Raw genomic sequence first — 65,608 nt, forward strand, 5'->3', positions numbered from 1 at the left:
ACAACAAATGTGGTTTTTTCTCACAGTTGTGAGGGTCAGAAGTCTGAGATCATGGTGCCAGTATGGTCAGTTTCCACTGAAAGCTCTCTCTTACTGGCTTGCGGGTGGCTGTTTTCTAACTGGGTCCTCCCCTAGTGGATGGGGGTGGGGTGGGGGACTTGAAGTGGGAGATAGAAGGAGGGAAAGAACATGAGACCTCTCTGCTGTTTCTTCTTGCAAGGGCACTGATCCCATCATGTAGGCTCTCCCCTCATAACCTCATCTAATCATAATTGCCTCCAAACCTCCCAAAGGCTCATCCCCAAATGCCATTACACTGGGGATTAGGGCTTAAACATATGGATTTCTGGGGGGACCGGTTCAGTCCACAGCAGACAGATATTACCAGCAATCCATATCAGCCTGAGCTTACACTGGTACTTACTTACAGAGCATCTGGTATAGGTCAGTGGTCACTTCAGTGCTCTTACAAGAAAGAAGGCCCTGTGCAATGGACCCTTGCAGGGCTGAATGAGTCAACCCACTGGATGAGGATCTGAAGGTAAAAAACTATCTGGCAAAATTATTTTAGTGTTAGTATTACTAAAGCAAGGTATCCTCTCCCTTTCACCCTTATTGCTTCCTTATTTCTCATGCTAGAGGAGATGCATTGTCAAGACCAGCTGAGATTGGGGCCATGTTTATGATTGTGGACAAGTTGAATTCAGTGTGACTCACACCATTCTATCATTCCATATTAATGATGGGTCCCAGAAATATGCATTTTAATAGGCACTCCAAATGATCTTTGGGCAGGTGGTCCTCATGTCACATTTAGAGAAACAGTGTTAGAAATCTTTTTTTTTTCCAAAGTCACTTCCTACATGGATTCGCCATGAAGATAAGTAGCATTAGATCAGCTCTTTTATTTTGAAATAGCTGTATAATTTGTTCTAATTCAGAAATTGACTTCACACTTAACTCAGTGTTAGAATCTTTTAAAGATAAAATCAAAATGACTCATGTGATATGTGTTGTATAGTACTAATATACCACATTTCAGCACAAATACACAATATGGAGATATTAGTTCTAAAAGAGGAAGAGATACTAAGAAAAAACTTCTAAATACTAAGAAATGTAAAGAAAAAATCATTAAAAATCATATTCCAGTATTTTAAAATCACACTTTTTGGAGAGAAAAGGTGGGGTTTTTATGAGTGATTTTTGTTGTAGATAGCAATCATTAGATAAAAAGCCCTGTCCATTAAGATGTGACACCTTAATAATGAGTTTATTTCCCCCAAGATAATGCATTTGAGTATAGATTGGAACTCTTCAGACATAGATACTCTGAAATATCTTCTGCAGTTATAGAAAATGTTAGTATCATTGGTAAGCACAAAATTCATCTTTTATGCCATATGGAAATTCTAGCCATTTGAAGAGTTCCCATTTGTAGCTTCATAGTAAAAATATGAACCCAGTAAGTCAGTACCATTGGGAGTAACAAAACATACTCACCTGCCACAATAACAGTACTTATCAGATTTGTTTAAAATCTTGTAATAGGGGGTGCCTGGGTGGCTCAGTTCATTAAGCCACTGCCTTTAGCTCTGGTTATGATCCCAGTGTCCTGGGATCTAGTCCCACATCAGGCTTCCTGCTCCATGGAGAGTCTGCTCCCTCTGACCTTCTCCCCTCTCATGGTCTCTCTCAAATAAATAAATAAATAAAGTATTAAAAAAAAAATAAAACCTTGTAATAGAGTTTGGTCTTGAAACAAAGTTCTCTTTGATGCAGTTCAGTGAATGCTATTTCCCAGTTCTTGTCCACCTAAAAGTCATCCTCAAACCAACACACACACACACACACACCACACCACAGCCCCAATCCAGTCTTGCACCTCCTTGTCTCCCACACTCACCATACACTCCACACACCTCACTCAGCATGCTACCCTACACAACATACATCCATACTACACTGATAGGGCATTTCATTAGTTTCAGAAAGATTATAATGTAATGGTTGCCAATAAGCACCCATATTTAAAAATTTTTGTCAACTAAGGGATTAAAATATATAAGCATTAAAAACATGAATTTTATTTTTATTTATTTTTACTTTTTTATTTTAATTTTAATTTTTTAAAATTTCTTTTCAGTGTTCCAGAATTCATTGTTTATGCACCACACCCAGTGCTCCATACAATACATGCCCTCCATAATACCCACCACCAGGCTCACCCAAACTCCTACCCCCTCCCCTCAAAAACCCTCAGTTTGTTTCTCAGAGTCCACAGTCTCTCATGGTTTGTCTCCCTCTCCAATTTCCCCCAACTGACTTCTCTCCATCTTCCCATATCCTCTGTGCTATTCCTTATGCTCCACAAATAAGTGAAACCATATGATAATTGACTCTCTCTGCTTGACTTATTTCACTCAGCATAATCTCTTCCAGTCCTGTCCATGTTGATACAAAAGTTGGATATGGAGGCATAATACTCCATTGTATATATGGACTATATCTTCTTTATGCATTTGTCCATTGAAGGACATTTTGGTTCTTCCCACAGTTTGGTGACTATGGCCATTGCTGCTATGAACATTGGGGTACAGATGGCCCTTCTTTTCACTACATCTGTATCTTTGGGGTAAATACCCAGTAGTGCAATTGCAGTGTCATAGGGTAACTCTATTTTTTAATTTCTTAAGGAATCTCCACACAGTTTTCCAAAGTGGCTGCACCAACTTGCATTCCCACCAACAGTATGGGAGGGTTCCCCTTTCTCTACATCCTCTCCAACACTTGTTGTTTCCTGTCTTGTTAATTTTGGCCATTCTAACTAGTGTAAGTTGGTATCTCAGTGTGGTTTTGATTTGAATCTCCCTGATGGCTAGTGATGATGAACAATTTTTCATGTGTCTGTTAGCATTTGTATGTCTCCTTTGGAGAAGTGTCTATTCATATCTTCTGTCCATTTTTTGATACGATTGTTTTGTTTGTGTTGAGTTTGAGGAGTTCTTTATAGATCTTGGATATCAGCCCTTTGCAAATATCTTCTCCCATTCCATGGGTTGCCTCTTTGTTTTGTTGACTGTTTCCTTTGCTGTGCAGAAGCTTTTGATCTTAATGAAGTCCCAAAAGTTCATTTTTGCTTTTGTTTCCTTTGCCGTTGGAGACATATCTTGAAAGAAGTTGCTGTGGCCGATGTTGAAGAGGTTACTGCCTATGTTCTCCTCTAGGATTCTAATGGATTCCTGCCTCACATTGAGGTCTTTTATTCATTTCAAGTTTATCCTTATGTATGGTGTAAGAGAATGGTCGAGTTTCATTCTTCTACACATAGCTGTCCAATTTTCCCAGTACCATTTATTGATGAGACTGTCTTTTTTCCACTGTATATTTTTTTCCCACTTTGTCGACCATAAAGTTGAAGGTTCATATCTGGGCTCTCTACTATGTTTATTTTTACTTTTTAAAAGATTTTATTTATATGAGAGTGAAAGCGTGCACAAACAGGGGGGGAGGGCAGGCATAGGGAGAAGTAGGCTCCCCACTAAGAAGGGAGCCCAGTGTGGGCTCAATCCCAGGACCCTGAGATCATGACCTGAGCTGAAGGCAGATGCTTAACCCACCAAACCACCCAGGCACCTATGATGCCTTTTATTTTTAATAAAAATATTCAAACTGTGGTTAAGAATATTCAAAATGTGTGAAAGGGTATAAGTAAAGAGCAAAAATCTCCCTTCTCCTATGGCTCCTAAGTTCTACTTCTTAGAGCCCAGGTATAACTATAATTAAAAGCCTCTTGTGTTGCTTTCTGGAAATTGCTACAAATGCATAGGTATGTGTGTGCATATTTATGTACACATATAAAGATGTATGTATATAAATGCCATATTTATTTAATTTTAAAAAGTTGACCTCCTGACACTAGTTGAGCAGCTAGAATGGGGTGTCAGGCTAGCACTTTTGTCCTTGGAGTTAACATGCCTCTCTGGAACTCTTTGGTTATCACCTCTGAAGACCTAGGTTTGCCTGGCCACATTCCCTTGGTCTCCCTATAGGGGAAGCCTTCTGCACTCCTCTCTTGGTTTGAGGTCAACAGAGGCAAGAATGGAGCGGGGGCTGGTAACTGTCTCTGATTTCTTCTGCTCCCAGACCCCCAGGGAGAAGAAGAGTGTCCCCTTTAGCTAGTTCTCAGCCCCTGACTCTGTGAATATTGTTTTATCAATGGAGGATAGTATTTCTGGAATATATATTACAGAAAGAAAGCATTTTTCTCCCTTAGCCATTCACTTTTAACTTGCCACTATTATTTGCTTCAAAAGTCGGTAATGTAAAAAGAGCTTTATCTGGTATTTTTGGTTGCAACTCACACAGAAAACAAAAATCACAGATATTTTAAAGGAGCTTATCTTGAGCATTTCAGTCAGCAAGAATGTTAGAACTGGCTAAGGGTAAAGATGCAGATTTGTATTTATAATAACATCCATTTAAATAGTAAAAGTAATCACAATGTTAAAAAAAGTAATCACAGTGTTAAAAATTATGTTGTTTATTTAGCATCATTTTTCAGAGACTCAGAACTTCTAAAAAAGCTTTTTGTTCATGTGCTAATGAGGAAATTCTGGAGCACTTTGTAAATTTCCATTTTACATCTGGGGTAAAGAAGTCCAAAGAAGTGAATTTACTCACCATCACAGAAATTAAAATGTGAACCTGAATCACTGTACACATCAGTTTAATGACATCACTTTCATAATGCAGCAAAATCTAAATGAATGTAGTAGATATTAGATACATTGTTCTGGATATTACAATTAATGTCCAGTTGCTTTATTCATAAAATAATAGTAGTGGTTTTATTTTATTTTTTTTCAATTTATTTATTTTCAGAAAAACAGTATTCATTATTTTTTCACCACACCCAGTGCTCCATGCAAGCCGTGCTGATTTTATTTTTTTTAAGAGAGATGGGGAGGGGGTTGGGTAGGGGCAGAGGGTAAGGGAGAGAGAAAGGGAGAGAGAGAGAATCTTAAGCAGACTCCTTGCCTAGTGTGAAGCTGGATGTGGGGCTTCGGGCTTGATCTCACAACCCTGAAGTCATGACCTAACCTAAAATCGAGAGTCAGAGACTTAGCAGACTGAGCCACCCAGGTGCCCCAATAAGTAGTGATTTTTAAACCATAAATCATACTATATCCTTTTACTTCAAAGAGGCAATATATAATATTGGTAATTAAACAACTCATTACAAAGTCACAGTTATTTTCAACAAAGTAAGTTAGGTTTTCTGGGGGGGATGAGGGTAGAGGCAAGACACCCTTAAGAGAAAACGATAACAAAGGTAAGATCCTGAAAGATCCTTGGCCTAAATCCTAGGCTCCCCACCCCTGCCCCCATCAATTATTTTACTTAGTTAAAAATATGCAATGACTTGAGAGGATTCTTCTGTCCTAATTCCTGAAAAATTTGCTTTCTTTAGCCTCAAATCCTGGTGCTTTGGTGCCAAGGACCTGCTAGACCTCTATTTTCAAGACTTTTAAGACTAGTATGGTTATTTATATGAGGTCCAGTGAGTTCCATCTTTACCAGAGCCACAAGGGAAGCATGGATGTCTGGACATTGTTTATATTATTATTTCTTTCAAATGCCATTTTCTTTTGAACAGGAACCCTCATTCTGATAGGCTATAGGCTTCTCTCCTGGCCCAAGCTGCCCATATTAGGTACAGGTGTTAATTTCAGGTGCCTTGTTTAGCAACTGACCCAGCTGCCTGCGGGCCCGCAGGTCGGCTGTAGGTGTTGCCTACTTAGAAAGGTCTGGATCTGTGGGAGGAAGCAATAGCCCTAACAGTCTACAGTTGTTTTTCATTGCTGCTGATTAGGTCCATGGAGGGAAGCCCATCTCTGAGGCGCAAGACGGTGATGCGGGAGAAGGGCCGGCGCCAGGCAGTCCGGGGCCCGGCTTTCATGTTTAATGACCGGGGCACGAGCCTTACCGCCGAGGAGGAGCGCTTTCTGGACGCTGCGGAGTATGGCAACATCCCTGTGGTGCGCAAGATGCTGGAGGAGTCCAAGACGCTGAACGTCAACTGTGTGGACTACATGGGCCAGAACGCGCTGCAGCTGGCCGTGGGCAACGAGCACCTGGAGGTGACGGAGCTGCTGCTCAAGAAGGAGAACCTGGCGCGAATCGGCGATGCCCTGCTGCTTGCCATCAGCAAGGGCTACGTGCGCATCGTGGAAGCCATCCTGAACCACCCCGGCTTCGCGGCCAGCAAGCGCCTGACCCTGAGTCCCTGTGAGCAGGAGCTCCAGGACGACGACTTCTACGCCTACGACGAGGACGGCACGCGCTTCTCGCCCGACATCACGCCCATCATCCTGGCGGCGCACTGCCAGAAGTACGAGGTGGTGCACATGCTGCTGATGAAGGGCGCCAGGATCGAGCGGCCGCACGACTATTTCTGCAAGTGCGGAGACTGCATGGAGAAGCAGAGGCACGACTCTTTCAGCCACTCACGCTCGAGGATCAATGCCTACAAGGGGCTGGCAAGCCCCGCGTACCTGTCCTTGTCTAGCGAGGACCCGGTGCTCACCGCCCTGGAGCTCAGCAACGAGCTGGCCAAGCTAGCCAACATAGAGAAGGAGTTCAAGGTAAGCTCCGCGCTCCACCCCGGCTACCTTGCACGCTCATTCGCTTTCCTGCTGCCGCCTGGTGCCTTCCCAAGTTTGCTCTGGAATCAGTTTTGCCCAGCGGATTCAAAATAATGAGGGATTGGAAATGTCGTTCAGAAATGATTCGATGATTTCCCCCTCTCGGCATGGTGCTGTGATAAATTCACTTTGGACTGGGGTGTATACTGAATCAGAGAGCTCTAGTTATGGTGCTGTTCTGTGTGGATGAGCATTAAGTGGAATGCAAGACCGCCCCTCCCACCCCCCACCCCTTTTGTTTAAAAGAGGGATTAGGTGTGACTTTTTGCCTCCCAAATTCTTCTTCCTCTTCTGTAGTTAGTGGTATGGTGGCACACAACACAGAAGGGTATTTAGTTTTGCACGAAATGTTTATTGGCCCAAACATCTCTATAGCCTTTTAAATAGAAAGTCGAAAGACTAACATGAAATACAATTAAAGTCATTTTATTAATATGAAAAAAATGCTTCTCCCTGAAATCCACAAATTATATTCAGAGTGGTGAGTCATAGACATTGGGTCAACACAGAAATACAAGGATAGCAAATTGTTTTGTTTTAATGGATTTTTAAAAATAAATGAACTTTTTTTCCCTGAACGTCATTTCTAGTCCACAGGTAGTAGTATTTTTAAGCAGCATTTTTTAAATAAAAATTATACACGAATGATGGAACATTTTAATCTTTTATTCAGTTGCTACATCCTCTTATATATTCTGGTTGGTTCTACCTATTAAATCTGGGGCAAAAGGAGATTTCATGGTTCTGGTGAAAGACTGTTTTTTCAGTAGGTTCTTGTCTCCTGTTGTCCACCTAAGAAGATTATTGTAGACATCAATTCCTTAAATTATTTTCTGGATGCTGAGTTAATCTGCTTTTTAGTGTTGTGGTGTCAGATCACAGAAAGAGTGATTATTCTGTCTTTCAGATCTTATTACAGTTTTTCATACTTAAGTGAGATTTGTGCAAATGCAACTAGCAATATAATTCAGGTTAAGGGGTTGCAAGAAAATGGTATGAAACAATGAAATGAGCTATTAAGCCTTGAAAAGACATGGAGGAACCTTATATGCATATGACTAAGTGAAAGAACCCAATCTGAAAAGGCTACATACTATATGATTCCAACTATCTGACATTCTGGGAAAGGCAAAACTATAGAGAAAGTAACAAGATCAGTATTGCTAGGAGTGAATGGGGATGGGGGGATAAATCAGTGGAGCACAGAAGATTTTTAGGGCACTGAAAATACTCTATGACATTATAATGATGGATACATGTTGTTATACATATATCTGAACCCACAGAATTTACACCAAGAGAGAACCCTAATGTGAACTATGGATTATGATGTGTCAGTGAAGGCCCATCAGTTGTAAGAAATGTACCACTCTGGTGAGAGATGTCAGTGATGGAAGATGTGCACGTTTTGGGGCAAGGCATATATGGAAACTCTGTGTACCTTCCTCTTAATTTTATTCTGAACCTAAACCTGCTCTAGAAAAATGGTCTTTTTAAAAACAAAATCATGGGGTGCCTGGGTGGCTCAGTGAGTTAAAGCCTCTCCTTTCAGCTTGGGTCATGATCCCAGGATCTTGGGATTGAGCCCTGCATTGGGCTCTCTGTTCAGCAGGGAGCCTGCTTCCTCCTCTCTACCTGCCTCTCTGCCTACTTGTGATCTCTGTCTGTCAAATAAATAAATAAAATCTTAAAAAATTATATAAATCTTAAAAAAAACCAAAATCATGAAAAAAATGGCAGGAAACTTTTGCATGTTTTTTGTTTCCCTTCCCCTACACACCAGATCACCTAGATATTCATCAACCATCATCTTGTCCTGATAGAAATCTGGACTTAGCATAACTTGGTTATTATATTAAAATTTTTTCTGATGTAAGAGCTACACATATTTATTGTAAAAATGTGGAAAAATACAAAGAAAAAATAAATATCACCTTTTATTTACTCTCGTTGAAGAGAATCATCATGTGATATTTGAAAAGATGTATTTCTTTGGACTCAAAATGAATTATTTATTTATTTATTTTTAAGTTGTTGCTCTGAGTTGTCTCTGAGCAAATTGAAAACTTCAAATTCTGTTCAGAGAGAATAGAAAAGCATTGAAGTAAAAAAAGTTCTAAATATCGCTGTTTTGACCTAGTAATATAATTCTGAATTTATTTGCCACTATTTCAAATGTCATTCAAGCCCTTTTTTTTTTGCATTTGCTTAATAATACATTGAAAAATGTAAGAGTCTACAAAAGGGAATATTTTCTAATATTATGCTTTAATAATTTATAAAAGATGATGATGTTTGCAATTCTGGCCAGAGAAGTCCTCTCAGTGAAGCGATAGTTTTAAAAATTTGTTATTCACAGTTTTCCCCTGAAGCTGGCTAAATCTGGATTGATATTACTTAGAACCTCCTTTACCCTGACTTGAAGAGTCACCTCTGATAACCTTTGAAATGTGGAAAAATATTACAAGAGGCAAAGAGAGAAAACATAACTGAATTTAAGAAAGAGTCCAGAAAGCTCCCCAAGTATCTAAGGATATGCAAAAGTCATCTAAATCTCTCAGTTCCTTTTTCTGAACTATACGGAAAGCACTTGTGTAGCATGACCCTCTCTGAGCTGGGACACAGATGGTTCTCCAGCAGTTACAGTCTCTAAGGACAAGTCTCTCTCTCCTGACTAAATGTTTCTTTTCTTTCCTATTCTCGCCTGTCCTTATTATTCCTTTCATATCTGCCTTCCTTTCATCTCTTTGCCCTCTTGTCCTATGCTCCTGTCCATCCGTCAGGGTTTTAGACAGACTGAGAAAATAGTGATTTCACAGCACAGACCCAGAGACTCTGAGCTTAGAAAGGGCAGTGGAAGTGAAGCTCATTTCTGGGATAAACAGGTCACCTAATTTGCCCTATTCCATGTGTTCACTATATTATTTCCATAGAGAGGATGCACTCAAAATACCAGCCTTGAAATGAAAAAATAAGATGTCCCTAGTGGAAAAGAAGTGATTTTTTTTTCCCTTTTTAGACACCTGTACCTGTTTCATCTTATCAATGGCCTGTAAGATTAGCATCTCATGCCTCAAATTGCCATCCCTTAGCTACATCCAAGAAGGTTCTCAGGCAGTGTGTAGTTTTCAGAGTTCCTGGAGGAATTCAGGAGGCATGATGGCAAAAACATGTGAAGGTCATTACCCCCAAAGGTTGAACATTCTAGGGTATAGATTTAGATAAATTAATGGAGGACAGCCTGGTGACAGGTTATTAAAGAAATAGTTTGGATGTGCAAATGATGTCTGAAGCTATTCTGAGAAACAGAATATTGGGCAGGATGGACTCCAGGTCTAATCCTCCAAATGTCAGTGGTAAGAAAGCTAGTCATTTATTAAACTGTGAGAATGCAAAGTGAAGTTTCTCAATTCTGAGTCAATGATGGCCCCCCCTGTTTTTTTTGAAAAAAGAAGAAGGGATTTGCCTCCCCTGTGTTTCAGTTTCCTATCTTTAAATTAGAAAAGCAATTTTTAACTTACATCACAGTAGAGCTGCGAGGAAAAGTTAAAGAAATATAATCCAAAAGCAAGATGGCACTTTATAAAGTAGGAAGATATTCTAGGAGTCCTCTGGCTGTACAGACCTCTTATTTTACAACTGAGACCACAAAGCCTATTAGCCAAGGACCCAATCTGCTAAGCCTAGATTTAGGCATCTTGGGTCCTGGGTCTAGATATTCCATCTAACGCACTGTGCCTGATAACGCTGAGGTAATTCTATAGTATTTGTTGTGTATGAATCATGCCATAGCATATAATCCTCATAGCAGCAATATTGTATAGGCATATTCTCATCAGAGAGGCTAAGTAAATGCCACAGGATCAGACAGCTAATAGATGGTAGAAGCAGTGTTTGAACCCAGAAAGTCTAGCTTTAGATTTGTGCTTTTAACCACTATACTCTCCTGCCACTTTTGTTATCAGGGAAAGGATCTGACCGAACCAAGCCTCCTTAGAGCTGAATTTCAATTTTTCTCTTACAGATAAAAAGGGATTAGAATGATGATTAAACCATAAGCATTAAAATAAATCTGCTAAAACCTGTAGACAGGTTGTGACAAGGACGAGGCACCATCCCCTGGCTTGAGCAGGTCTTCAGGGCTTTGAGTTCCTGCTCTATAGGGAAGGTAGCAGGTCCTTGTGGTAACCTCGTGGACAGCCATGGTATTAGAAGAGTTTCACAATGAAGATAATTAAGCAAAACTCAATTAAGAGAAAATTACTAGAAAATGCAGACCAAATGGTCCAAGTCATGAAATAAGATACAGCTGAACCTCGTGGTAGAGCTAGTATCATCCTGCAATGCAGACTTCAGGTAGTTCCTTTTGCAACTGAGAAAAGGTTCTCTAGCTGTCCCCGTCCATCTTTCCCTGGGAGCTCCACATATATTGATAAAGTGGCATCCCATGACCACAAGAAAAGAAATTGCCGTTATCTCCAGCACTGATTATTTTCTGCACTTGGGCAACAGACTTCTTTCTGCAGGAAATGCTTATGGTGTTACGAAGACAAAGTGTTGTTTTTGCAATTTGTGTGACTGCCAGTTTTTGTTTCTTGATTGATATTTCCGTGGATGTGAACAAACCACACAGCTTTCTTTAAGACAATTTACTGATTATGATTTCTTGAAACAATGAGTTATTATTCAGGTGTTACTGCAGAGGTGGCTACCATTTTCTTCAAGCATTGAAACAGTCTCTCTTTTTTTCTGATCAATGGAGAAAGGGCCATCCTATATTGTACCAAATCTTATAGAACAGTCTGAACTGAGGAGTACCATGAGGAAATTTCGTCTAAAAAAACTGCATTAAAAGGGGAGCTTTATATGGAAACAGACATGAATTTAATACTTCTTCTGGATGCTATAATAAAATATTTCATTAGTCTTTCAGGAATGGAAGGCAGATGGATATTTAACTGACACTCTGCATAGAAACCAGAGGCTGAACATTTTATTAATTTTATCAGTTGCATGGTACCAGCTTGAATGGAAACCAAAGATTGAGGTTTTTATTCATTTTATCTATTCTCTTATGAGGGGAGAAGGATTAACTGTAACTGTTCCTTATCTGAATTTCTGATATCTGAAATGGAAACTCTTCTAGACTGTGTAGCTTTAAACAGTCTTTCTTCTTTAGTTTAGTCAGTGATGTGATTTTTGCCATCAAGTCAGTTATTTATTTAAAGAAAAAAATTAGGGCTGTCTGGGTGGCTCAGTGGGTTAAGGCCTCTGCCTTCGGTTTGGGTCCTGGTCCCAGGGTCCTAGGATCAAGCCCTGCATTGGGCTCTCTGCTCAGCAGGGAGCCTGCTTCCCTTCCTCTCTCTCTGCCTGCCTCTCTGCCTTCCTTTGATCTCTGTCTGTCAAATAAATAAAAATCTTCTTAAAAAAATAAAGAAAAAATTAAAAATTCTTCATGTTTTTGTTTTAAGTAGGATTTCTGGAAGTCTGGAATTTCTTCTGTGCTGGGCATTACTTGGTTATTAGACATGTACAATATCTCAGGCCGTATTGAAATGGAGAATTGTGTTTTCTTGAAGTGTGCCAAATCAGACCATCATCCAGTTAACTTTCTTAAAAATTTTAGTGAAAGCCGTAGAAGTAGAACTGGGATTTCTGAAAGTAAGATACTTTCTCAAGAGATGGTCATTGATACTTTGACTGGAACCAAAGGGCTAGAAATAGAACTCCATTCAGAAGGTAACAGGGAAGGCTGCCAAGTGACTTCCTTATCCCAGTCCATGGCACTATATAAATATGCTAATGAAATTAAAGATTCACAGATTATTTTTAGCAAGGTGTTAGTTCCAGTGGCCTGGAAATTTTCTCTCAGGTATTGATATTCTGCAACCCCTGAGAATTCAATTACATATAATCAGACATTTCTTTCCTTCCAGTTCTGCAGGACATGATAACCTTCAGACAAACAAGGAAAAATGCCTCCTCTCTCTGTTGGTGCCTGTCCATCCTTCTTCATTCACTAGAAACCAGTCATTCTTAAACATAAGTGTGTATCATAAACACATGGAGAGTGTGTTTACAGATTACTGAGCCCTCTCTTCAGTTTCTAGGTCGGAACAACGGAGATGGGATCCGAGAATACATTTCTAATACAAGCCCAGGTGCTGTTGAAGCTGCTGATTGTAGGACTACACATTGAGAAGCTATGTCTCCAACAAGGCAATGGAGAATGGAAACTGAACAAGTTATTTTCATGTGTAGTCAGTCTTCTCTGTCAGATCACCACTTCAGAAAAATTACAATTTAAACCACTTTGCACTACAGAAATGGTTTTCTTTTGGCTCTAAGGAAACTATTGTTTATATGAGAGATGCAGCTCTTTTTGGTCCTCAGGTCTGTGCCCATTAGCATTTAGCCAACATCTCTTAATACAAACCAGGAACAAATGTGCATACCATTTTCAAAGTGGGTGGATTGCAGAAGATACTGGCTGAGATCTGGACTGGGGGCAAATCCCACTTGTGTCTAACTCAGCAAGCCTTGCGTCCATGTAGGAACAGTAGCTTCCAACCAGAAGAAGGGACCTCTTTTTGTAATTCACAAAAACTTTAGACATTTTCCATTGAATTAAAGCAAACTCCTTGAATTAAACTTTAAAACTCTTGTTCTTAGAATGACTATCGGAAGCTCTCCATGCAATGCAAAGACTTTGTGGTGGGTGTGTTGGATCTTTGCCGGGACTCAGAAGAAGTAGAAGCTATTCTGAATGGAGATCTTGAATCCACAGAGCCTCTAGAGCTACACAGGCATAAAGCTTCCCTGAGTCGTGTCAAGCTTGCTATTAAGTATGAAGTGAAAAAGGTGAGTGGTCTGCTTTTATCCAGCACCATATTGGAATAAACATGTAATATCAACGATGCCATAATCCCGAGAAAATGTTTTAAATTATATAGATGTTATTGATAAAAGACTTTTTTTTTGTCATGAAGGACGTTAAGTAAAGTATGGTAAAATTGTGAGTCAGATATCTAGCTTCTGTAATCCTGTCCACTTTTTGTCTGCTGTGAGACCTTGGATAAGGTCTTTAAACTTCAATTTCCTCATGTGAATGGAGGATAATCTCTCCTATCTATCTCAGATAATACAATTACAGTGGATTAAGATACACAAAAGAACTTTGTGAACTTCTCATTACAATGCAATTAAAAATAATGAAATGTTACTTGTATACATTTTTGTAAGTCACTGCTACAGCCGTCATGTTAATCCTTGTGACTAGCCTATGTTATTATCCATTTAACCTATAAAATAGGTGAAATAGATGATGGCATTTCTAATCTACAAGGAAACTAAGGTTTGCCAAGCTTAAATAACATGTCTAGGTCCAGAGCCGTGAATACCAGAAATAAAATTTATGATTACTTTTTTACTCTGTTTATTGCAGGTAAACTGTTAAGTGTATATATTTGCTGCTTGTACAGGGCTTGTAAATCATGAAAATTGTAGTTATGATGTTTTACTTTAATAAAAATCTCAGTTATCTATAACATAGCAGCATTTATATGTTACATAACCAATATTTTTTTTGTCCTCTAAGAGAAACTGACCAATCACCAAGAAGTAAGCTGTTTTCAGGACTAGATCTAGTTTCATGAACTGGTTAATCTCTGCATAGCTGAATTTTCTCTCCTCCCTGCATGGTGCTTAAGAGGGCAGGGAGCCAGCCTGCAGGGGTTCAAATCCTCAGTTAACCACCTATTCCCTGGGTGGCCATGGGCAAGTCACCCAGCCAGGCCAAGCCTCAGTCTGCTCAGTTAATGACATAGGTACCACAAAACCAACTGCTTTTTCAGTAGTTTATAAGATTATAAGAGCTAACGCATATAAAGTAATTAGCACAGGTCTAGTGCATGGGGACTATTCAACATGTATTAGCCGATAACATTTCTACATTATGAAAATTCATTCTCAGAACGATGACTCTTAAACAAGTTCAGCTTTTCGTCATCAAACACAGATTTCATGTTCATTGTGTTGGGTTCTGTCCTCAGTAGTAGACTACAGTCATTTTAGTGAGAAAGGAATTTAGTAAGGGATCTGAGGAGACTCACAGAATCATTAGAGATGGACGAACGTGGCTATATAAGTTGTGCCTCCGGAAACCTTACTTGGAACCAGAGCCAGAACGGAAGCCTGTGCATATGCTGCTGACCTGTGGAACAGAGAAAAGTGTGGGCACCCTACCAGCAAGTGAGCGTAAGGGAAACTTCTCTCTTTCCTCTTCTCTCCTTGTATGCGTGCACGTGTGCACACGCACACACACAGATTCTACCACAATCCAGAGAACTTTCACATATAGTGTTCACAAGGTTTTAGTCAACTATTAATGACAGATCTCCCATCAACTTAATAAGATGGGGGAAATGTGAAGATTCTTAGTAAATACTGATGTGAAATAACTTTTCAAGGAATTGCCATTTAAACGTAAATGGGCTCAATTGCCTTCCTTTCAGAGGATTTTTTTTTAATTTAAGTTTTTATTTTTTAATTTCAGTTAACATATAGTGTAACGTTAGTTTCAGGTGTACAATATAGTGATTCAGCACTTCCATACAACACCTGGTGCTCATCCTAAGTGCCCTCCTTAATCCCCATCACCTGATTCATCCATCCTGCCACCTTCCTCCTCACTGGTAACCATTGCTGTGTTCTCTATAGTTAAGAGGCTGTTTCCTGGTTTGCCTCTCTCTCCTCTCTCTCTCTCTTTTCTCTCCCCTTCGCTTGTTTTGTTTCTTAAATTGCACATATGAGTGAAATCTTATAGTTCTTTCTTTCTCTAGAGCATTCTTACTAGTTGAGGTTTTCTATATTAAAGGAAAAAAGGTAATTTTGAATAAGATTAATATTAAACCATTTTTAGAAATCTGTTTGGCCATTTATTCACAGATCTTGCAATACACACCTCTTTTCTTTAGTGCCTGAGAGGAGAGGATTGATTTCAGTTGTCACTGGTCCTTTATCGTGACTTTGAAAGTGTCATATTAGCAGACACCGTTCATCTATAGATGTACTTCTGTTAACCAAACTGTCTTGAGACAGTGAATGTCTTCCTGGCATGTTAATCTTCAATAAATCGATGTATACCTTACAACGGATGAAACGTCATTAATAATAAATTTGTTATCAGTCAAATAACTGCCAGGAAACAACAAAATAATATATTTGAAACTGAAAGGAGATTTAGGGCTTTGCAGGTGTTTGTGGGTTTGTTAGTTTTATGTTATAAAAGGAGTATTAGTTCAAGTATTTGATTTGGAAGCTTCACTCAGTGTATATAAAAACTTTATTCTAGCATGCCCAAAAAAGCCCAAAAGACTTCCTTCATTCTTCACAACATTCATGTGTCTCCATCTAGCAAGGAGGAGAGATACCCCATCCCTTCTGGTGCTTCCTTTTTCCTTCATCTCATTTCCAGTCCTGAAGTGAAACCACTTGGGTTTCGGTGGGACGTGAACCCTACCCACTGTGACACTGAGGTATTCTAAAAGGTAGTCCGCAGCTCTGAAAGGCACCGTTTCTGCCTGGGTGGAAGGTGGACTCAGGGTGTGTGACTCAGGGTTCCCCAATTGGAGGGCTCGAGGAACAGGCTACATGTGAGGCATTGGGGTCTCAAAATATATGTGATAGAATTTTTTTCTTCCTGATAACATAATAAACTTATATTTATTCAAATCAATTCATAATTCCACCAAGGAAACCTGTTTCGTGTAATGGTAAACTGTTTCTTACAAGAGATTCAGGAAGTCTCTTCTGCCACATGCCCAAGAGGTACCCCTGCTCTGGTTCTGAGACTACTAGCTTCTCTCTGACCTTACAGTCCCCAGAACTCAGGTCTTCCCTAGGAATCACACCACGAGTTCTACCCAGGCCTTACAGAGCTCAGTGGCAGTTAGTCAAGAAAATGAAAATATGAAAGACCTGAAGAAGAGGAGAGATCTGAACATTTTTTTTAAGACAGAGAAAGAGAGAGAGTGTACACCAATGTGCACATGTGGGGGAGGGTCAGAGAGAACGGGAGAGAGAACCCTAAGCAAGCTCCACACCCAGCATGGAGCCCTGTGTGGGGCTTGATCTCATGACCCTGAGATCATGACCTGAGCTGAAATCAAGAGTCAGGTGCCCAACTGACCGAGCCACCCAGGTGATCTGAACATGAACATGAGTTTCTGTTTATGTGAGAAAGAACTTTCTAATACAAAAGTAGTCAAAGAAATAACAAAAAGGTAAACAATCTGACAACCTACAATTTAAAACTTCTGAACACAGAAAGATCATAAACAAAAAAAGAAAAGGGCAATGTGAAAAAGGTATGAGTCTTCAATTCTAACATACAAAAGATTGATATTCTTAATGTCCAAAAAGCTTAAATAAATTTTTAAGATAAATTTCTAGAGCTTTGCAGAAAAATAAGCAGAGGTCTTGAATGAGCAACTCACAGAAAATTCAAGTGACTAACAAACATATTTAAAATTTTCAAACCCTCTGGTACTAAAATAAATGTATCCTAATATAAAAATAATATTTCCTGTCTCAAATTTTTAAAGAATAAAAAGTATTCTCAATGCTGTTGGTGAAATGGGCAATCTTACGCTACTGATGAGGAACAAACAATAATGTGTTCTCTGGCAGGGAGTGGATGTTTTCAATTATCCATCCCAGAATCATATCTGGGGTGCCTCTAAGATAAATAATAAAACTGGAAAGAGAGTAAATATTATTACTATTTGTAGAGTTACCCATGTTATTCTACAAAAAAGAATGGAATAAACAATTTTGAAACACTGAAAAGAAATAAAATAAAATAAAATGGAAAAAAATTTAACTAAAAAAAAGAATGGAATAGAGTGAAAGATGAAATTTGATTTTTTGAAAGAGTACAGAAGATTAACTTTAAGGCAAAAACGTCAGTTATTTTCCAGTTAGAATAATAGATTATTTACTTCCTCCCAAAAGCTCTGAGTTTTAATTCTGCCCGTGCCTCTGTCTTCTGTGCAACTTGAGGATGAACATCAGTCCCTTCTCCCGCATAGAAATAACTGCTCCTAGTAAGCTCCGTCCATTCTTTGAAAGTCCTTGACAAATGTAAAAGACACTAGAAGCTGCTAGACCATCGAATGTGGAAAACTGAGCTATTGAGAAAGGGGAGAAATTTCTTGGGTTTTTCCTCTTCGTTCTCTTACTTTCTCCATGGTGAGATTAAACTATAGAAATATCTGGAAAAGAGACATGCGGTAATATATGCACATACAGTTACCTATTGTGTATGAAGAAGGTGTGCTTTCCCTAATTCCCAAAATTGAACAATGCAATGAGAGTGGTAAATATACAACAGAGACCTTGGGTAGAGTGCATGTACTGGCTGGTGCCATCCTGAGTCTCACACTGGGCAGACTCTTGGCCAGCTTCCTGCCCGGCACCAAAAAAGAACAGAACACTTTGCACTCTGGGTTCGAAATCCCGCAAACTTATACAATGTAAGTTTTCCATATATTTCATAACTCAAAGAGCTTTAAAAAGAAGTTGAATGACGCAGCTTTTATTCATAGCAGTATTTTAAATGGTTTGAACTGTGCCTCCAACCATGTCATTAAAAACAAAAACAGAGTGTTCCTACCATGTTTTTGTACAACAGTAGTCCCATGAAGATAGTTCTTGTAAGGGCTGATTTGATGATAAGACAGTGTAATGTGAATGTTTTTTTAAGTTGAAAATTATCTCATTGTTTTCCATTAACCTGTCTTGATTAGCAGTTCAGTTTACAATCTGGTAGTCATTTGGCAGGAAAAAAAATGTTTCTTCTCTGTGCTACAGTAGTTTTGTTCCATTGAAAGATTGAGATTTTCTTGTGTGTCAAGCATTCTCCTTTTAAATCAGAAAACCTCAAATAAGGGCATTATTTTTGTAATGATTTCAATTTGCTGGACCACTGAAGTTAGGATGCAGCATACAAATTTTAACCGACTGGCTATGACTGGTGTGGCAGCCTAGGAGACTTTTTAGGAAGTAAACAATTTTAAGAGAGAAAGGTCACTGCCCTATTTTGAAGTCCTTGAAAAGAACAGAACTCATCTCCCAGGGGGATTAACTTTTTTCCCCTCACTTGTTGCTATTGCATTTATTTTATTTTATTTTATTTTAGGGTTCCTTGTGTGCTTGAATTAGGATTTTAAATTATTGGAAGAAAATATCCATTTGTGCTTTCTTCCTATGAATTGAAAAGAATGAATAGATACCATATGCTGGTGTATTACTTAAGAAGAGAGTAGAATTAACAGTACAGGAAATACAGTTGTTAAGCCAGATTTTCAAGTTTTACAAGTAAAATGCAAACACCACAATTTGGGCTACTATTTAACATATATTAAGTGTTTGCACTACATTGTGCAAGTCACAGTGGGTCAAAGATTGATCATTACATAATGCCATATGAAAAGCACTGATACCTATCACATCTTTAAGGGCTGTGCAACCTATATGTACAGTCCAATTAATGCCATAAAGCACAGCTTCAGATTTGAAGATTATCTGGAAGAAGAGGAACAAGAAGAGGGAGCCATGCTGCAACATTAATATTTCTGTCCTCAAGAGTTAAAACCTAAGAAAGAAAGGCTGGACACTCACAAAAGTGGAATTTGTCCATCAATTCTATATGGACCCATGTCACCTGTCTCTCAACTTCATGGCGATTTTCTATCTTGCAGAAGCCCTCAACCTATTAAAAAAAGGGGGGGCATGTTGGCTTCCCAGGTGGTAATCTGATGGATGGCACTGTCTCTTCCACCTGTGGATTTCTCCAAAGGCACTGTTCCCCAGCCTCAGCTGAGCCTAGCTGGAGGCTCAGGAGGGCTTTTTATTTGCATCTGTCCAACTTCTCACAAATGCAGACCCTCCAAACAGCAAGACTTTCAGACCAACATTCAAACTAGTACTGTTTTAAATGTTGATTATTTATCTTGGCAAGCATAAGGAGACTGTACCCATTTTTTTAAAGATTTATTTATTTATTTGAGAGAAAGCAAGCAAGTGAGTGAGCCTAGAGCAGGGATCGGGCAGGGGCTGATGTGGGGGAGAGACTTTCAAGCAGACTCCCCACCAAGTGTGGAGCCCAGTGTGGGGCTGGATCCTATTATGATCCCAAGATCATGACCTGAGCCTAAATCAAGAGTTGGGTGTTTAACCCACTGAGCCACCCAGGTGCCTCTCCACTTTTTTTTTTTCCCATTTTTTATTGAGAGCTTTACTATGCACCCAAGAAGAGGAAAGGCGTATCACTTTATGCATACTGATGCTTCCATTTTCACCTTATTCTATCAGATACCTAACACAGTGCCTGGCTCACAGAAAGAGTATACGACATTTTGAAGAGTGAATGAATAAATAAATGAATGACATGTAGGAACTCAGAGGAGATGAGAATTTTTAACCAGGAGGAGGGGTAAAGCAGGAGGAAGATGATCCAGTAAAGAGCAGAAGTGGAAGTTTAGCAGAGTTCTCAGCAAGAACCCTAGAAAGTTGTCACCAAGCCCCCAGCGTTTTCAGCCTTGATCGTATTTTATCCCAAGTTAAAATAATGACTGTATTAATCAAAAATCAGAACTTCGGAGGAGTGGCAGGCTCTTGAGTCTGGAAAGGAGATCTGATATAGACCTAGCAACTAGCAATGACCAGTGAGTGAGCTCTAGGACCTGGGATTTTTACTATTGAATGGAAAGACACTTATAAGGTAAAATATGCTTTTTCATATTGAACTCATTAAGTGAGAAAAGATAGCATCTTCTTTGTAGTACTTTAAATCTCCCAAATCCTCCCAGTTTGTATTATTGAAATAAATTCAGGTAAGTACTGGAAATCTAATATTTGTAAACTCATCCTTTCCCCTTCTATCAGCACAAGACCCTTTGCGCCCAGTGGCACAGCTGTCACTGGAGTGGTTCTCACCAGACTACTCAGAGGGCAGTTGCACACAGGGGCAAAAGTGGGGATTTGGGGGAAATTGCATCTCTACTGCCTACCTTGGGAGATGAGGTTTTATTTTTTAACTTTATTCTTATTATTTTTTAATTAGAAGAGCTAATGGGAAACTATACATCAATAAATAGAAACCTATTCATTTCCTAGTAGATGTGTTATTAATAAATAGCCAAATAACTTGAGGAATAGCCTGGAGTTACTAAGAATCATTAGGACATCAGGATCATTAACTAGAACTTGATTAAAAATGAACCCTTCACCTGATGGGGACTGGCGCTGTTTTCTTTACTTCTACGAGTTTGCAAAAAAAAAAAAAAAAAAAAAAAAACCCAACCAAATAAACAAAGAAACACTTCACGAGTACTTCCTAACAGGTTCATTGTTATTTTTTATTCTGTTTTTTAGCAGATAGTGAGTGATACTTAGATTTTTGTATTGCTAAACACCCTTTAAAAAGATATGTTGGGGGGCGCCTGGGTGGCTCAGTGGGTTAAGCCGCTGCCTTTGGCTCGGGTCATGATCTCAGGGTCCTGGGATCGAGTCCCGCATCGGGCTCTCTGCTCAGCAGGGAGCCTGCTTCCTCCTCTCTCTCTGCCTGCCTCTCTGCCTACTTGTGATATGTCTCTGTCAAATGGATAAATAAAATCTTTAAAAAAAAAAAAAGATATGTTGGTACTCATAGTTGATTTGTGAATGACGCTAAATAATTTCCAAGTTTGGGCAAAGTGCATCTGGTCATTCAAAGTCAGGCATATCTAGTCACAAATGGACATCTGTTTATGTAGGAGCCTTTTCACACGAGCCTGACTACAAATACGTTCTGCTACCTGCATAAGGACAGGCCTTTAATGAAATCCCAGTCCCTCTGAATGATGCTGGCAGATGACTTAGCAAAACCAGATGGCACAATAAAATAGCAGGGCTGAAATAACATAATTTGCGCAGTTTTTCCTGGTTAGAAGTGTAGTTACAAAGAACTGTCGGAGATACATGTCCGTGGTTTTTGACCTGTGAGAGAGGAAGCAACAAAAAGAGGACAGATTACTAAACAGGAAGGAAGGGACATTTGATGCCAGTTCCTGGAGGCAGTGCAAGTGTGGACCAAGCATAGTTCTTGCCAGTTGTTGGCTTTTCGTAGATCTTTGCAGATTTGCAGTGGTGGTACGTACATGTACATAGGGCATGTGGTGTGTATATTTTTCCTACATGTAACATTTTAGGAATTGCTTGTGAAACTTGACACATTTTTCTTTCTGCCGTAGTCTACAATAAACAAAACGACTATTCTTTTCCATCTTGAACCAAATGCAAGTAAGCTGGCAGACAGTGGGATGGGACACATTTCCACAAAGGAAAGCATACATCACCTAGATTCTGGAGAGGAATCTGTGAATTACAGGGACTTTCAGTCAGAAAGAACTGTAATTAAGGACAACATCAATTTTACCCTTTTGTTGCCAACTTTATTTCTACTAGTTCTGAAGCAATTTTGGGAAATGGAGGTAAGGTAAAGGAGCATATTCTAGTGCTTATATTCCAGAAAAGTGCATATTAATATCTTTAGGATGCACAAGTGTTCAGTAGCTGAAGTGTCCTCAATGGTACAGTAACCTACGTCTCTTTCTGCCCACAGTTTGTGGCTCACCCCAACTGCCAGCAGCAGCTCTTGACAATCTGGTACGAGAACCTCTCAGGCCTGAGGGAACAGACCATAGCTATCAAGTGTCTGGTTGTGCTGGTTGTGGCCTTGGGCCTCCCATTTCTCGCCATTGGCTACTGGATCGCACCATGCAGCAGGGTACGTGTTTTTCTCCATCCATTTCCTCAGTGGTTCATGTACTGTGTGCTTTAGGGATAAAAAAAGAAAAAGCTCCCTACTTAAGTCTCTTGTCAATTTTACCCTGAATGGTAATTGACTCAGGAACACAAATTCTGCTTTTTAATGACTGGATAAATTCAAATAAGGGAGGAAAAAGGATCTGGTACAGTGGGATAGACCACATTTGAAGGCATATGATACTTACCAGGTTTTTAAGATAAAATCCCCAAGGTAGTAAAGAGGAAAAGCTACCTGGGTGAGTTTGCACTTTGCTAATTCTGTTGACAGCTTAATAAACAGAGAGTCAGCTGAGTTGGCCTGTGGTAGGAGAACAGCCCTACAGCAGTGGTACCAAGAAGCAGTTAACCTGAGAACGGGAAGGGTGACTCGTTGGAACCTGTCAAGAGACCTGAGGCTGAGTGTATTAAGTGCAGTCACAAACAGTGGTGTTAATTTGAAGAATTCAAGAAGGTCCATGCCAGGTTCCCCCGGTCCTTTGTTCCTTCAGAAGATTCTAAAAGGTAGAATTGGGGTTGGGGGCTTTGGAACTTTTAGATTGTTCATCTGTTTAGTTTTGCTTGAATCGTTTTGTTTACTACCTTTATCCCTCTCTCAACTTGCCAGTATAGACTCAATTTAATTGTGCCTCATAGATCTTCCAATAAGATAAGGGAAGGAATACTAGTCATGCTGACAGAATCTGTATTGGGTTTATAAAGAGTGCTGCTGGGGAGAAGAAGCTGTTGTGAGATCCTTTAATCCTGTTTTTATATTCCAAAGTCTGATTCTGTTTAAATCAGAGGCAGTTTCAGGGAAAAGACTCAAGGCCACTTACAAATGATCCTGGAAATCTGTCATCTTTCTGGCTCAGTAGTCTTTCTGGCAGAGGGAGGCCCCCTCTGCAGGAACCATACGCATGTGAGAATATTCATCCCTCTCACTTCATGGTTGAGCTGCCCCTGCAACTAAAGGCAGAAGAAAGTTTGTCATTCTGATCAGTTTTGATGAGTCGACTAAGTTCTTTATTAGGTATCATGGGAAAGTACCTTACCATTCCTCCAATATATGAACCCTTAAGTCTAAAATCTATAAATGATGAGAGAGGATGTGTTAAAGGAAAAATCACTTCCCCTGCAAATACTTTCCCTTCCTGAGGGAAATGACCTGGAAAAGTCTGATTTCTAAGTGTTCATCTTTGGGGGCAGCTTAATCAGTTAAAACATTGAAGTCCACTCCTTTTTTCTCTTCACTTAGAAAAGTGCAGCTCTTACAAATGGTGTGGTGAGGGATGCCTGGGTGGCTGAGTCAATTAAGCTTCCACCTTCAGCTCAGTTCATGATCCCAGGGTCTGGCAGGCTTCTTGCTCAGCGGGGAGCCTGCTTCTCCCTCTGCTGATGGCTTTCCCTGCTTGTGCTCTCTCTGTCACTCTCTCTCTCTCTGACAAATAAATAAATAAAATCTTTAAAAAAAAAATAGATGGTGTGGTGAACTCTTTGTCCAGTGGAGACAGTTAAAGGAGGGAATCGAATCGTTGCTGGAGCCCACCTTTATATCTACCGTATACCACCTAGACTGTGGCAAGAAGACAGCATAGCAAGAGCTCCCTGCATATATCCCATCTTTAAGATAGGCGTGCTGCTTTATTTTCATGTAATTTCAAGTTTTAAAAAATCAGCTTTGATGAGAAACAGACTTGGCCACCCAAAAGAAATCACTGTGTGCTACAGATGAGCTCCTGCAAATGTGGCTTTTTGCAGCTGCAGAACAGCACAGTGGCGTGTAAACGTGTTGTTTCTTTTTCTGTGTCTGATATGGAAAATGTGACACTTGTCTGTCTGCATTCATGTTCAACTCCAGAAATGCTTAACATTCTTCCATGATTTGTTGACATCAAATTAAGGTTCCAGACATACAAAACATTTGTTTGAAGTTGCATTCTCTTAGATGTGACACTTGTGCTTTGTAAGGTCACAGACTGAGTTTGAAGTTGGTTCTGAGTATGTAGGCTAGAGAACTTATTTGATAAATCTACCAAATGTACCTAATTCTTGGGCTGCAGAAGCCCTTGGGACAGGCAGAATTGTTTTTCATTTCTGCTAGAACATGGGGCTTTTAAGGACATTATATCACATGGGATTTTAAAGGAGTTACCTTAAAATAATTATGTACTGAACTTTAGAGATGCTTTTGCACTATTTATATGATTTTCCAAACTCAGGGCTGACTTAATTAAGTTAACCTACTTAAAGGTTTTAGTTATTGCGTATCTCCTTCTTCTTATTGAGGTAACAACACATAAAACATTTACCTGATTCTGATATCTTCTGTCTTTTTTTATAGCATACAAAGTGCAGCTTGATTTCAGAATATGTAGAAATGAGAACAAAAATTTATTTCTGTAGTAGTAAGGTTTTTAATCTTCAAAGGCCTTGTTAGGTACTACAAACACATCATAACACTACAGTTATAAATGAATGTGTCTCCAAACTCATAAAGTTTCAATTATAAAGCAATAAAGAATACACACTACAAATTTGGAGTTTCTTTTCCCAGACTCTCAAAACCTATATGTTGGTTGCATAGTCTTTCCTGTAAAAATAAGAATAACCAGCATATGCCTTGTGATTTTCAGAAATCCTGTGAATGCAGTCGACTCTAAGACAAATTGGGTATTTAGAAACAATGAAGTCTGAAGACTTCTTAAATTACTCTTGGAGGCAGCATCCCCTAAAAAGAGTAGTTTTCATAATGTATAGCTCTTCACATGCAGAAGCAGAATTTTGAAAGTCTTCTCATTTCATCTATTTTTTTTTTTAAATCCTGTATCGTCATTTTCAAAAGCAGAAGCCAAGCTTTCCAAAGTAGAAGTTTCTTCTTCTTCTTTGTTTGTCTGTTGTCCTACAGCTGGGGAAAATTCTGCGAAGCCCTTTTATGAAGTTTGTTGCACATGCTGCTTCTTTCATCATCTTCCTGGGCCTGCTTGTGTTCAATGCCTCAGACAGATTCGAAGGCATCACCACACTGCCCAATATCACTGTTATTGACTATCCCAAGCAGATCTTCAGGGTGAAAACCACCCAGTTCACGTGGACAGAGATGCTAATTATGGTCTGGGTTCTCGGTGAGTTTACTATTTTAAATATTCTAATTTCTACAAAAAATTGTGTGTGTGTGTGTGTGTGTGTGTGTGTATATGACTGTTTTTTTACTGAAAGTGTTATCATGTGATATATGGTGACAACATCATCATTGTAAGATAAGCAGAACAAAATAATTGAGTGATTTGGCAGCTTAGTAATACTAAAATGTATCCCTTAACACTAAGTAAAAATTTTTATGCATAACATGAGCCTAATTATGAATACACCAAATTTCTAACTTCAATTATTGAGTAATTATAAATTTTATAAGAACGTGACTTACTGATGATGACCAAATATTTCATTGAAATACTTGTGAAGTAGCCCAATAGCCATTAACTGATAATTAAAGAACATTTTTTGCCTTTGTTTCAGAGAATTTTTTTTGGAGAGTTTCCTTAATTGTTACTTTACCTTATAATAGTCCTTTTTTTTTCTTTTTTAGATTTTTATTAGCAAAATATAGTTGACATGCAGTGTTATATTAATGTTTCAGGTGTACAATATCATGATTTGACAAGTCTATATATTAAAATATTACTCACTGCTCCCCACGATAAGTACAGTCTCCATACAATGTTATTACAGTATTACAGACTATTCCCAGTGCTGTACTTTTTATCTCCATGGCTTATTGATTAACTAGAAGTTTGTACCTCTTAATGTCCTTTTTTTCTCCTATCCCCTCACTGACCTCCCCTCTAGCAGCCACCACTTTGTTCTCTGTATTGACGAGTGTGTCGTTCTTCATTTTGATTTTTAGATTCTACACAGAAGTGAAATCATATGGTATTTCTCTTCCTCTGACTTCTTTCACTTAGTATATACCCTCTAAGCCCACCCAGGAAACCTGAGATCTCATTTGTTTTTATGGCTGAGTAATACTCCAGTGTGTGTGTGTGTGTGTGTGTGTGGTTAGTTTATCTAACCATCACTAATGCAGAGTCACTTTTATCTGTTCTCTTGTTCTCTCTGTTTTCCCAGAGTGTTTTTGGTATCTTCTTAGTTCCTGAGTTAATAACGTGGTTACTCCCCTCATTCACTCCTGTGGACTCAACCCGGGTCAAATAATTATTTTATAAATTTTATCTTGAGCTAATACCTTTTTAGAAATTCCACAATGTCTTCTCCTTACAAGTCAGAACAAATGGTTAAATTGGAATATTTTCCCCTCTTCTCCCAGAATGGCATTTTCTGCTTTCGGTTTCTTCACAGCATCCAAGGGCCCCTGCTTAAGGGTTCCTTCTTTGTCCAGTGATATTCCTCACCTCCCTAGCATGAAACTAGAAAGAGGAGAGAAGGTAGGGGAATGATGTAAGTGTTCCTGTGTGATTGGTAAAATGATCTTGTTAAAAGTCTACCATAACTTTCTCATTTAGGGGTTTGTTTCACCAGTAATTATTGTGGTTTGATAACCATTGGAATTCACAAAGGTGAATTTTCTCCTCTCCTCCAAAAGTCTCACAGGGCAAAATCATTTGACTTGAAGAGTCTTTGCTTACTTTCCTTCCCTCTTTCCTGCCCATCCCATTTCTGGTACCAGATGTAGAACTCTGTTACTCCAAATTCTAATTCTGACTTAGTAAAGATTTTTCTTCCATGTGATTCTGCCCAGGGTGTCAGGAGCTGAACAATAGTGGGTGCTTTGTGGTGCCTCATATGCTGCTTTATCCGTGGAGCATTTTCTAGATGGGGACTGGTGGTGGACCAAGTACGAGCTTCTCTGTCTAAGCTGTGAGATATAATCTGTACCTTCCTGTGTGACAGGAATGATGTGGTCTGAGTGTAAGGAGCTCTGGCTGGAAGGACCTAGGGAATATATTTTGCAGTTGTGGAATGTGCTGGACTTCGGGATGCTCTCCATCTTCATTGCTGCTTTCACGGCCAGATTCCTAGCTTTCCTTCAGGCAACAAAAGCACAGCAGTATGTGGACAGTTATGTCCAAGAGAGCGACCTCAGTGAAGTTACACTTCCACCGGAGATCCAGTATTTCACTTACGGTAAGTTATTGACTGCAGGGTCCTCATATGAAAGGTCCTCAGGAAAGGTACTGAAACCACACTTTGGAAGGATATGTCCATGTTTAGTATGAGATATGTGTTGAATGTATATGAACAGAGGCGAGAGCATGAGCTATGGAACTATATAAAACTGGATTCCTGTCGAGGCTATGACTCTCCCTTGCTGTTTGTGACTTCGTTCAAGTTAATTTACTTCTCTGTGGCTCAGTGTTCAAATCTCTACGAAGAAGATGTTTCAGGGTAGGAGGAAATTATCTTTGAGCCCAACAACATAATGACTCGTATATATTCTTAGGGTATGAAACTGTCTTAACTAGGGGGGGAAATAGCTTGATAAACTGATCGAGATGGAAGATGAGTCCCTGAGAGCATGGTTCAGAGGGGATAAAAGAGTAAAAGGTGCTGCGCTGCTGTTCAGGTGAAGTGAACCCAGCAGAGGCAGGAAGTAGGAGCTAAAGTGACATGAGATCATAAGCTCTGGAGAGCATGCAGAAATACTGGGGTGAGGTCCTGCCCCTCAACACAAGGTGGAAGGGAATTCATGCCCACCTTCTCTGTGTCATGAAGAGCAGGGAGGCCCCCGCTGACAACCAGGGTGCAAGGACAGGGATTCCATCCTTGCCAGCACAAACCAGGGGTAAGTGATGTGAACCTCCTTTCCCTTGAGGCCAGACTGGGGAAGTGTGATTAGCAAATTTTCATGTAGTTTCACAATCTTAAGTCTGGACAGGACTTTAGAAATGTTCAGATGTGTTCTGATTTTGAAGAATAATTCTTTACAAGTATCATTAAGGCTTACATTGTGATAAGTACAAGTAGCGTGTTAACATTATTAAAGAAGACTGAGTGCCTGCTCCAAAATATAAGATGTACGTTTCACACATTGTGAAATTTAAACACCTTAGCTCTTATTGTCAGCAAACAAGGATTTTTCTATGCCAAGGAGACCAGATCAAATGAGTAAATGATTACCATTTAAAATTAAAGAATTAGCTTAAATTGTATTTTTGTGTAACATCTATCCTATTTTAGTAACTTATTTATTTAAATGTCTTCATATGTATCTAATTGACTGTCATCTGAAGGGAAATTTGTGAGTTCAGGATTTACTTCTTATTGTGTGTATGATTTTGATCAAGTACTTAGCCTTTCCAAGCATTGGTTTCTGTATCTCTAAGGAGTGGATAATAATAACACCACATCCATAGAGCTAAGGGAAAGCACTGTGTCTGGTACACATTAAACAATAAATGTTCATTTTTCTTGCTGAAAATGTCTACAATGTATTCATTCATCTGAGAACAGTTCGGTTTGCACACAACTAGCCACATAGTATTTCTTGACCCTCCTGGGAATAAGTATCCCGTAGTTTGTTGTGAACTAAGTGACCTTGAAAGGGGTGGAGTCCTCCTTTAGAATCTATCCCCCAAATTTTTATACCTTAGTAACATATTACATTTTCCGGGAACAAGTTGTTTTCCTCAAAAACCACACTGACAACACCATTGTGATTCGGTTGACATTCTTACTTCTCATAATATGCCATTTTACTTGCACAAACTGTCAGATGAACTAATTTCCCCATGAAATATGAAAAAGAAGTTTTGTGCCAACTGAGCCTATGGGGTGACGGAATAGCACATCAATAAATCTAGTAACTGAGGGAATAGTCAAGTCAATTGTTCTGTCATTCTGGACACAGTCTGTGTCTGATGAAGGATTTTTAACCTCTTTCTGTATCTTTCATACATGATTCTGTTTCTACTCAATGTGAAGCAGGCTTCGTATCTTTACAAGAGTGTTTCCTCTAGTAAAAGATTCCGTGTGAGTGGAATTCATATGCTTCTGGTTTAACATGAAAAACATGCCTGGGCAGTTAATTAAATCTAGAGGAGTTTCAACCAAGATTAAAAAAAAAAAAAATCTAGGGGCACCTGGGTGGTTCAGTGGGTTAAGCCTCTGCCTTCAGCTCAGGTCATGATCTCAGGGTCCTGGGATTGAGCACCGCATCAGGCTCTCTGCTCAGCAGGGAGACCGCTTCCCCTCTCTCTCTCTCTGCCTGCCTCTCTGCCTACTTGTGATCTCTGTCTGTCAAATAAATAAATAAATCTTTTTTAAAAATCTACCTAAAAAATAAATATTATTTAAGGTATTTATTTTGCATAGCTAGCAATGAATAAAAAGTTCCATTTCTAATCTCTCTCTCTCTCTCTTTTTCTAGCCAGAGATAAATGGCTCCCTTCTGACCCTCAGATCATATCTGAAGGCCTATATGCTATAGCTGTTGTGCTCAGCTTCTCTCGGATTGCGTATATCCTTCCTGCAAATGAGAGCTTTGGCCCCTTGCAGATCTCTCTTGGAAGGACTGTGAAGGACATTTTCAAGTTCATGGTCCTCTTTATTATGGTGTTTCTTGCCTTTATGATTGGCATGTTCATACTGTATTCTTACTACCTTGGAGCTAAAGTAAATGCTGCTTTTACCACGTAAGTAAACATAAAAAAGGTATGATGAGAGAGAATCTCTAACAAATCCAAATGAAGTGAACACACAAAAAATCCAGAAATCCTGATAAAGATGTTTTTAAGGGGGAAAAAGAAATCCATTAAAAACAATGCTTATGTGTGATTACATTGCTCCAAAGGCTCATTTCTTTGAGCTTGGTAAGTGTTCAACCATGGAATGGAATCAGAATTTGGAAAAATCCTAGACAAAACTGACTATTTTAAGAGAATTGGGCAGCAAATTTTTAATACTGGATGTCTCTTATATTATGTATGACATTAAATTTAGTTTTGTCCTTTTGTAGCCATTACTATTCAAAAAAGAAGCATTGGCTTTTATTTTAATGTGTCATTAATCAGTACAGAGTTGAGTAAGAAGAAATTGAAGCTAAATGTTGTACAGCTCACTGTAACACTAATACCGCTTCCTTCCTGTGGTCACCCTGGTATCTGCATTGGAGACTCACCTTGCCTGGGAAGTCTTCTTTGATTAAACTTCCTTAGTCATTGTTCCTTGAAGTTCTCAGCCTGGAGACATCTAGTTGGGAGATACTCTCAGTTACCAGCATTTAGTAGGGCAGGGATGGGGCCCTCCCTTTGTACTGTAGTCATTCCAGGTAGGGAGATCATAAGCCCTCCCTGTCTCCCTTTGTAACCTGTCATGCCACAACTGGAAAGAATCTAGACCTTCAATAACTTCCCTATAGACTAAAATAGAATATTAAGTCCTTTCAGGCATCTAAATTGTTTTGAAATGATTTTTTTTTTCAAATAGGTATATAGAACAAGTCTTAGGGGGTAAAAGAGAACTGAAACTCACTTTATTGTAGTGAAAAAAAGTTCTGTTTGAACCCACTCCGGAAGGGACAGAAAGATCCTACACACATGGCCATCCCTTTGAACTCTGTGAGAGCTCATTTTATACACATTGTTGTCACTGTTTTATGTGAGGATGTGGCAACTTGATATGGTGAAAAGGATAGAGGCTGGAAAATCAGGCAGATGCAGATACAGTCTCTGCTGGTTTCTGGCTGTGGCTTTTGGTCAAGTTACTCAACAGTCCTGTGTTAGTTTCCTTCTTTTTACAATAACCACGATAGGGTTGGAACTGGGTTGTTGTGAGGGTTATATAAAGTCGTTGATAGAAAGCCTCTTGCCCAAAGTCAGAGCTCAGGAACCTTCCCTTTTCTGCTGTCTGCCTCTTCCCCCGCAGAGATTCTCAGGAATCTGTGTTCTTGAAGTTAGAGGTGAGAAGGTCTGCCAGAGAGCAAGATGAAGGAGTCAGAGAATTTGGGGATCCTGTTACATTAATGGCAAGGAACAGAGAGGTTCTAGTTTTTCTTAGTCTCCTGCTACCGTCTATGCTATAACATCATGCAGGGAAATGTTTTGTGATAGAGAGTAACTGTGTAGAGGTAGGAACCTTTCTATTCAGGCTTCTACTCTCAGGGTCTAGCATACTTTCTAGAATCTAATAGGCATTCTGTCAGCATTTGCTGAATGATGGGATGAATAAACAAACTAGTACTAAAACCTATAAATCTACAGAATTGTTATTTAGAATCTGTTATATATATATATATATATATATATATATATATATATATATATATTTTTTAACTGGACTGTTCCCATTAATGTTCCTTTGGAAAAAGGACTGACTTTTTCCAAAGTAATGGAATTCCACATGTCTAATTGTTTAACTTAAGGGTTATTTTTGTGGTTCACAAAGCAGTAAGTACAACTTGGTTATAGGCCCAAATCAGGCAAATTCAGCTGGCAAAGATCATTGAGGGGATAAAAGTAGGTAAATAGTCTGGTAGAGGCCTACGTGTTCATCGCTGTGATGGAAGACTCAGGGAGTAAGTTGTATAAATTAAAGGAAAAGAACAGAAATCGCTCAGTCTGTTCCCTCCTCTTCAAGTTCATAAGCAAAACTTTTAGGTGGGTAATATATTCTTGTGGCAAAAAATTCATGGAGTGGTGTCTATAGTGAAAAGCATGTCCCTTCTTCACCACTGGACCCCTGCCTCTTATTTCTCCTTAGTTCACAGAGGCAATGGTTTCTTTTGGATACTTTCAGAGATATTTTATACACAGACAAGAATATAAGTATTTATTTGTAAGCCCCTCTCTTTTAGTCAAATGGTACACTATTTCACTCTTGCTATATCTTATTTTTTTTACTTAATAGATCTCAGATATCATTTTATAGAAACACATGTAAATAGATCTGTCTCATTTTCCCAGTGGCCATATACCCTTCATCATATAGATGTCAGAATTATTTACCCTCCCCCCATTGATGGGTATGTAGGTGGTTTTCATTCTTCCCTGCTGCCATGGTGCAGGGAATATGTTTTGTTTTGTTTTTAAGCGAGTGTATTATTTTACTCCTGGCCTTGTTCTACTCCAGAAAACCTGATTTAAATGTCTAAACCACTTACCAAATCAACCCCCAAATTTCCATCCTTCTAGAAGAAAAGAATGGGTATTGTGGCATGACATCAGCTTTCCTCTGCTGAGTTCAGAGACATTTCACTTGATGATAACTTCTAGAAAAGCTAGGCATTGGCATTACTTAATCACAAACCCCTAAAAACCTGAGAGAATAATTTCTAATAAATATTATGATAAAATAATTATACTCGTGGTGTTTATTATGATGATATTTAATGATGGCATTTTTACCTCTGTATAGAATTTAAACCCTATCTGGTTTCTCTTTTGAATTTTTCATACTGAAAACTGTCAGTTTATTTACTGTGTACCTTATTCTTTCAACAGTGTAGAAGAAAGTTTCAAGACTTTGTTTTGGTCGATATTTGGATTGTCTGAAGTCACTTCCGTTGTGCTCAAATACGATCACAAATTCATAGAGAATATTGGATACGTTCTTTATGGAATATACAATGTAACTATGGTGGTTGTTTTACTCAACATGTTAATTGCTATGATTAATAGCTCATATCAAGAAATTGAGGTAAACCTGCTTTCTATCCATGGTGTCTATTTTTGCCATCCCATTCTAATAGTATCCTACATCTGTTTCTGTGCCCTGTGATGGATTTCCAGCTCTTTTAAATTAAGAGGCTTATACCCAAGCAGAGGGAGCCAGGACCTTTCCCTGCATTTTCTTCCTGGGTAGATAGGCTCACAGCCTCCAGTATCTTCTAAGAACACAAAAGGGGTCCCCCTGAACTTATCATCACTCTGCCTCCTCTCAGAATATATTTCAAAAGTTTTGAAGTTAGGGGCTACAACTATTGGCTATTGGCTGTGGGAGAATTATTCTCTCCTAGATTAGCCAGGCAACCATCTGAAAGATCTCAGTATGATGAAATTCTGGAACATGGGTGAGGTTCGGTGGGCTGAGGTCCAGAGCTAATGACCAAGAAAAAATTCTTGAGACATCTTTGGTACAAAATGGTGGTTTATTAAAGCATGGGGACAGGACCCGTGGGCAGAAAGAGCTGCTGCGCCGTTATCCTGAGAAGTGGCTGATTATATACACAGGAGTTGGGTAGGAGAGAACAAAGGGGGTGATGTTAGTTTCTAAGGAATTTTGGAAGCAAGGTCTCCAGGACCTTGAGAGGCTAGCTATTGTTGGGAGAAAGGTTATTTATTACTAGTAGTAAAAATCTTCTTGTGAGACCCTTTAGATGCATATCAATGGGCCATATGCTTGGAAATGATTCTCGACACGATCTTGGAGATCTAGAGATAAAGTTTCTCATTTCTCCTATCGAGTGTCCTTGTTAGTGAGATTTGGGTTTAGAAGAAATTTAACTTTATTTAGGGCTTGAGGAACTGAGTTATTTGCCTCTGGAAATTGTGCTATTGTTAAGATAGCTTCTTTGTTGTAAATCTCTAGGACATTGGTAAACCAAGGGGGACTCCAGTCTTGCAGGATTGTGATCTCTGGAAGTTAACTATTTGTTTTTCTTTTAGGGCAGTCAGGGGTGGGGAGTGGGTGGAGAGGGGGTGCAATGTGCCGGTTTTTGCTTTGTCCTCAGCCAGCCTCCTGCTCCCTCATCAAGTAGGGGAATTCCTAGATGTCTGGCAAACCCAGATGATGTTCTGTATCCGGTCAGAATTTTTAGTATTCTAGAAGTCACTCTACTTGTTTTGGATTAGGCTTGGTTTGGTACCTTCCTTCATCATCATGTGTGTTTTCTATGTCCTCCAGGTTTGTGTTCAATATCTCTTTAGTGTTTTGCTGTTTGTTAAGTGCATTGAGACTGTGTGTGTTTTAGAGACACATAAAATGGTATCTCAAAGTAGAAGTTAGGTCCCCCAGAAATGAAAACTGAGGGATCCTGAGTATCTGTTTGTGGTAACGGCAGTCTGGGCAGTGTGAGATAAGCAAGCCAACTTCTCCCACCTTTGAACCCCCTCCACTTCATTTCTTCTCTCCATCACCATGGTCCAAGACCGAGAATAAAAGGGATATTTTCTCCTTCTGTTGGTGCCCATGGTTCTTGGTCACACCACTCTGAAGAATGAAGAGGTAGACCAGACAGAGTGGTGGGCAGCAAGCCAAGGTTTATTGAGTGATAGTGAAGTGGTAGTAAGAGGCTCCCAAGGAGGGAGCGGATCCAAAAGGGTGGCCACCAGAGTTTCTAAGTTTAGGGGTTTTTATGGTCTTGTTGAGACAGGCTGTTGTAATCTGATCACCCTTCCCTGTGCCTGTCACCCAATCAGGTTTTTATCACCAATCACTTGGGATAGTTGAAGGGCTCCTTCCAGGGTGGTGTAAAATCCTTTTAAGGGTAGTTTCCTCTTAGGGTGGGGCTCCTTCTCCTTCCCTGCCTGCCTTCCAGCTTTCCTTCATCAAAAGGACAAACAAGATAGGAATAGGCCACTGAGGGCCTCATATGACGTTTGAGGACAAATGGCCGACACATAACCTCCGAAGTGCAATTCAGCTTAGTGCTATTTTTTTTTCTTTTGCTCTTGAAGTGTGTTATGGTCTGTCTACAGCCTGCCTTGGATGGGTCTAGATGAGCCGGGAGGCCAGGTGAAGAGTGGGGAAGTCCTGTTGAATATGTGGAATTGGCAGAGGTGGGAAGGGAGGGAGGAGTTAATCTTTTTGTCCTTCCTTGACCTTGGATTTTTCTAGCATTTTTGCTTTATCTTTGGCTGGGGGCCAGGACATTCTGGTTCAGTTTCACTGGATAGAGACAGAGGCATACAGAAGAAAAAAATGAAAACATTCTTAGCGGTGCTAAGAATATATGTAGCCCAATAGAGGTTATATGCAGATAAATGTACATAAGTCACTTTTCTATTTCAAAAGTGTAATTTAGCTTCCTTGTATGATCCTACTGAAATCAATTACTGGAATATTTTGTTTTTAAAATTGAAGGGGGAGAACGAGTTTCTTGTCTCAGAGTTGAAGAATGAATCTCTCAGACAAAGGAGAGTGAGGAAAGCGATAGAAGTTTATTAAGCGAGGATAGAGAAAAAGCTCTCGGGAGTGAGAGGGGTCCTGACAGGGTTGCCAACTAAGGGCTTTGAGGGTTGGTCTTTTATTGAACTTCTCTACTGATAGCACCATTGAGTAAGGATTAGTGACAACACCTTTAATGGCTTACTTCCTTTTTAGGGTCCAGTAATTCTTTATTGGAACTGTTGTAGCTGTCATAACAAGATTCCACTTCTGACACCTAGGGAGGCTGGTCTGGTTGGTTCCCTTCTCTCTGGTTTCCTTACACCTTTGCATTTGGGGGATTTCTGTGAGCCTGATCCCATAGCTGCCCGCCCCTGCCATCACCTATATGCCCCTACCTAGCCCTGCCTGTCCCTTACTCAAAATGAATCATTGTTTCTTTTCTGTTTTTATGACACAGGATGACAGTGATGTAGAATGGAAGTTTGCCCGTTCAAAACTTTGGTTATCTTATTTTGATGATGGAAAAACATTACCTCCACCTTTCAGTCTAGTTCCTAGTCCGAAGTCATTTGTTTATTTCGTCATGCGGATCATTAACTTTTCCAAATGCAGGAGGAGCCGGCTGCAGAAGGATATAGAAATGGGAATGGGTAACTCCAAGTCCAGGGTAGGTATCCAAAACTCACCAAGACCTAAGGATGACTGTTCTGTCTTTCTCCTTGTCTTTGATGTTTGTTCAGTAATTTTCATGTGTGAACTTAGAAGATGTTGAAAGTTACTGTTTGTTCCGTAGTCTTTCACAGGCTAAGACTTAATATCTTCATAATGTTTCAAGAAGTCACTTAGTCTGTATCTTGCTTTTGGTAAGAATTTCATGCAAAGTACCAAATTAAAAACAAACAGTAACACCTTGTTAACTTGTTAAAAGTAAACAGAAGAGTTATTGTAGGGAAACACTTTGGTTTTCTTGTGTTCCATGCCACTCACCTGTTATTCTGATGTTAAATAGTTTTAACCTCACATTTTCCTCTTGGGTGTATGCATAATTCACCACCACCATATTCTTATTTGTAGAAACTCTTGATTGGGCTAAGTAATCTTTTTTTTCTTTACTATCACAAAATTGGCACAAACCTAAGAGCATCCTCAAATATTAACCATAAATACCATTTTAATAAATAATTAAGAATGGTTTGTCCAGAAGTTGTCCCAGTTAAGTCATACTTGGATTTAGATTGAGTCATACTCTGATTTTAACAAAGATGAATTTTATGATAGTACTTTATAATCATGAACTTAACTTTCAGAGGTAGAATTGGTAGGGGAGTCAAATGATGTAAGCAGGACCTCAAATAACGGGGAGCAAGACATAGAGGAGCAAATGTGTGGAGTTAAAATAGCGTTTTTGCCTTGAGTTGTGAAGATGGCCTGTAGTTGTGATATCCTGGGAGCCCACCAGATGGCAGTGTTACCTCCATAAAGTACAGGCCGGTTTAGCAGAGGTAGGTAGGTAGGTACTTGCTCTCAGTTGAAGTTGGTGAAAAAGACCGGATCCCTGCAATCTAATTTCTCACTTTAAAAAAACGTGTGCATTTACAAGATTTGTAATACCCCGGCATCTTATTCTTTAAGCCTTTGAAACCTTTTTGAAATTTTACTTGGATGTGGGCTCTTGAGGCTGTGCCAGGGCACTGATTTGACTGTATCATCCCATGATTTCAAATAGTAGCTCACATGTACACCGTGAGAAGCAGGACAATGTAAAGAGGAGTACCTCTGCGTTAGACTCGGATTTGAATTTGGAGCCTTAATGGCTTCCTAGCGAGTAATGTGGAGAAGTCGTTTCATCATGCTGAAACTTAGCTGTCCCATCTGAAAGAGAGAAAACTCTGTAGGGTTAATGTGAGGGTGATTTGAGATGTACACAGTTCCAGCCTCAACAAATATCAGTACCCTTCCTCATTCACAGTTTACAAAGTGCTTTGCTGTATACTTGAGCCTCATGCAACACCGTGAGGTAGGTATTATTATTATTCCCATTGTATAGATAAGACCCCTGAAACCCTTAAAGTAGTGCACTTATACAAGGTCAGGGAGCTAGCCAGTGGTGGGGTAGGTGTGAATCCAACTTTTCCAGCATCAGATGTCTAGCTCTTTCTTCTGCACGGGTTGCCTTACACTCAGCACGGGCTGCTCTGGCTTGGTTACTGGCCCATTTTCCCCTCCCATGCCCCTCTCCCCAACACATCTTGAAGTTTTCTTTCTGTAGAAGACTGATTTCACTGACTTCATTCCTGGGAGTGCCACAGTGTAGAAGGGGGGAAATACCCACAGGTCAAGTGTGTGCATTCAGGTGGCTTGTGCCTCCCTCGACCCCTGTAAGGGAAATGCAGCTAGCACAAAGGAATGTGAGGGGAGCAGATGTGCTCCGTATTACCTGTAATACACCATTGGCAGAAAGAATAGCTTTTTTCAGAGAAGTTGCCAAAAGTGGAAAAAAAGTTGAGCACTGATCTCTGAGAAGCTATGAGCCTTGGCTTCCCAGTCTCTCCAGATCTGGTTTAAAACTGTCATTTTGCTTGAATTTTTAAAATTATGCAAGGAGATGTTTAAATCTCTTTAATATTATTAATGCCATGAATATTAATACTCTCTGTGTACTGACTTTAGTAAAACTTTGGAGAAGTTACACATCTCTGTTATTCTTTTTTAGAAGAGAGAAGGAACTGGAGAAATCCTTTGTCCAAACCACTAGAACTGATCTCAGTCAACAGTCAGATACTGACCTCCAGTGGCAAAGAGGAGAATTAATTTTATTAGCCCAGGTTTTCTCTTGGCTTGATTGTGCCACTTCCTTCCTCTCAGCATCCCACATGTTCCTGAGTTATGATGCTGGGAAGTCAGGTGATGGGGCGAATACATATTTTTGCACAGGGGGCCCTGCCTTTGAACCATACCTTATCAGTAGTAGCTTACCCAAGAGTTAAGAGGCGGGTCCCGCTCACATACATGAAGAGTAGCCAGTAACCGTGTGCTACTCTTACTTTCTCCTTCTACCCAAAATTCTTTAAGCTTATTCTATTCAAAGTTGTGAATCTCAATCAGTATAGGGCCATGATCCTAGGAAGACATGTTATTTTGGCTCATATGTTAGGGTTATAAAATATCGAATGATACCTTTTGAACTTGTAGCATGCTTCTGTTCAAGGGTAGGAGACAAATACAGGCTCAGGAGCAGACAGTTACTTCTAGGCATCTTTGCCTTCTAGATGCCATGAATACATTTTGATAATTATGTTTAGTATGAGCCAGATTTGTGGGGTTTTTCTACTTTATTTATTTGACAGAGAAAGAGACATCGAGAGAGGGAACACAAGCAGGGGGAGTGGGAGAGGGAGAAACAGGCTTCCTGCTGAGCACGGAAACTATTGTGGGCCTCGATCCCTGAACCCTGGGATCACAACCTGAGCCAAAGGCAGACGCTTAACAGACTGAGCCACCCAGGCACCCCCGTGAGCCAGATTTTAAAATACGTTTTCAGTTCTACTGCAGTACACCTTGTGAACATCTTGATAAATGTGAGCATGTTGCTCACGTGAATTTTTACCATCGGAAATATATTAAATCACTTATGAAATTCAACTTCCACAAAATGTCCCTTGGAAGTGTTAACTCCAGAAATGTTATCGAGGAGAATATAGTAGATTATATTTTTGATTTCCCAATGAATGTATTCTAATTTACTAGGTTAATTGTATTTTTTCCTAGTTAAACCTCTTCACTCAGTCTAACTCAAGAGTTTTTGAATCACACAGTTTTAACAGCATTCTCAACCAACCAACACGTTATCAGGTAAGCATTCAATAGATGTTTCTCTTTACCTGTATGTAATTCCATGTATGTGTGTGCGTGTGTAGTGAGTAGAATTGTGTTCTGTTGTATTATGAGGATAGAACAGTACAGGAAAAAAAAATAGTATGTTAGTTGGACAGGACTTTAGAAATCAGAGTCCGGGTCCTCATTTTTTTGGTTGAAGAAGAAGAGTTCTTTGTAATATTAAAAGCAAAGTGTTGCCACAGTTTGCAAAGAACACCTTCAAATACCTTGAGCTGGAAAAGCAGAGAAAGATATGATATATTGGGAAAATAATGCTCTCACAGTATGGAAACCTGATACACATCTCTGGGTAATCCATTTTCCCCATGGATTCTTAGGTTATATTGTTTCATCAGTACTACTTTAAACTGTGTTTTGCATTTTGATATTAGATGTGACATTTGAATACTAAATTCCAACTCAGAAGAAGTTGTAGCTTTTAACTTTCCATCTGATTGATCATTTTGACTATGAAATCTATAGATTGCTGATGTGTACCAGATCACAAGAATGAGGATCCAGGAATTTGCAATGCACAGCGATGTCAGTTAATGGGTGCAGTTTTGTATCGTTTTCTTGAAGCAGCACATTCTGCAAAATTGCTTGTCCAAGCCTTTTTAATGGTTACCTTATATCCCATTATATGGTTATATTTAACATGTCAGTGTTCTATCAATGGAAATAGAAGATATGGCCAATATTTAGCTGTTACAAGCAACACTGAAATATGTGCAAACCTGTGAAATTGGTATCTAAACATTTTAATTTTGTATATATGACATTTGAAATATGTGCAAATCTGTGAAATTGGTATCTAAACATTTTAATTTTTTAGTTATCAAATTGATTTTGATGGACCTTGTGCCAATTTATAGTCTGTATTCTTACAATAAATGTATGAGAGAGCGCATTTCCTCCTAAATGTACCAACAGTGTATTACCAGAGGTCTTTTTAGTCTTTGCCAAATAGATGGGTGAATATGGTATCACAGTGTAGTTTTATTTGGCATCCTTTGTGATGAACGAACTTGACCATCTTGTTATGTTTACTGTTCCTTATGTTTGAGATCCTATGTATTTACTTTTCTTTTTTGTTATAAATTAAGAGGAATTCTCTTAAGAATTATTTTAAAAATTCTTTTAAGAAAATTGGCCCTTTGCCTGTGATATGAGTTGAAAAAAATTTTTTTCTGTTTGCTTTGTATTTTTTAAAATATTTTTTCCTGGGGTGCCTGGATGGCTCAGTCGCTTAAGCTGCTACCTTTAGATCAGGTCATGATCCCAGGGTCCTGGGATGGAACCCTGCATTGGCTCGGCAGGGGGCCCGCTTCTCCCTCTGACTGCCACTACCTCTGCTTATACTCTCTCTCTTTCTGTATCAAATAAATAAATAAAATCTTTTAAAAAATGTATTTTCCCCAACTTTCTGATTTTTGTATAGTCAGCTCCACAAACTTTTTATGGCTTTAGATTTTGTGTCCTGTTTAGAAAGGTCTTTCCCCATGTAAGAATACTTAAGACGTTTTTTACACACATTTTCTTTAGTACGTATGGTGACGCATTCTATATGAAAATCTTTGACCCATGTAGAATATATTTTGAAGCAAAGTGTGAGGTGGGGAACCCAAATTTATTTTTTTCCAGATGATTATATAGCTGAATATATTAAATAATTATCTTTTTATTGATTTTTTTTAAAAAGATTTTATTTATTTGTTTGTCAGAGAAAAAGCACACTGCACAAGAAGGGGGAGGGGCAGGCAGAGGGAGAAGCAGGCTCCCCTCTGAGCAAGGAACCCAATGCGGGACTTGATCCCCGGGTCCTGGGATCATGACCTGAGCCAAAGGCAGAAGCTTGACCAACTGAGCCACCCAGGATCCCTTTAGTGACTTGAAATATCACTTTTATCACTTACTAAATTTCTTTATCTCCTTAGATTTATTTCTATGCTTTCCATATGTGATAGAACCATATTATTTTAATTATTATAGTTTAGAATAAAAGTCAAACAAAATATATAGACACAAACACACACATATGCATGTTCTTGAAGACTTATTTTACATAATATTATGGCTCTTCTTTCTTGTTTATATTTATATTGAACTTTAGAGTCAGCTTGTGTAGTTTGCAAAATATCCTATTGGTATTTTTATTGTGATTGTATTAACTTAAGTAAAATTGGCTTCTTTATAATATTCTGACTTCCTTTTCAAGAACATCTCTCCATTTATTCAGATCTTCATATGTGTACTCAGTATCATAAAATATCCCCTTATCATTCATATTAATTAGGATTAAGTTTGGTGCAAACCACACAAAACCACCAAATACCATCCACTAAGTAGTTTTTAAAAAAAAAACAAAAAACATAAATTTATTTCTCTTCACCTATTCAGAAAGTCAGGAGGGGGTCATTTCCAGGGCTGGTATGGTACCTACCAATGTCAGGGACCAAGGCTCTTGGATCATATAATTCTGTCGTGACTGGCTTTCAGTCTAACATGCTCTCATGGTCCAAGAAAGCTATTGGAGCTCTAGTTCTTACGTATGCATTCCAGAATACATTTAGAATGTGATAGGGAGAAAGACAATCCTCTGTTCTGTAAGGATCTTCTGTAAAGCTGCACAACTTACCTGAAATGGAGGGTGGGAAATAAAGCCATAATTCCTAGTGGCTATTTGCCAAGCTAAAAAACCCAGGAAAAGAATTGGCGGTCTCTGCTGAAATGAATAATATTACTTGTCTTTGTGCTTATCTTGATGTCTTTACACATACTTCTATCTCTGTTACTTGATTTATAAGTTGCAAGTTTTCTCTTTTGATCCTCCAGCTCTAAAATATGAGAAAATCAATGTGTTTATTTTCTCTTCCATAATTTCCCCCTTCCCCCAGCTTTTGTTGATTAAATTATTAGAACTTTCCAGGGAGGAGGAGAAAAAAAACTTTTCTCTATCCATTAGGTTCTGTCACTGGGGGCCTGTCAATTAAACTGACAAAGACAGATTAATAGAGGAAGAAAACCCACAGTTTATTTACACACACAAAGTGTACATGCACTGGAGAACTCAGTGATGAATAACTCAAGAGGGTAGTTTGAATTTGGAGCTTATATACCATCTTATCAATGGGTAGTAAATTTGGGGAGACGTGACAAGACAGAGGAAAAGAGGTTTGGGTTCCCAGGGTAGTAAGTTGTGGGAGGGTAATATTTGAGGTAAATTTAAGAATTGATTGTGCAGGGGCACCTGAGTGGCTCAGTGGGTTCAGCCTCTGCATTCGGCTCAGGTCATGATCTCAGGGTCCTGGGATCGAGCCCCGCATCAGGCTCTCTGCTTAGCGGGGAGCCTGCTTCTACCTCTTTTTCTGCCTCCCTTTCTGCATACTTGTGATCTCTCTCTCTGTGTCAAATAAATAAATAAAATCTTTTTTTTAAAAAAGATTTGATTGTGCAGCTTCATCTCGGTTCCAATTCTCTGTCTCCAGTGATGATGATTGTTTTAATTCCTCCTGATATGGGATAAGAGAGAGGCAAGACCTTTGCAAAGGGAAGTTTATGTCTTGCTTTTAGACAGATAGGAGAAGGGTAGTGAGCTCTTTCTGTGGTTTCTGCTTCTTAATTGACTTCAGCTCAAAGTAATCCTCATGCCAAAGTGCTGTATATTGGGGTGACATATTCTGATCCCTTTCACTACCTGGTCAGGATATGACCTACATTTGCTTTCATTTTGGTTCCACAGAGTCCAAACTCACCAGTGATCATTTTGCCATAGTTTTTGTTTGTGGGTTGAAGTTTGTCTTCCTTTAGTTTCTTCAAAAAGAGTTCATGGGAACTATGTTCTCTGAGTTATTTCACATGCTAAACTATTTTCTATATATTTGTATTGACTTGCTATACAATTGTTTGATATGACTTTACTTTCTTAATGTATTTGTAAACTGCTCCACTGCTCCTAGAATGAAATGCTAATGTGGAAAGATTTGAAGCCGGATTGCTTTTCTTTAAACCACTGAGCCACCCAGGCACCCTGGATTGCTTTTCTTATATGGTTGACCTGAGATTTTTATTTAAATGCCCAAATTTTCTTTGTTTATTTCTTAAATCCAGTAACTTGCTATTGTTTATTCTGTAGGTGAATCTGCATGGATTTTTTTCTGGCACAAAGTATGACTCTTAAATCCATACATTCAAGTCTTCTTTTATTTCTGAATAATTTTCTTAAATTATATCTTGAAATATTTTTTCTGTTCCTCTATTTGGGTTATCTTCTTTAAAGATACCAGTTAGATGCCTGCTGAATCTTCTTTGCCTATCTCCATAGGTACCATTTTTACTCTATTTCACTTGAATTCCTCATCCATTTCTCCTTTTTTGGCTCCTTTTTCCTCATACTGTATCTTTTTTGGGGTCTGCCTTCATATGTGCTACTTCAAGTTCACCTTTCATTTCTGTGATGGTTTTATTTTTTTCTTTCTCCTCTTCTTCAGATTTTCAAGTTTATATATCACTTCCCTTTTTTGGCTCACCTTATTTTCCTTGACCTCTTTGTGCTCTTATTTTAAAGACATGATTGGCTCATATATATTTTTTTAATATCTTTTAATGATGGCATCATGTATTTTCATCTTTTCTTTAACATGTTACTGGTGAGTTTTCTTTCCTTCTGTTTCTTTTATTCTTTTTTTCTTGGGCTATCTTCATAATAGACTTTGTGTAGATTCCTTACTTATTATCACTTGGTTTTGAACAAAGTTGAGTTCTTGAACCAGCTGCTTTCAGGAGTTTGGAGTGGTGTTGGAGAATTCCAGATGCTTATTCTCAGCTAATAGGATTTTCCTTTAGGCACAGGATTGTATATGTTTACTTCTTCTCCATGTTTCCCTGTCAGAAAATAGCATCAAAGACTAGTCAGACTCTCCCTCTCAACCTCACTGAATACTTCTAGAAAATATGGCTTTCCTTGATAATTTCTCCTTCCCTTTTCTATTCTAAACTTCTTGAGATTTTGTATCAGAAAGTCAAGGGAAGTTCTCAACCATGAATGTCTGCCCTTGTCATTTTCTTATACTCCCACTTGATCTTTTCATATAACCTTTCTAAAAAAGAATATGGATGTCTCTAAGTTTCATCAAAGGACCTTGTCTTTCTGTTTCTTATTCTCCTTGTTGCTTTTTAATGACTTAGAAGTGGGGGAAATTCCCAAGTTTACTGTCAAATTCAAACTTCTTGTGGTCTGCAAATTGTTATGCTTCTATAAACTCTGAGAAAAAAAGTTTTGATCAGCTATCAAACTTCATATGCCAATCAAACTTCATATAAATGCCTTAATTATATTTAGATAAAGTCTCTTTATTATGAACTCCACAAATGATAACAATTGGTTTAGTTGTTATCGATATTTTTTAGGCAGTGTATTTTAATATACGACCTGCCTTAAAGAAATCCTAGATCCTAATCTGCTAAATGGGGATTATTTCCTTCAAAGTGGTAACCTTTTGGGGTACACCAATGCTGATGGTGCTACCATAGCTTAGAATATTTTTGGAATATCTCTAAAGAATTACTTTTATACTTAGTTCATAAGATACACAAAAATGCTTTATTCTCATTACTAAACTCAGATAATTATTCACATTATTAACTGAGTCAATGCCATAGTGACTTTACATATTTTTCAAAAATAGTCACATCCATCTTCAAAAAACACATGGCCACCACCGGTTGGTTTTACCATCATATGCGTTTTAGATCTAAATGAGTATTTCCTCGCCATTTACCTCAAAAGCAGAGAGATTCAAATGTGTCTCAAAGTACAACAGAGGAAGAGTTTCCAAAATTCTTTCATTGTTGACAGTATTATTTATATTAACATTAATTATTAATAGTATGCTGAGATCATTTTTGTTATGTATGTACAGATTTTTTTTTTAACAGAACTAAGGATGAGTTTTCTGAAAACATAAGGTCTTGGAGGGATGGCCTTGATTGAATTCTGTTCATGAACACCTGTGTTAGTTCAAGTTAAAGGTACATAGATATGCTAAGGTGACCTTAAGAAATGGGAAGTTTTTCTAAGGCTGCACAGAGGCAAGGCTGTAGGTTCTTGGGTCCTGTTATCTCTGGTGTTTCTGGTAGCAGCTCTGCTTTAACCAGCTTCTTTGACTTGGGGACAACTTTGGCCCAGGTAGTATGAGGCTGTCTTTGGCCCACATGGTAGTCTCTGATCTAATCCATGAAGGTTAGCATAGGTGGCTTGGTTTTACTGGAAAGCACATGGCAGTTTTTCTCTAAAGGAGGCAATATGACACATTCATATTAAGCTTCACTCAAAGTGAGTTTGAAGGTACATTTAAGATTCCCACTATTCGGAATGGTCCTTCATTATAAGGATATAAAGTTACAGTCCATGCCTTCAAGGATCTATCTCTCCCTGGAATGGAAAGGTGGGGTTGAGTTGGGAAGGAAGTGAAGGGCAGAAAAAAGTAGATGAATGTCACACAACCCTCTGTTTGTGGCCATGTGATATAGGTGAAACATAAAGAAATGGTATGAGAACCTAGGGAAACCAAGAGGAGAGGAATATTTGAAAACTGATCAAGTAGAAGAAGTGATTGTTTCTCTAAAGAACAGAACTTGGAAGAGATTATGCTGAGTGAAATAAGTCAAGCAGAGAGAGTCAATTATCATATGGTTTCACTTATTTGTGGAGCATAACCAATAGCATGGAGGACAAGGGGCGTTAGAGAGGAGTAGGGAATTTGGGTAAATTGGAAGGGGAGGTGAACCATGAGAGACTATGGACTCTGAAAAACAGTCTGAGGGGTTTGAAATGGCGGGGGGGTGGGAGGTTGGGGTACCAGGTGGTGGGTATTATAGAGGGCATGGCTTGCATGGAGCACTGGGTGTGGTGAAAAAAAATGAATACTGTTTTTCTGAAAATAAATAAATTGGAAAAAAAAAAAAGAACAACTTGGACTAGTGGTTAGAAGGTACAATAAAGCAGATTTGGTGCAATACAAAAGAATTGTTTTTAAACTGCTATGGTTGTCTAAAAATAGATTAAATCAGCTGTCTGGAAAGTGTTTTAGGCTCTGAATCACAGCTGTTTGTTCAGAGGCTGGGCAATGGTGATGGGTCAGGCCGTCTCAAAGTGAGTGGTATGAAAATATGAAAAACATGTGACTTCCAAGGTCCCTTCCCTCTCTAAAATTTTACTCTTTACTTCTGAGTTCTTTATGCTTGTTTCTTTTTAAATTAAATTTAATTTAATTTTTTTTTCAGTGTTCCAAAATTCATTGTTTATGCACCACACCCAGTGCTCCATGCAAATATGTACCCTCCATAATACCCACCACCGGGCTCACCCAACACCCATCCCCTTCTCCTCCAAAACCCTCAGTTTGTTTCTCAGAGTCCACAGTCTCTCATGGCTTTTCCCCACCTCTGATTTCCCTCAACTCACTTCTCCTCTCCGTCTCCCAGTGAGTTTTGCCTTATAGTCATACTTTAAAGATTGCTACTATCCCTATTATGGAACTCCTGATAACAGTTAAATTTGGCCTCTCTGTAGAATTAAATGAGAAAATGAAGGTAAAGGTACTTGAGAGAATGTTTCACAGTTGTTACTTGAATTTGAATCAGTGAAAAATAAGCAAGTGAGAAGAAAAGCTCTGATGCCTTTTGGGAACAAAGAGCATATCTATAGATCCAACCACCCATATTTCATTCCTTTTTCCAGTCTTAATGGAGAGTTGAGAAAGGAACTCAGATTTATTAGCAAGAGATAATGTTTAAGGTAACTACTACCTAGGCTTTCCACCCTGGATAGAGAAAATCCATAGTCTACTCCACAAAAGTCACAATGTCTACCTTAAAGAGTGACTCACAGGATCATATCAAGAAATTTGGGTAGTTTCTGGAGGTATGTGAACTGTGGAAATTAATCTATAGACTTCTTTATTCCTTTAGTTTTCTATTCCATTAGTTAGTAACTTGACCAAGAAGGGAAAATGATGAAATTGTTATTCGTCAATTTAGTTAATGGACTGGCTTTGGTTAAGGAATCAGTTGAAAATTTAAAAATAATATTTATAATGGTAATTTTACATGTTACATATGTTTTATGATCTTTGCCTATATAACCATCATTATTAAGATTGGTTAATCAAGATTTGCTTTACAGAAGCATTCATGATAATGAGAGCATAATAGTTATGTTAATTGAGCACCTACCGTGTAATTTACCTATATTATTTCTTTTATAGTGTATATTGTAACATTTCCAGTACGTAATTTTAGTTGCCAAGGTTCCACAGCTTATAAATAATGGAGTCACAACTCAAATCCAGGCAATTTGCCCTTACAGCCCACTTTTTTAACTGCTTACACAATACTGCCTCGGGTTCACCAGACAAGCCACCTAATAGAATGGAAATGGCCAGCCTTTGCCCCTTCTCTGAATTGTACATAATTTTGGAATTCACATGAATTATTTTTCCAACATGAACTGAGGGACTGTTGCCAGGTAGTGCCATGTGTGGAGAAACTGAGTTCAATCCAATATCAGGTATCTTCTTGCCTTGTAGAGAAGCTCAAATTTAGGATGGTGGTAGATATAAATATATTTAAACTGTAAATATTAAGATAAAAAAACTTTTTTAAAAATGAGAATTTTTATGGGATACATGGAAAACCTAAAACACCCAATTTTGAAGGGAAAAAAATTTAAACCTGTAACCATAATTTCCCTACAGGTCAAAGATGAATGTATCTACCTGCAGTGAAAGAATTTAATCTGAGTGACTCTGTACAGGTGTTTCTAGGGAATCTGTACTCTATTTGAATTTTTAAAATATTTTATTTTCCTATCTTCTTTCTTTCTGGCAGTAAATATGCTTTAAAAATACTGTACATCTTTTCATAGACTTTTTCTAAGTATAGTTTTGGATTATGTTAAATATTTTAGAGAATATCCTATTAGAGCATATGGGTAGCAATATCTTAGTCTTCACATTTTACCTTCATAAATAATGCTAGCAAGAATGAACCTCTTCTAAGCAGAAATCCTGCTTTTACATGTGCTTGATGATTTAATTCATACAACCTCTGAATTTTTATTACCCCCATTTTTTAATATGGAGGAAATGGGAGCTTAGGGAGTTTAAGCACCTTAAGTTGACTCAGCTAATAAATAAAGACCTGTTCAAAGTCAGAGATTTTTTTTTTTACTCCAAACTCATTCTGCCTCATTTTAATTTTTGAGCAGTTTTATTTTTTTGTAGAGATAGAATTTCTAAATAACACATTTCTGAATGGTTCTAAACAAGCCCTTAGAAGCTCTGAAATTTTCTCAGTTTATGTATTAGCTGAAGTGTTTACAGCTTTGTTTGTAAAAGTGAAATATGTTTGTCTGTTTATTATAAGTGAAGGGCTATTGCTGCTGGAGATGGAATGAATGCCCAGGCTGGTGAAGCACATCAGTTTGTTAGGCAGCATTAAAAGCCTACTCAGAAGAATATTTTAATTGTTTTTAATTTTATTATATTTTAAATTTTGATAATAAACTATTTCATACACAGAATAGTACCACAAATATCCTGGTAGACATCTGTGCCACTACCATCTTGATTTAATAAGTGCTAACATTTTGCCATATTCTTTTTGACCTTTTGGATTTTTTGATACAACTAAACGCCCCTACCCTATCCCATTAGCTCTTATCCTTCCACGAGGATCTTTACTATCTTGAAGTTCAAGTATGTTCTTCCCATGTATGCTTCTCTATATTTTTACTTTCATAAGTACATTCATAATTTTATGTACTAGTTTTATGTGTTTTTAAAATATACATAAACAAATAATATACTACATATTCTGCACTTTTTCCACTTTATGCTTTTGAGAATTACCTATATTGATACATGTACATCTTGTTTTTCATTCTCACTGTTATAGTGTAATATTCCATTGTATGAATAAGCCATTTTGTTTTTTCATTCCTCTGTTGATGAATATTTCTCTTATTTTCTTTCTCTGACTATTATAAATAATGCTGTATTTAGGATCTTAATAAGTGTCCACTTTTGCACATTTCTAAGTGTTTTTCTGGATGACCTACCTGGGAGTAGTTTATCAGTTTATAGTTCCAGCAACATGGTACAAGAGTTTCTCACTGTTTGCAGAAGCACTTGGTATTAACAGATTTTAAAACATTTGCCTACTAAAAAACAACTGCCCCGTACATCTTAAAAAATGTGGGTCTCATGAAAGACAAAGGCCAAGGAACTGTTCCAGATAAAAGAAGACTAAAGATAAATAACATCTGAAAGCAATATTATTCCTCAGGAAAAAGAAACTGAATATGAACTATATATTAAACAGTTCTTGACCCATGTTAATTTTTCTAAAGTTTGATCATTGTAGGATGGTTATATAAGAGAATATTCTTGTTCTTTGGGAATACTGAAGTATTTAGAGATAAAGGGACATGATGTGTGAAAATTCTCTTCAAATGCCTTAGCAGTATAATAATATATAGACAGTGAGATAAAGCAAGGTAGCAACTTTCTCACACTGGTGAATCTAGGTAAAGAGTATATGTAAATTCGTTTTACTTTCAGCTCTTCGATAGATATGAAATCTTTTTGGAAGAAAAAATGTTCGCTAAACTCATAGGTGTGAATGTATTCATTACTTTAGTTTACTCTTCTCTGATTACTAAGTGAAATTGAACATCTTTTTATATGTTGGTCATTCAGATTTCCTTTTTTGTGAATTTAAATTCCTTTTCCTGATTCTTCTTGGCTATTTGCCTTTTCCTTATTGACTTCTCAAAATTCTGTAATATTCTTCATCCCCATTCTTTTTTTTTTTTTTAAGATTTTATTTATTTGACAGACAGAGATCACAAGTAGGCAGAGAAGCAGGCAGAGAGAGAGAGGAAAGCAGGCTCCCTGCTGAGCAGAGAGCCTGATGCAGGGCTTGATTCTAGGACCCTGAGATCATGACCTGAGCTGAAAGACAGAGGCTTAACCCATTGAGCCACCCAGGCACCCCCATTCCAATTCTTTGTTGATGTGTTTCGCAAACAACTTCTCTTTTTGGTTTGTCTTTTAACTTTGGGTAATGGGTTTATTAGGGCGTCTCAGCCTATGAGTGTATAAAATAACTTTATTTTCAATATTTTCCCACTAACTGTCCTATTTGGGACTCTTCTTTTCTGTTGGATGGAGGATCCCTTTACAACATCTTGTCAAGACTCCATAACTCTCCAGTAACTTGGTTATTAAAAAGTCTTTTGTTTATAATTAAAGAAGACGATTAAGTTTATCTTGAACCATGAATGTCCAAATCAAATCTAAATCTCTTCTCCTCCTTACTCCTAGCATAAATGAAACCTTTCCATGTCTCTAGTGGAGAAAGGCTATGGTCTGCTTTGTATATACATCTATCCCCTAACTCATCAAGGCGTCCTCTGCTATGTGGAGTGGGAAGAACAAGCCAAAGGGCAAGCATCTTTCCACTTGAGTGAACTGTGGGTGCAGCTTCCTCGTTGTTTGTCACTACTGCTCTAATGCTGGGCAAGTTTTAACGTCCTCACTGTGGCAGGCACCCATATGCTGCCTTTGTAACTGGGCTGGGAGCATAGTGAGAGTGTTTGAAAAAGCCACGGGGGCTACCTCCCCTTTGCCCAGCTCCTGAAGCAGAGATCTAGCCCTGACTTCAGGTTCACATCTAATTTTCACCTTTTCCATAAGGACAACCTGTTATCCTAGTCCCATTCATTGAATAGACTCCCCTTTCCCACTGATGTGTATTAATGCCTTCCACCAATACAGTGGAAATTTTATCTGTTTGCCAAATAATGGGAGTTCAGGTTGACCCAATGGCTGTTATACTCCTAACTGAGTTCTTTTTTTGCCCTGACTTAATTGCCAGGAGCAGGTCAGCAAGTTTGCTGGGATCGATATTTAATTGGGAGCAGGATGCCAGGCTTTTGGTTTAGGCAACTATAATCTTTATGAGTGATTGCCTTGGCTTTTCCCCCTCCCTTGGCTTCTGGGGATTGGAGGTACCCTATCTGCCTTCCTTCCACCCAGAAAGAAAGAATAATCTCTTCACCCCCCAAAGCCCCTGACTCCTCCCATGTCTCAGTCCTTTTCCTTATGTGGAGAGAGGAGGGAATTCATGGGAAGTACTGGTCTAGTGAGTTTCAGTAAGCCTTGAGAGGTGGCTGGCCCCAACTGCTAGTGACAGCTTGGTCTTAGACCATGGAGTACTTAGCATCCTTTCTCATCAGTTTTGGATTTATCAACAATTTCAGGACAACCAGAAAAATCCCATTTGATATAAGGTTACATTTCATTGGTATTATTTCTTGCATAAAAGTTTTAAAATGTCTTAATATAGTCAGATTTATTCTTCCTTGTGGCTTATCCTTTCCTTTAGCTTTTTCAAGATGTATTTCTCTATTCCTTTAAAAATTTTGCTTTTCACATTTAGACCTTTTATCTATTTGACTTGAAAAATTTGTTTTATATATGATATGAGGTAGAGATATAATTTTAATTTTCCCTTAAGAATAGTTCTTGTCTCGGTCCTATTTGTCAGTCTTTTCTTTCCCAGTGATTTGTATTAATGCCTTTCAAATTGTTTTTAACTGATAGCCATTTCTTTGTATTTTCTTTCTATAGGAATCACCTTTGCTGTCCCCTAAGGTTAAGTAGGTCCCTGACGTGTCCACCCATCATAGTGAATTGTTCCAATGACATTTTATTAGATAGAGTAGGAGCTGTGCTTACTATTGCATCCCTAGCATTTAGGACAGTACCTGGCACCAAGCTGGCTCTCAATAAATATTTGGCAAATGAACAAGCAGGTCCAAGCCAAGTCCACCCAGCTATGAGTCTGCCCTGAAGTCTAGATTCCACAGAATTCAATAGGTTTTCTATTTTACTGCAATTGGTAAAATGGGTTTTTCCTTTCCAGTAGCATAGTTTCTCTCTTGATCTGTTATTCTTTGAGATAGACATTTTGAATATTCCTAGATTTCTCCCTTTCCTTGAGCTTGGCATCTAATGGGTCACTTAGCTTCATGATTTCTACTTTCTTAACTATATCTTCACTTCAGCTCAGGCCTTTTCCCCCCTTCCTTCCTTTATTTTTTTTAATATGGTATTTGATATATGTACAATAATGTAAGTAACACATAATAAATTATAATGACATGTATGCTTATAGAAACCACCACTTCCCTGAAAATGGTGACATTCTCTGCCCATTGCCTCTACTTAGGTGCTCCTTCCTGGCCCACCCCTTGCCTCCACCTAAGAGGTAATTGCTAAGTTGAAGTTTGAGTTTCTCATCCTCTTGCTTTAGTTTCCTTTTCAAGTATAAACTTATTACATTAAAAAAATATTCCTAGCAATGCATTATGTAGATTTACTTATCAAGCTTTGTAAGAATAGTTTTATACTTTGTGAAGTCTGCAAACTGAATTTTTCATTCAACATTAATGCTTCTAAGTTTCATCCATCCTGTTTTATGTGGCTACAGCTCACTGATTTCATTATTTAATTTCATTAGTGAACACAATGAGATTGCATTGTGTAGCATACCATGGTTTCTCTATTCTCCTGTTGACCTTTGTTTAGACTGTTTCCTGGTTTATATTTGCTGCTTTGGACAAGATTGCTATAAACATTGTTGTTTATGTCTCTTGGTCCACTTGTGTAGTTTTTCCAGGCTCTGTATCAAGGAGTGGACTTTCTGGGTGAAAGGATGTACCAGTGCTCGACTTTGAAAGATAATGCCAAATTGCTTCCCAGAGTGGTCTGTTTGTACTCATACGGGTAGAGTGTCAAAGTCCCCATTGACTCATATTCTTTCCAACATTTGGCATTATAAAATTTATTAAATTTTTTCCTTTTCAGATGTGAAGTTGTGTCTCCATTTAATTGTATATTGTATTTCCGTGAGAAAAGGATTTGAGATTGTTTTATATGCCTATTGACTTGACTATTCATGATTCCATTTCCGTGTAATGCCTGTTTGTCTTTGCCCTTTTTTCTATTGGGTTATTTGAGTTTTTCTTCTTGAATTAAAGTTTTTCATGTATTTTAGATCCAAATTAAATTATTTATCAGTTGTAAGTATTGCCAATATTTTCTTCCAGTTTGTGGCTTGCTTTTTTGTTTTCTTTATAGTATCTCTACTACTAGAGGTTTTAATGAAGTTTTAATGGTAATAATATTGAATTCATCAATCTTTTCTATTATAATTGGAATTTTTTTATCTTGTTTAAAAAACATCCAGCTCTACACTGAATTTATAAATACATTCTTCTATGCTTTCTTTTAAAGGATTTACAGGCTTTATCTTTCACATTTAAGATGCATATGGAATTAATTTTTCATGTTTGGTATAAAGTAGAGCTCCAATTTTACTTTACTTTTTCCTTATGGATAAATAGTTATCCTGTAAGAGCATTTCTTTAGATTAAATATGTTTATAATATATATTGCTATGAGAAGAAAGCATACAATATCACAAAATATATGGTATTTTGAAAACATAAAATATGTATGTGTGTGTGTATATATATATATATAGTATTTAGTATACATACAAAATTTAAAAAGACATACACCAAAATAACAATGATTATCTTTGGATAGTGGGACAATTAATGATCTTTGTTTATTTCTTCTTTTCTGTAATTTCCAACTTTTCTCTGTTGAACATATATTTTTTTTTACAGTGAGAAATAAGGTAGTGTTTTTAGATAATAATGTGGTATCAGCACATCTTAAAGAGAAACGATGAATCAATTCCTCCAACTTAACTTTTTTTTAGCTTTCCATTCCTAGGGGTGGGGGAGAATGTTTGTAGATTATGCAGTAAGTCTTAATAGAAGGTGAAAAATGGTTGAGTTCTGAAATCTTCTATAGTTAGATAAAGTTTTTCTCTCCCAAGTTGCGTTTGCTTTACAGGTATGTAAGTCTATTTGGAGAATAGGATCCAGGTTACTTATGTGTATCATTGATGATATAATTATTTCTTTTTGATCAACAGCAGATAATGAAAAGACTTATAAAGCGATATGTTCTGAAAGCACAAGTGGACAAAGAAAATGATGAAGTTAATGAAGGTAAGCATCTTCATCTTGAGAAACATCCTTTTGCAACTAACTTAATGACCTTGGGGAACTTGATATTGAAGGATACTTTTAAAAATCCAATCTCAAGCAACAGTTCCAAGATTGATAGGAGAATCCTTAGGTTACATTTCTAAAACTATCTTTTAAAAGAAAAGGTTATTAAAAATGTCAATCAGAGACAATTGATCTCTACTCAGAATGTCATAACTGATTCTTAGAATGTAAAACCTGCAATCGTTCTGGAAGCCTTTTAAGCCCTATTATATAAAGTAGTCAGTAGTTTCAGTTCTGTTGCAGTGAGTTCACATGAGTGTTAACATTTTTGCAATGTTAACATTTTCCAATAAAATAGTTGGCTGGTTGGCTCAAATAGAACATACGTTTCTTCAGAAAAATTTTTGCTTTGTTGTACAGAAAGAAATCTGTAACCCATTTTTCTCATCTCATGTTTCACTTTTGCCTTTCACTTTTTTTCTTGGCTCCTTATTTAAGGTACCTATTTTTCCAGGCATATCCTAGGCAGGGCATCTGTCTGTACTATAAAAACGTTTCTCTAAGGGCAAGGCCAAAGAAGGCCCAGAGTTGGAAAGAAATCAAACTGGGAAAAGTAAGTTGTCTTAAAAATGGAAAGTGTAGCTTCTAATAGCAATGAGATGCCACGAGATCTATCTTTGCTGATAAGAGAAGAAAGAGCTAAACTAAATAAAATGGTGATGGCCTTCAAAACCATTACTTGATGGATGCAAGGAATCCCTGGAAAATCTGGGTCTGTCCACTGATACGTGTATGTAGAAAAGAAGTGTATGAATGTGTGATTGAAGACCAGCAAAAATCCAATCATGATGCCCAAGAAGCTGTCTCAGGGAGATGGGATGGAAAGGGGTTGTAGTTCAGGAAGCAGAAATCTGATCATTCGTGGAGTAACCTCCCTGGTGGGGGCGGGTGGGGGGGGACAAGAAAAACAAAGTTATCTGGGGTAATTGGATGGCTGACAGCATCAAAAACAAAGGAGCATCTTCCATATCCTTGTTCCAAAGAGGAAAATGAGTTAATGAGAATATGGAGTTTGAACAAAGTTCTAACTAAACTATCATAGAGTTTAATATCCTCATTTAATAAATGAAGAAACTGAAGTGCAAGAGGTTGAGTAGTTTGTGTTTCCCATATTGGTAGACTACAAATAACACTTAATGAAGAGTCTCCCCATAACTCAAAAACAAGGAAGGAGGATATGGCGCTAAGGAGGTGAAAGGGGATCTAATGGGTTTATAGTCCAAATGTGATACTGAATGGTGTGAGAATCCATTTCCTTCACCAAAGACCAGCCTCGTGATTTCAAATTAGAATCATATTGCCAGATGGGAAAGGAAGAAGCACTTTTTTTTTTTTTGCCTAAAAAAAGGAATCTGCAAATGTTTTATGTGTATTCTTGAGGAATAGAGTTCTTTAAGATAAAAAGTTTCTGACTTGTATATATATAAAAGAATGTAGAAATTACATTTTTCAGCATCATAAAGGTATCAGGGAGTATTATGGAAGGTATGTTTTACATGTGATTCTATTACAGAAAGTTTGTTAAAATACCAATAATTTGTGAAGAATCATTTCTTAGATTCAGGATAAATTTCCACCCCAAAGTTCACCTTCCAGTGTCAATAGCTTACCTACATTGCAATCGTTTGCAAGAGAATCTAGTTCTTAATTGCAAATTACATATACTCAAAATACTGCCAAGCTGAATTATGGGAATACTTGTGCTTTAAGAGCCAGAAAGTCTCCTTTGGAGACTCCTGTGTGTATACACATTGCCAGTGGTATCACACCTAAACTTAATTTCTTACTTGTTACTTGTTACTTCCTTATACATTGGTTTTCTGTGTCCTACAAAGTGTTCCTTGGCCCTAAGCTCATTACCATAGCCTTCCCTAATAATCACTCCTACTTTTTTTTCTTGCCTTCCCTTACTTCAAACCTGACTTAAAATTTAATTGTCCCATGTCAATATTTGCCTGTTAAACAGATTGAATCACCTTTGTTAAAGTTTCATTTTGCTAGGAGTCTCATCCATCCTAGCAAAGGGAGATGATCCATGTAGGTTTCAACCCTTATGTCTGAGGAAACTGAAGGGACTCTCTATAGACAGAATGGGATACTCTGGCTGTAGATCAGGTAGCTGAAAAATCACCCTGTGTTAAGAGGTGTTTGAGCCACAGAACAGTAATTTAGCTGAGTTTTACTATTGAAAACATAGCTGGACTATTTCTTACAACTTTCTAAAGGTCAGTGTATTTTTAAAGACTAATACTTCTTGGGACAGCTGGGTGGCTCAGGTTAGGTGTCTGTCTATGGCTCAGGTCATAATCCCAGAGTCCTGGGATTGAATCCTGCATCAGGCTCCTTACTCAGAAAGGAGCCTTCTTCTCCCTCTGCCTGCAGCTCCCCCTGCTTGTGATCTCTCTCTCTCCCTCAAACAAATTTTTAAAAATCTAAAAAAAAAAAAAAAAAAAAAAAGACTAATACTTCTTAAATATCTTGAAGGAAAAAATTCCATAAAAATAACTTGGACTTTATGAAGCAAATGTATTAATATTATATGCATTTGTATGAAATTCACTCTCTCTTCTTTTCTGATCCAAAGAGTAAATTACTAATGATTTTTTTTAAATACAAATACTATAGGTGAATTAAAAGAAATCAAGCAAGATATCTCCAGCCTTCGTTATGAACTTTTAGAGGACAAGAGCCAAGCAACTGAGGAATTAGCCGTTCTGATTCATAAACTCAGTGAGAAACTGAATCCTAGCATGCCGAGATGTGAATGATTCAGTAACCTGGAATAATGGCTTTGACTTAGCACAAAAGTGGGCAATAATATTTCTAAGTATGAAATACTTGAAAAACTATGGTGTAAATTTTTAGTATTAACTACCTTTATCATGTGAATCTTTAAAACTTAGGTCTTAATGATTTTATTGTTTTATCACATGAAAATGCTCTTCATTTTAATTGTCTGCCTTGACATTATAAACAATGACATGCCATTGTATTTAAAGGCCCAGTATTATTCCATTACTGACACTTTTGTCCACTTTAGAATAAACTCTATGTCTTTGCACTACCTGTTTGCCTCCAAGAGACTGTAAGCTCCTTGGGGACAGGGACCATGTCTTATTCATTTTAGTGTCTCCAGCGTCTAGTACAGTGCCTGGTACATAGTAGGTGCTCAATAAATGTTGAAACCAACCGAACAGAACTGCCAACAAAATACAAATAAAAATAAAAAGGCCATCACCATGTAGCATTCCTTCCCTTGTCCAAGTGCTAAGAGGTTTTTTTTAAATAGTAATTAAAGAAATTTTATAACCAGCTATGACTTGGTAGGATTTTCTTAGAATTTTTGGCATCACTCATAATCCTAGAACCTTTGAGCCCTGAATGAAGAATTTAACAATGAAATGAATTAATAGAAAATATAATTACATTACATATTTAAGTTTCATAGAATTGTTCAAAATGACACATTAAAGATTTTTCTAAAGTACATAGAGTTTGTTTTCTGTCTTAAATTTTCATTTGTTGTTTTTTGGTAATGTGAATTTATTCAGTGGGGTGGTGAGTTTGTTTGTTTTTTTAAAGTTAGGGTCCATGCCGGGTTGCTATTTTGTGATAACCTTCTAATTTTTGCCTCTGATGTTTAATGCTAAAGAAGATATCAACCACTAACTTTTATCTTGCCCATTAGCTTCATTCTGAGTTTTAGAGGGTATGTATATGGGAAGAACCAAGAGTGAGCAATGGCTGTCTACATGGAAACACATATTCAAGCAGCACCAGGTATGTTTCATTTCCCTTTGAGGCATCTCTTGCTATCACTACTTAGTGATTGACATCCTTTTTCTTATCGAAGCATTTCAGTTACACTTTTTACACAAAATGGATGGTGATGACCCTGTAATTTATTTATTCTATAACTGAGCTGAATACTGGTAATATCCACACCACCTCACAACTTTAATAAGAAAGGGGATATAGGCCAGTAATATCCCTCATCTATTCACAGAACATAAAGCACTCAAAAAATTTTTTTAACCAGCTGGGTTTTAATCTCTTATAGAGTTGTGCTTATCACCTGGATTCTCTTCACTCTGTTTTTTTGTCAGGTCTTACGGGAATATGATTTTTAATCATAGCTCAAGGGTAGTTTTATAGGTTCTAAAAACCAATTAAATACATGATACTTCAAAAATCATTTATATCACAAAGGAAGGCTTTCTAGGCATGAAAATAAAAATGAACATTAAATGGTACTACATAAGGATCTTTAAAGATAATTTCTTAATTTCTACTTTTGGGGAGTTAAAACAGTTAAGGTAAGAAAAGAACTATACAGTTTTACTACCACTGTAAAATATTTCATTAACTTTTGTGCTATGCTAATGGTATTTTGTCTGAAACTTTTCAAACTTTTTGTATTTTATGTTATATCTCAGAACTGAATAGAATATTGATTTTTCATCATTATATGTTACTATAGTTTATAATAAAACAGTAAAGGCATGGAGTTTCCATAATAGACAATACTTTCAGTCTTCTAGTATTATCTAGGAGTCCCAGAAAAATAAGTGTTTGCCTATAGCTATGGAACAGCATATTTAGTAATATTCCTAATTGGGACTGGAAACATTTTGAATGACAAAGTGTCAGATTCATCTGAGGACATCCAGTCTAGGATCCTTGGAGTCTTGGAAGAAGATAAAGCTCATGGCATATATACCTTGTGAGAAAATACTTCCTTTTTTTTTTTTTTTTTTAAAGCCCATGCCTCCCACAACTATAGCGTTCTCAACGTAGATTGTTTTTGTTTTGTTTTGTTTTTACTATACTTACATAAAATTGGTATATTTCTGTTATTTCATTGTTTTTCTTCTTCATAGCTTCTAGGTGGTAGCCCAAGATGGAAGATGGGTTGCCAAGTTGCGGTGGATACTATTGATGCTATTGATGTCCTGCCCAGATCCTTTTTGTGGGCCAGTGCAGGCATGTCCCAGATTCTGTGTGTGTTGGCTCCTTAGCAGTTTGCAACTATCCCCTTCCCCGGGGGAATTGCCCTCCACTGAAAGAAAGCAGCCTTGCCCTGGCTGTTATGCCTCCTCTTCCCCATATCAATGACAGATTGACTGGGGTGGAGACAAAAAAGCTGGGCCCTTGTTTCAAGGTAGGACCAGCTATTTGGTTTAACTCATGTTCTAGAGCTTTGGGAGGGATTAGGCTCAGCCAGACTCCAGTCTGGCCAAATATGGGTTTAGCTTTTTTCCTCTGTCTTACCCCATTTCCCTTCCTCCCTTTCTGCTGAGAACATTCCTTCAGTAAATCAGCACATCCAAATCTTGGTAGACTTTGTCCCCAATAAGCTCATCCTAAGACCTGGGTATTATTGTGGCACTATAGAGGCAAGGTAAGGATTACTCTAGGCAATTGCTGTCAAAATTAGTACCTCTTTGAGGTTAATGATACAGCTCTTGGTTAGCAAGTCCTTGCCCCACTCACCATTTTAACATCCATTTAATGCATTTAACGTACACTGGGGTTAAAAGCAATGCTCAAAGAAGTCGTTGGGGCAACTGGGGGAAGGGAACATTTTAACAGGACCAAAAACAATTTGTTTAGCAGAAGACATTTAGGTATTTATGATTAATTAGAAAATTATCAAAGTCCTAGATCTCTTTTTCAACCTCGCTGCTGTTCATAGTTTTTTCCTCGGTTATAGATAAAGGAAAGAAGGCAACTCCCAAATTGCTTCTTAGGCTTATTTAAAATTTTTGACACTTTGTGTTTCTGTATTTAATATACTGAGACCCTTGACTTAATGGCCTTCACAATGTGTTGAGAAGCTTAGACTCATAGACTTGAAATAAAAGAGGGAACTAAGCAAAATAAATATCCAGTGTTTTCAGAGTTTTTTGCACTATAAAAACTTAAAAATGACATATTTTGTGATTATGAAAAGCAAAGTTAGTACAACTTAGGATAACTCTTTTACCAAAACATGTCCAATGTATTTCATTTACACAGTCATGTCCGATATATTTCAATTTTAAATGTATTAAGCCAAATGAAAGCTTTTGTAAATGGGAGGGTAAATTGTCTTATGGATGATGTCTAAAGAGAACTGAAATCACATTGACAGTTAATTGCATGCCCTAGACAAATCTGATTTCATACCTTGTTCAGTCAAACAGGGTTATGTTACAAGTAGGTTCTCAGTCTTTGGGTGTCATAGAGCTGTTTCAGGGGGTTGATATCATCATCCAAGGTGATAATGATCTCTCTCCCCATGTTTCTTTTTTTAAATCAATCTAAAAGGGTTATTTGTTATTTTTTTTTTAAATAAGAGTTTGAGAGTTTCCAAATTGATATCACGTGTTAGTGGAGCCCAATGTGTATACTTATGAGTCGTTCATTCAGTCAGCCATCTCCACCTGTGTGATTTTAACTGTAATGCAGTTTAAGTTGCTTGTATAATTAGTCATAAGGTGTTTAATTTATACTCATACTGACTGCTTTAAGACCACAGCATAAGATTTATAAGTTACTGAAGTGTATGATACTTCTGTAAATTGTCTCAAGGCAATATTTATTACATCTGAGATACAATCATCTGTTTTTGTTTTTGGATTTTTTTAATGTAGCCCACCAAGTTGTCTCTAGTAGCTTAAATTATGTTTGAAAAGAGAAACTAGAGTGGCAATTTGTCTAACTTGGCTTTTCTTTCTTGTGAATAAAAACCCAGCTAATTGTATAAGAAGTATTTAAAATTCATACTTTGAAACCTTTGCCATTTAGAAACAAAACATGGTACTTTAAAAAAAAACACTTGCCTTTTCTAGATGTAAAATGAACGAATTTCAAGTATCATATTATGCAAGCTCTTTTTATCTATTTTTGATGCTGTATCATAGCCTCATTTCAATGTTTTAAAAGAAATGTGATCTTCAAAATAAACCCTTTTTATGTTACACAATTAGCTTAAAGTAAAATAAACAGTGGGCATCACTTGTTAAATGGGAAATAAGCATTGTCAGTATGTTTTTATTACAAATATTGTAAAAATTGGATGAAGATGAATTTTAGAATGCTTCCTTAAATAATATAACAAACTAAAATAAACTGCCTTTTCTTTAACATTTCTACACAAGCATTCTCCTACTGTACAAATTTAGTCACAAAATTTCGCAATAAAAAAGAAATAATTATTAAAATTCTGAAGGGTTTTGAAAGAGTATATACTATAATGAAAATGGTTTGTGGGTCCAAAAGGGAAAACATTGGACTAATGGTTTCTAAGATTTTGTCCAGCCCTGAAATATTTATTGAATTTCCCAGGGTAATATTTGAAAAGATAATTCCTGCCTACTTTATCAGGTTTTCAATATTTTGATTTGTTTGTTATAATGCAAAAACAGGAATAATATCAGTATCATTTTCCTTAAGATGTTAATATGCAATGCCAGCACTTGAGAAGGGAAACAAGAAAATAGATGGAAAGATTTGGTCCCTACTGTTCTGGATAGCCCTTTATCAGAACCTGGCAATCCTAGGGACAGAAGAATGCTCACTTTGGGAGCTATCCAGAGTTAAACACAGGAGTCTTAAAATCTCTTAATTTTTAATTTTATTTTAAAACAATTTTATTTTTAATTGCAAAATTTGGGGTGCCTGGATGGCTCAGTCAGTTAAGTGTCTGCCTGTGGCCTAGGTAATGATCCCAGGGTCCTGGGATGGTGTCCCATATTAGGCTCCCTGCTCAGCGGAGAATCTGTTTCTCCTTCTGCCCCTCTCCCTTGCTCGTGCACACACACACACACACACACACACTCTCTCTCTCTCATTTTATCTCTCTCTACCAAGTAAATAAATAAAATCTTTTAAAAAATGTACAAATCTTATGTAAAACAGAAAACAAGATTATAATCCTTTAATCTATATCCAAATAAAAAATTTTTAATTTAATTCATAACAAGCCCTTTCCTATAATTGTAATCATGGTATATATATTATTTTTTATTCTATTTTTATTATCCCAAACACTTTCCACATTGCTATACAGCCTTCCTTATTTTCACTTTCAGTGGCTATGCAGTAGTCTATGAAGTGCATGCACCATTTCCTTTATACTGGACAGTTAGGTTCTTGTTTTAAATGGTCCCTCAACTATGACTTCCTATTTTGCTTTGTTTTTGTCGATTAAATATTCAAAATTGGAGTTATGGGTTAAAAATAAAATCACATACTTATAGGTTTGGATACATATTGATGCATTGCTTTCAAAAGGGTTTTATTACCAGTTAAAAGTATCACAGTTGATGAGAACATGCTGTCTCTGCAACCTACAGTGTTATCACTTAAATCTTTTTCTAGTCTGAAAGGCAAAATAAAAAAGATATCTTGCTTCAGTATTATTGATTAGAAATGAAGGTAATAGATTTCTATAAGTTTGTTCAGGAACAACTTTCTTTATGAAATATCTGTTCATATTTTTGCCTGTTTACTTATTGGAATCATAATATTTCCATTTTTATTAATTTGTATGAATATGTATAATACTCATATCCCCCCAATTTTTTATATGTAAAAATGTTTGTTACATATTGAAGTGTTTCATCTTTATTTTTAATATGCTTCTTTGTGGTTTCCTGTATTCCTCTTAAGATCAGATAAATTGGCTTCTGTTATGGGCTGAATTATGTACCACTTAAATTCTTATGTCCTAATCCTCAGTACCTTGGAATGCAACTAAATTTGGGGATAGGACCTCTAAAGAGGTAATTAAGTTAGAATGAGGTCATTAGGGTGGGCCTTAATCCAATTTGACTGGTTTCCTTACTGGAAGAGATTAGGACACAACTCTAAAAGCGGGAAGACCTCATGAAGAGTCACAGAAAAGATGGCCATCTACAAGCCAAGGTGAGATGCCTAGGAAGATTGGTTTCCTACTGACACTTGGATCTTGTACTCCTAGCCTGTGAGACCTGTGAGAAAATAAATTTCTGATGTTTAAAGTCATCCAGTTTGTGGTACTTTGTTATGGGGGCCCTAGCTACCTTCTTTTTATTTTTTTTTATTTTTTTTTATTTTTAAATATTTTATTTATTTATTTGACAGAGAGAGATCACAAGTAGGCAGAGAGGCAGGCAGAGAGAGAGGAGGAAGCGGGCTCTCTGCTGAGCAGAGAGCCCGATGCGGGACTCGATCCCAGGACCCTGAGATCATGACCTGAGCCGAAGGCAGCGGCTTAACCCACTGAGCCACCCAGGTGCCCCCTAGCTACCTTCTAATTCCCTAAACTATACTAAATTCTACAACTCTATATTCTTCTATCTCTTCTGTGGCTTTATTTTTCGAACTATGTCTGAAATTTATCTGTATTTTTGTTGATTCTAAATTGATGTGTATTTTCCCCAAACTTGCTACACAGTTAACCCATCTTCAGGCACTGTTGTCCGTTTTAATATGGCATTATTTTAGCTTCAGAAAAAGAAATGTCTGGAACATTCTTGTACCTAGTCAAAAACCCTCTCAGATCCCTTGCAGGAAATTATTTTTCTACCTAAGAAACATCTCTTCTTGGGGTTTCAGTTCTTGTTTCACCATCACTTGTGAACTCTGCGCTAGTAGAACAAAGAAATCAGGAAAGGAGCTGTATCTTACTCATTCATATATAGTATTTCTGTAGGCAGAGCACTCTGTGCATTAAGGAAGGACTGTCGAAAGAATCAGGGAAGGTGACTTCTCAGTCAGACCTTGGGTCACTATAGGCCAGTGGTAGTCTGCAGGTCACTGAGGCCTTTTCAGGGGGTCTGTGATTTTGAAACTATTTTCATTACACTAAGATGTTACCTGCCTTTTCCACTGTGTTGACATTTGCACTGATGGTACAAAAACAATGATGGTTAACACTGCTGGTAGGTAAACATGAATCAAAGCCGTAGCTTCAAATTGTAGTAATAGTCACTGCATTCCTCATGCCACATATTGGCAGGAAACAAAACTCTGTATAAAAATGCCTTTTGAGAAGCAGTAAAAGCTGTTAAGTTTCAACTCTTGAATGTGTTTCTTTTTAAATATTCTGTGTGATGAAATGGGAAGTATACATAAAGCATTTCTACTAAATAAAGAAGGCTACTGCCTCAAGGAAAAGCATTCATGTGATTGAGTTGCTAGCTGGAATACTTATTTTTCAAGAGCACAACTGGAAAAGTTATTATTCATACTTGGATATTTGGTATACACTTTCTTGTGAATTCAAAATTGGAATCTATCATTTCAAGGAAAACAATTGATATTTGTTGCCAATGCTTAAAATTTGGCCTTTTAAACACACATTAGAATATTGCAGAATTTGTATTCATGTCGGAGGTTGATACCTTCTCTGATGAAATCCATGGTGATATTAACCTATAGGATTTCTTGGAAGTTGTGTAATGAAGACACATTCCACATTGCAATTAGCTTTTCAGAAACTACCACTTGTTGATTTTGGACCGGATTCTTCATATACTTAAAAAACCCCACCTATACCAGCAGATTGAACGCAGTAGTAGATCTGGGACTTATCTACTATTCAGGTCGATAGTAAATAGATTTGCAAATAATACCAGTCTTTTTGCCTCTTTTTTTATTCGAAAATAAGTTATTTTCATTAAAATATTTAATACGTTTTTAAATTACATTTACAAATTTCAGTTCTAATTTCTAACATAGTAAATATCAATAGATAACCCATATCAGCAGGTCTTTGGCGTCCTCCGAAATGGTTTGTAAGAGTTTTGTAAAGGGGTCGTAAGGCCAAAAGCTTGATAACTACTGTGGTAAACTAATGCCTATAACAACGCCTCTTTGAAGGACCCTATCCAGTATCCGTAAAATAGTTCAGAATCTACACAGGTTTCACATC

At 37.7% G+C, this 65,608-nt stretch overlaps 1 protein-coding gene across 5 annotated transcripts; it reads left to right on the top strand.

Moving 5' to 3' along the window:
* Nucleotides 1–5,879: 5,879 nt before the first annotated feature.
* On the top strand, nucleotides 5,880–57,772 carry TRPC3 (transient receptor potential cation channel subfamily C member 3). 5 transcript variants are annotated; one of them, XM_044225864.1, is made up of 12 exons: nucleotides 5,880–6,647; nucleotides 13,380–13,568; nucleotides 22,372–22,536; nucleotides 25,462–25,678; nucleotides 27,465–27,698; nucleotides 29,941–30,205; nucleotides 33,011–33,206; nucleotides 36,076–36,285; nucleotides 37,588–37,635; nucleotides 39,387–39,470; nucleotides 54,570–54,645; nucleotides 57,334–57,772. In XM_044225864.1, the coding sequence occupies exons 1-12, from the start codon at nucleotides 5,880–5,882 to the stop codon at nucleotides 57,474–57,476; spliced, it is 2,595 nt and encodes an 864-aa protein (XP_044081799.1). In that variant the 3' UTR covers nucleotides 57,477–57,772. The 5 variants fall into 5 exon arrangements, with proteins under 5 accessions (XP_044081799.1, XP_044081801.1, XP_044081802.1 ...); XM_044225866.1 differs by having other exon boundaries at nucleotides 54,573–54,645; XM_044225867.1 differs by lacking the exon at nucleotides 37,588–37,635.
* The last annotated feature ends 7,836 nt before the right edge of the window (nucleotides 57,773–65,608 follow it).

The sequence above is a fragment of the Neovison vison genome, chromosome 11 (genome assembly GCF_020171115.1).
Source record: "Neovison vison isolate M4711 chromosome 11, ASM_NN_V1, whole genome shotgun sequence".
NCBI classification, from domain to species: domain Eukaryota; kingdom Metazoa; phylum Chordata; class Mammalia; order Carnivora; family Mustelidae; genus Neogale; species Neogale vison.

What these genes read in the sequence shown, in the direction of transcription:
- TRPC3 (XM_044225864.1), top strand. Translation starts at nt 5,880, where the DNA reads ATGGAGGGAAGCCCATCTCTGAGGCGCAAGACGGTGATGCGGGAGAAG. An exon ending in GGATCGCACCATGCAGCAGG is followed by an intron (nt 22,537 to 25,461) that starts GTACGTGTTTTT and finishes GTTGTCCTACAG; the next exon opens with CTGGGGAAAATTCTGCGAAG. An exon ending in TGGGTAACTCCAAGTCCAGG is followed by an intron (nt 36,286 to 37,587) that starts GTAGGTATCCAA and finishes CCTCATTCACAG; the next exon opens with TTTACAAAGTGCTTTGCTGT.